This window comes from Hevea brasiliensis, chromosome 6, assembly GCF_030052815.1.
Source record: "Hevea brasiliensis isolate MT/VB/25A 57/8 chromosome 6, ASM3005281v1, whole genome shotgun sequence".
In the NCBI taxonomy this organism is placed as follows: Eukaryota; Viridiplantae; Streptophyta; class Magnoliopsida; order Malpighiales; family Euphorbiaceae; genus Hevea; species Hevea brasiliensis.
This window is the reverse complement of record NC_079498.1, coordinates 8,899,502-8,971,590: the sequence shown is the minus strand read 5'-3', so window position 1 is coordinate 8,971,590 and position 72,089 is coordinate 8,899,502. Positions and strand designations below refer to the sequence as shown.

The following is a 72,089-nucleotide window of genomic DNA, read 5'->3' as shown; positions in this document are numbered from 1 at the left end:
TGAAGAAGATTCCAAATCTAGTCCATAAATGGAAAATGCAGGCTCCTGCTCTACTTTCCTTCCTTTTTCCCAAATTTTCTTCTTACTTCTTACAATAAAATTGAGGTAAGGGTCCCTATTTATATTCTCTAACAAAAATACTAAAAATGGTGTATGTGAGGTAATGATTCACGTAGGAAAATCTTCTTCCAGCCAATAAATGAAGATGTGCACAGGCTGTGCAAGAGGTTATGCAGGATCTTGTGCGAATTTAGCAGTCCCCAGAAAGCTCTCATGAAGGTGCACAAGTTGTGCGGGTTACCTGTGCAAGTTTTGGCATGTTTGGAATTCTTCCGTGAATGTGCACAACCGAGCTGCACAGGCTATTCAGCATGTTGTGTAAGTTTCGGCAATATCAGGTCTTCTCCGAGAAGGTGCATAGGGAGCCTGCACAAACTGTGCAACATGTTGTGCAAGTTTTGACCAATTAAAAAAAAATTCCTTCTATGAAGCTGCACAGGGTAGGTGTGAAAGTGCACTGGATGTGCAATAAGTTGTGTAAGTTTTGGCAAGTTCAAAATTACTTGAGACTTCCATACAAAAGCTGCATAGGTTGTACAACAAGTTGTGTAGATTTCAGCAATTTTACATTCTTCAATTTTCAAGTTTAATTTTGACAGTTTTGGACCTGAAAATTACTCATCACTTGTACAATTATTTTTTAGTCCCTCAAAAATACCATTTTATCTATAAAACAAAAGCAGAATTATAAATTAGTCCAAAAATTAATAATGATGAAAAATTGACGAAATGACTAATAAAATTAACTAAAAATAACTAACAAATCGATAAAATGACTATAAAATTTAACCTAAATGACTATATAAAATGCATGTATTATATATATATATATATATATATATATATATATATATATATATATATATATATATATATATTAAAAATAATAATAATATCTATCATATATATTTTGCGCAATCCCCTATTCAAGTTGTGCAAAACAAAGGAACAGATTGGGTTTATCTTGCAGATGGCACTGGCCAATAAAACATAGTGCCTTCAAGTGGGGATCAAGCTATTATAGTTCCAAACTCAATCATAGTGTGAAATTAAAAATTATTGACTATTTTTTCTTTATCTGCGGAGTCTCAGTTAGGGAAAACCTTGGAAACTTACAATCAAGACATTATTGTAAGATAGCCTTGTAGATTTCTTGCTCTCTTACTACATTAACTTAAATTACAATGAGATTGAACAAACAAAAGAACTTGAAATGGAAATAAAACAAATCAGCAATGCAGCAGCATTATTCTAACTGTTTTAAACTTAGTGAAACATACCTCACTAGTTTTCATCTCTTGTGAAGAGGAAGAAGCTTTTTTTTTTTTTTTTTTTTTCATCTTATATAACATCCTTTTAATCACATGCTGCCTTTAGCTAGCTCTAAGCATTGACTCGCTTAAAGATGCTTAGACATAGATGCCTTTCGGGTACTCGGTTCAACATCATTTTTACCAGCTTCTGATGTCCTTTGCTCAGGAATATGTCCCACTAGTATCCTTATTGCTAGAGGCAATGAAAGGAGGATGACACTGCTTATCATTAAAATGATAATTTCGTCTTAACTTGGGTCTGTGATGCTAGGCGTCTTTTGTTTTATCAAGTTTCAAATGGCGTTGCTTCAAGAACAAGAAAGTGAAGAATCATGCATGTGAGTGCCACGTAGACAGTAGTTCTCTCATTCACTTGCTCTCTCTCGCGTGACAATACGCTATTGCTGACTGTGTAAATTGGTATTTAAGCGTAATGATTTTTTAAATTCAAATGTTCAATGGGTTACGAAATTAATTCAGGTCTGCAATAGGCAAAATTCAAATAGTTCAGGTGTGTGATGATATTTTTGACCTAAATTTTTAGGATCTACCCATATATATATATGTTTACTTATTAGGATTCACACGTATATCTGTCCACTCATAATTAGATTATTATTTCGTATAAGATATCTTGCATGAAAAATATTTAAATATAAAGTTCAAGTCAATGGATTATAATCAAATAAAATTTTGGCGACCAAATTGTAATGTAATGTTACTTTCTCAAACTCAATTTAGTCCCTTTAATTATAATTATGATAAATAATTAAGTTTCGACTCTAAAACACACAAAAAAGAAGAAGTTTTAATTATGATCATAAAAAGCCTGAAAGTTTTGAACTTTTTCTTCCAATAAGCCTATTATAAATAGTTTAATTTTTAAAAGTTTGTTAACTCCATTTTTAGAAAAATTTTGGTACGCACCCATGTATATGTACGCTTATCTAATAGAAATTTAAAAAAATCATAATTTTAAATATGCCTTTTCAAGATTTCTTATTAATATCTGTTAAACTTTGTTAATTTAATCATTTAAAGTTAACATTTAACCCCCTAAAAATATAATAACTATTAAAAAGATTAAAAATTAATATATCCTTTTATTAGTATCCAAACAATATTAATAAGAAATTAAAAGATATAAAGATAATAATTATCGATTATTAACTTTGCACCCAAAGTTAAATAATTTTTTGTTATAATTAAAAAATCAAATTAAACATATTAAATTCAGTTTTTCAAATAATTTTTCAACTCAAACGATAAATATCGATTATTTAGTTGGATTTGTTTAGTTGTATTGAACTAACACAACCAATTGATATTTCTGTCCCTTTAACCCATTGCCATTTTAGCATCGGTATAAAAGGAAGACCTTTCACTTTCTGTTTGATCATTGATGTGTTCTGGTTAACACTAGTAAGTGCAGCAATCATTTCCAAGTAATATAATGAAGAAAAAAAGTATCGTCCTATAAAAATAGAAGAAAATAATTAAATTAATTAAAAAAACTTCTTGTGATAAAAATGTTAGGTTTAGATTTCACATTCATTTATGTATGACAATCAATCCAATGCAAGTTTTATATCATGAGATGGTAAGATTCAATATGGCCAATTGTCCTTTTCAGGTAGAATATTTATGCAAATTAATGGTCCCTCTCTAGGCAAGCAAGTGAACTGGTGAATGCAAGATTATAAAATGGAGGGACTACAATATAAATAATTATCTAATTATTATAATTAATAAAAATTTATAAATTACACTTTCATCAAACAATAATCAATATTTATTTTTTATAAATTATATATTTTATTAATTTTAAATAATCATGAAAAATTTAATAAAAAAGTTTATAAATCGTGTCAACATTCATTTCAGTTAATTTTTTACCCGTCAATTAGTAGATTAATTTTTAAAAACTTTTATTTAGAGTTTGGAGCAAAAAATTAAAGTGTCATAGAAAAATTAAATTAAATTTTAAGAGTTTAAGTGTGTATAGAAATATTTTTAAACTAATTAATGTTTAAAATAATGTTTTATAATTATTATAATAAATAGTAATTAATAAAAATTTTGGCTCTATAGAGATAAAATAAATAGAGAGAATTTTTATACTACAAAAAATAAGATTTCTTTTTTACTTTAATATTTAAGTTATTTTCATAATTGGTGGTAAAACTAATAACTAAATATTAAATTTGATCAGTTATTATTTTTAAGTTTGAAAGAAAATTTTTAGAGAGAAATTTAATAACTTAAATATTTATAAAAAAATTACTAAAATTTTATATCAATATTTAAACAAATAATAAGAAGAGGACAAAAAAAATTTAGGGTGCTAGGGCCCCCTCACCTACAATGTGGACCTATCCATGATAGGAATCTCTTACAGTTAATTTGTTCTATTCAATCAATAATTAAATTGACCATATACTATTTCTATGATTCTTATTCAAATAGCCTAGTTTTGATGTGATATGTAATATTCTTTTTAAATATTAATTATGAAAAAATTAATTATGAATTAAATATTGATATGCCCTTGATAGAAATCTCTTACAGTTAATTTGTCCTATTCAATTAAGAATTAAATGAACCATATACTATTTCTAGGGTCCTTATTCAGGAAGCGTGGTCTTGATGTGATATGCAATATCCTCATTAATTAATTAACATACATAAAGCATTAAAACCAGATATTATAAAACCTCATGAATATAAAAATCATAACATTGAAATTAAAATATCAATACATAGGTTCAGAATTCAACATTCCCTATAAAAAAAGTCTATTTCATCCTAGAGATGGTAGAATATGGCAAAAAAAGAAAATACATCATGAAAACTTAAACAACAGTAATAAAAATCAAACTCTAGTTGTAGATACATTTTCAAGTTTCAATCTATAGAAATCTTCTCTCCCTTGCTCTAAATTGTGTGATCAGGAACCTCTCTTTTGACTCCCATCATAGACTCCCTAAAGAAGAAAATATATAATGAAAGCTTAAAACAACAATAATAAAGATAAAACTCTAGTTGTAAGTGGATCTTCAATCTTCAATCTGTAGAAATATTCTCTCCCTTGCTCTAAATTGTGTGGCTAAGGACCTCTCCTTCAACTCCCATCATAAACTCCCCATCACATTTTTCCTTTTTTTTCCTTTTAAAATAGGGTAATCTATGCCCTATTCAGACTTCTTTTAGCCTTAGGAGACTCTTCTCTAAATAAAAAATAAAACCCAATTAGATCAGCAATTAAAATTTGTATAGCTCATTGCACATGACTATACTTGTGTCTGCACCACGACCTTACCAGATGTCGAGCTCTTGAACAGATTTTGATCCAAAAAATATGATTATAAATCTAGCAGATTTGCATTCTCTTTCCATGAGTGAGAAGTTATAATAAAATTTATCAGCTTATAAGTGATATATTAGCATTTTTTTTCTTAATGACTTAAAAATATGTAAACACTTTGTATAGAATTCAAATTCCAGTGACTTTAAAATTTTAGGATTGCCGTATAACCGCATTATTTTTATATTTTTTAATATTTACTATTGAATTATGGGAGCTTTTTTTTTTAATATGCATTTCATTTTTTTTGTTTTTAATTTTGTTTTGATGCTTGTTTTTTCAATATTATTTATTGAACTTTCATTACTGAATTTATTTAATATTTACATCATTTAAATATTTTAATAAAAAAATTTAATTATATATAAAGAAATCATCAATTTTATTGTAAAACACATTTTATTAGTTGTTTTAAAAATTGACACTTCTGTAACAAGAATTTAAAAATTGCAGTATATATCTTAATCCAAAAAAAAAATTAAAAATAAATCAACAATATTATTTTTAAATTTAATGATACAAACCGTACAATGAAACTAGAATTATGCAACTAATTTCACCATATATTAAGACATAATTTTATAAATATTTATAAAATAATTGTAATTTATTATCATATCTATTATTAATAAAATAAAATTTTAAAAATATGCATTCCATTTTGCCTATCTGAAAACGGGAAAGCATAACCATGTATGCTTTTCTTTTCTCAGTCACAGAAAAGAATAAAAAGTAGATATGAAATAGAAGAAAGAAAAAGGATAGAAGAGAAAGGAATAGTCAGAGAAGGGAAGAAATATAGGAGAGAAAGAGAATTTTTTTTCTTTTATAAAGAGAAAAATTAAAAAAAAAATAGAGATTTAAATTTGATATCTGCCAAGTAAATGATTTGTTACTAGAATATAGCCCGGCAACACTTCAAACCATTTAGCTATTTTGACCAAATAAGTTAGAGTTCAATATCACGAAGCTCAATAATATCAGCAGTTCTCTCTCTCCAAAAGCCCACTTGAACTATTAGCCATTTTAAGGCTAAGGCCCAACATTATGGGAAGGAAAGAGATATAAAAATTACAGATTATATTAGGAGGCTTGATATCATCTTTGGTGCAACGTATTTCTTTTTTCCTTATTTATTTGATGAAAATTTTGAGAATATTATCTTGAATCGAGAATTATTTATCTTCTGAGTCATTTTTTAATTTTGAAAAATTAAAAATTTTCATAATATTATCCTTTTTAGAACTTGTTATCTATGTGACCTATGAAAAATATTAAATCATCGAATATTAATAAAAGAATAAGATGAATTATCAAGCTTCATTAATAAACGATCATTAAAGACTCAAAGACTTTGATCAAGGAAATCAACAATCCACGCTATAATTTAAATTATCAAATAATCTATTTATATACGGTAAAAAAAAAAGGAGAGAATAAAACCCCAACAAAGGGGAGAATAGGACTTTAATATTGGAAAGAAAAATCTTTAGATCTATTCTTAATGGATATAAATATGAGTAGAAAAACTCATATATATAAATAGAATTTTTTTCTAGCCATAAGTGGAAAATTTACCTGTGACCATTCAAGGAAAAGATCTGAAAGAAAAAAGCAAAAAATAACTTATCCTAATTTAACTTTTTTAAAAATATTTGTATATATTAATTTATGAATTATCAAAGGTAAATCATATATTAAATTAAAGTTTATTGTATAGAATGAAATTTAGTAACTTCACGATCTAAAAAAATTTTAAGAGAATAAAATTATTTGAAGTTTAATAAATTAATGTTTATAGTTATTTATGATGCCAGTAATAATTTTTAAATAATGATATTTAAATTTCAATTAACTCATACTTTATGATTTTTTTTATAATTAATGATTATAAATTATTACAAAGATGAATCAACTAATATTATTTTAAGCAAGGATCAACACACTAATATTAGAAACTGCAAAAATAGAAAATCTTAATAATGGTTTTTTTTAAAGAGATGAAAAAAAATATTTCATTAATTAGATCTAACCTATTATATTTTTATATAGATGAAGTTAATAACTCATTAAAAAATAATATAAAGAATTTAGAATATTCAATATTGTTAATAAAGTATGTAAATTAGTCAATAAGCGGGCACGCTCTATCCTTTGACTCTATAATCTTTTTATGAGCCCATCAAATAACCTTCAAATTTTGATCTTTTATTGTATGAAAGATACCTTGTACAACATATAATAACTCCATTAAAAGAGGAAAAAAAAACATCACAAAAACTCAAAATCTATCAATAAAAATAAATCTGAAGATTTATTCACTTAAAATCTATCATTAATAATAAATCTGAAAAGATATATCCAAAAACTATTCCAAACATATACATATGGGATTTATGAGAAGAGGAAAAAAAAAGAAAGAGAAAGGATTGCCAAAAATGAAAACACTCACCTGTCCAAAGAGGAAATCAAAGAAAACAAAAAGATAAAAAGAATGTGAGGGAAAAAAATTTTTCTAGAGAGAAAACATAGCCCTCTTTCTAGAACATTTTATGAAAAATGTTCTTAAAAATAAATTACATGTTTACTTTTTTATTTGACTTTGATTAAACTTGAATTTGAAGCTTAATAAATCCGAAGATATTTTACCACTATTAAACTAAAGTTCATTAGTATCACATATTTATTCATGATTTTACTAAAATAATGAAAATTTAATTTGATCATGTAGCCACAATAATTAAATTTCTTGCCCAAACAAATTTGCTATAAATTTTTTATTGGGGATAAAATAGCAAAAAAAAAATGTAAATGCAAAGAAAAAAACGTAAATAAGTGAGCTAATCATATGATTCACACAATATTGATTGTCAATAAAATGATTTTTTTTTCTTTTTTTTTTTAATTTTATCATTGAAATTTTTATTAAATGTAAAAATAATAAAGGGGCAAACTTATTAGTTTTTTCCTTTTTCCCCTTGTTGCTTTGACATGAATGCTACTTTTATTCATGAAAATTGATCATTTAACAAATAAGCAAAATATAACAGACTGATAAAGAACCTTCTTTCCTGTCTTCTTAATGATTATCTACAACTCTCTTGCTTTCTTGAGGCTTTAAAAAAGCTGCAGTATCCAATCACACATAAACTCTTTTATACAAATTAAGATGAGTTAATGGAATGAGGGTGGGAACAATCTCAAATAAGAAAAAAAAATTCTGATTTTTAGCACTCAGTGAGATAGCTCAGTAGGCCAACATTTTACCTAGATTCTTTTGATATGGCGCTTAGATTATTGTGTAAGGAGTTGAAGTTATCTCTGTCATCCATTTAAATTTTTGACATTTGATCTATGTATCTTAGATTATTGCATAAGGAGTTGAAGTTATCTCTGTCAACCATTTAAATTTTTAACACAGTGATAAATGCCCGATCTTAAAATTGAAATTAAAATTAAAGTCATAAATTCAAATTTTTAAACTTTTAGTACAGTAATAAATACTCGATCCTATACAATAATTCCCCTATAGAAGCTTAACTCTAAACAAATCATATGTGGTAATCAAAGCATGAACGTATAGGCTTTCTTGCAATTAATTTTTTTTTTTCACTATTTCTATGTACAATTGCTCATATTGAATAACGGTACAACCATTTTAAATTTATTAGATTAAATATTCTATGTATAGTTGCTCATCATCTTCATTGATGATTCTCAGTCGTCGAATTCCTAAAACAATTGGTGTGGCTATTCCAATGAAGGCAACTTCCTTCTTAACGTAACTTCCTTCTTAACGTACATAATGTTTGATGGATGGTTTGGAATAGCAAAAGTTTTAATTTTGAAAACACTAATAATATTCCACCTGAAGATCTTCTTGGTTAAGACTGAAAAGGATAGGGAAGAGGCAATGGATCCAAGAAGCATTGGTTTCAATACTGGAGAACCTCGTGTAAAATTCTATTATCTATTAGGTCTTGTATATGCAACAGTGACACTAGCTCTCCTTCCATTCATAATAATTTTCTTTGCCTTTGCGTATGTCGTGTTTCATCATCAAGTAAAGACTTAATGTAATATTCAATCCAAATGACAATTTTCTATTGCATGGGGTCAATAGCTTCATCAATTAATTGAGTACGGCCATGTGATTCAAGTTCAACTTAGAACTTTTAGGTCAAAATTCAGCACATCTGGATGGCTTTTAGCTGCTGATGTTCTTCTAATGATTCTTTTTGAAATATTTTCAAGTAGTAATGCTGTAATTTGGATGGAAGAGGTTATTGGAGATACGTATGACATTTAAGTTATTGCCATTAGATGTTACCTTTGTTTAATAGAAAAGCTTTGAAAAAACACGTCAAACTGGTAAGAACAAAATTGATCTCAAAGAATGCCTTGTATAACTGCAGAATTTGATCTGTCACTCTAGCTGTTCACTGATGGATTTGGTCTGATACCACTGTTGGTTTTTTGGAAGAAAGGTATAGAAGCATATATTGAGACTAAATAGTCTATCTTGTGTTGATTATAGAGGCATTTATATAATGAAATTTCTTCTAATAATTTGTTGAAGATTATAAATTTATAATTAAAAAAAAAAAAAAAACATGATAGAAGTTTTTAGCAACATCCTTTCAATTTAATTGAAGATAATCTTTTTTCTCCTTTAAACTTTTTATATGAGGCATCTCCAACATTTACAACCAAGATGTTAGAATTATGACTCAAAATCTTAGTGAGATTTGAAGAGAGACATTTTCCTATATAGAGTAGAACTCTTATGTTAGTGTTATTCCTAAATTGAGTACCACTCCTAATCAGATTAGAATTGAGGAAATTAACACTATAAATAGGAGAATGGTAAAAATGTTATTTGGCTTCACCCGTAGAGAGTGACTTTACCAAATGAAGAGAGTGGCTTCGCCCATAGAGAGTGGCTTCGCCCTTGGAGAGTGGCTTTCAGTCCATGGAGTGGGGTTGTCACCCATTGTAGAGAGGGGCTTTGCCAATTGCTGAGGATTTGGCTTTGCCCATTGATGAGGGGCTTTTTCCCATTATAGTCTCATGGAGGAAAAGAGGCTTCAACCTAAGATGGAGAAAGGATATAATCTAAGAGGAAGGGATTATTGTCTATTATAGTTGAAGACACCCTTTATGGTGTAGCAATTAAAATAGTAAATTTATTAGGCTTTGTCTAGAGGGGATTAAGAGGACTAACTGATGTATTTATTATCAGCAGTTTTGTAGTATAGGTTATCTTGGGTGTAATTGGGATGATGGGTATTATAGCTTTGAACTTATAATTGATGGTTTATTATTGATAATAGTAGCAGATGGCATGCCCATGGATGTAACCCTATGTTGAGAGCGTGAACCATGTAAATATTAGTGTTTTGTGTGTTTGTTTTATTTCTTTGTAGTTTACACACTTCCGCGGTACACAATAATTGTTGTTAGAGCATGGGGATGATCTTGGTGAATTTGATTAATAGTAAAGCTGATGCAACATGTAGAAAGTTCCACATGCAATAATGGTCATGGTAGAGAGTTGAAATTAAGGTGGAGTTCTTGATGCAAAATCAAGAAAGTTAATGACGCGAAAATTTTTTGAAAAAAGAAGCAAGTTACGCTCAATATGAAGATTGAAGATTTGAAGGGATCAAGTCAAGCATGGAGATTTGATGATATGAAGACATCCAAGAATTTGAGATATGCAGTGATTGATGGATTTTGAGTCAAGTTGGAGATTGTTAGAATTATGACTCAAAATCCTAATGGAATTTGGAGAGAGACCTTTTTCTATATAGAGTAAAACTTTTATTTTAGTGTTATTCCTAAATTGAGTGGGACTAATTAGATTAGGATTAAGGAAATTAATACTATAAATAAGAGTATAGTAAAATGATTATTTAGCTTCGTCCATAGAGAGTGGCTTTATCGATTGAAGAGAGTGGCTTTCAGCTCATGGAGTGAGGCTGTCACCCATTGCAGAGATGGGTTTTTCCAATTGCTGAGGATTTGGCTTTACACATTGATGAGGAGCTTTTGCCCATTGTAGTCTCATAAAGGGAAAGAGACTTCGGCCTAAAATAGAGAAAAAACATAATCCAAGAGGAAGGGATTATTGTCTATTATAGTTAAAGACACTCTTTATAGTGTAGCAGTTAAAATAGTAAATATATTGAGTTATGTCTAGAGGAGATTGAGAAGACTAACTAATGTATTTATTATAAATAGTTTTGTAGTGTGGATTATTTTGGGTGTAATTGGGATGATGGGTGGTATAGCTTTGAGCTTATAATTGATGATTTATTATTTATGATATTGAAAGATGGTATGCCCATGGATGTAATCCTATGTTGAGAGAGTGAACCATGCAAATATTAGTGCTTTATGTATTTGCATTACTTCTTTATAGTTTACACACTTCTGTGATACACAACACGAGTACTAGAGCGGTGCAACATTTTGGCCCGATGTTCATGGACGTGTTATCATTGCATTTATAATCTCACAGGTGCTTATTATTGGATTGTTGAGTACAAAGGAAGCTGCTTAGTCAATACCATTTCTCATTGCCTTGCTAATACTCACTATATGGTTCAATAATTTCTGCAAAGACCGCTATGAACCTACATTTAGAAGATATCCATTACAGGTTTGTTGTTGTCTTCCAATTGCAAAATTAATGGTCTTTGTTTGTTGGGTTTCAAGAAGCGATGATGAAAGATTCCCTGGAACGTGCAAGGGAGCCAAACCTAAATTTGAAAACCTATCTCCAAAATGCATATATGCATCCAGTTTTCAAAGGACTGCGAAGTCGATTTAAACTCAAATTTCGAACCGTAAAATGTGACACTGCGGTCCTTAAGACTATTGCAAACACAATGGAAAAGAGAAAATCACGAAAAAGAATTGTAAGCCAGTCAAATAATTAGGTCAGAGATCCGAAAGAAATATTGAATTATTTGCAAATCGGGTCGAACCGACGAGGGGCAATTTGGTCAATTGACCCCGAGAGCTGACTCCTGACCTAACTATCAATAAAATCTGAGAAAAGAAAATTTCAGAATCGGGAATTAAATTAAAGAATTAATGAAAAAATTAAAAAAAAAGAAGAAAAAGAAAAAGTAGAAATTGGTGACATCATGCATGACATTATGCATGATGTCATAAATACTAATATAATTAAAAATTAAATTTTGGATAATTGTGGTCTTCCATAAGACTTAAAAATTCATAAAAAAAAGGAAAATCATTTCTTCTTCTTCTTCAAAAAACGTTCCCATCTCTCTCTCACTTTTCTCTCCCAAGGTTCCTCCATTAACAAGCTTTTAAAGCTTGAAAAACTTAGTTTTTCCCCACAAATTTCAACCCTAAACCCTAAAAAGCTTCTAAATTACCCTAGAAAAGAATATTAAAGAAGAATAGGAGGGAAGAAAGTGAAGGAATTGAGAAGTTGAAATTCAAAGTAAAGGTTAGTGCTCTAACTCTTCACTTCTTAGGTTTGATTCATGTGTATGTAATGAAATAGTTTGGAAATTATGAGAAAATGGAAACAAATCAAAAGAAAACATAGTTAAGGGACCAAATGTAAATTTCTTCCAGCCATGATACCTTGAAGTTTTGATATGTTTAATTTAATTTAGACATGAATTTGACATGGATTAAGGTTGAATATGTGATTAGTGTAGTAAATTGGGTATGAATTAATCAATTGCATGAATTAGGGTTTTGGCACCTAGGGTTTGGAAGACAAAAATGTGAGAAATTATTAAATGATGTGTTTGACCTAGTTTGAGGTGAGAAATGGTCATTTGAGACCAATTGGAGTATGTTAGAAGTGTTGAAACCAAATGCAAATTCGGGTTGCTTAGGGTCATGCTACAGGCAGCAGGACTAAGGTCCCTTTGAGGGACCAAAACTGAAAATTTACAAGTCCAACTGGTATGAGACCAATTGGGAATGAAAATAGACACAAAATGACACATTTTTCATTTAGGAGTTATGCCCAAAAAGTGACCAAAACCTAGTGAACAAATTGACCCAAATCCGAAATTATGCAGTCTGACCTGTACAAAAATGACCAAATGAACAGTGCTTGTTCACTTGGCCATAATTTGGTCTAGGTAGGTCTAAATGACCTGAAATTTTACCAGTGGATAGCTGAGATATAGACCTAAAACTTTCATGAAGAACACAAACCCAAATTATGCCCTTAACTAAGTCATTTGGCCACCCAAAGTTGGTGACCTAAAACTGCCAGAACCAGTTTGGTGCCCAGAAATCTGGGTTAAGTCCAATCCGGCAGCCATGATTCAAATAGCTATAACTTGAGCTACAAAACTCCAAATGGAGTGATTCAAAAAGGAGAATAAAGTTAAGACAATAGGAAGCATTTTCTATGGAGAAAGTTTTGCCAAATTCTAACAGTAAAATGACCAATGGAACAGTGCAACATAAGACACCCAAAACTGAAAATTTGCAAAATTGCCTAAAAGACTTAGAATTTGAGAAAACAACCAAAACCAACAAATTTAGTAACCAAAATGTGGTATGTGGGTGAAGTTAGAATTCCTATACCTATTAAGCCTTAGAAAGTCAACAAATTGACTTGAATAGTGTAGTGAATAGTAACCTCGAAGCACAAAATTTAAAGAACGTCAAGTTAAGCACATTAGAGCTAGGTAAAAGTGAATTTAAATTTATTTTTGGATTTATGATAAGTTATGATACTGAAACACTGTGAAACTGTGTGTTTCAGTGGAAAAGAATACCAGGAAGGAACCCGAGGTGTCGAGTCAAGGCCAAAAGGCGACTCATATAAGGTTTGTGCACAACCTAGAATTTCTGTAAATTTTCTTCTGCATATTGTTTCGAATAATTTGAAATATTGAATTGTGAAATCATTGTGATGAAATATTTATTTTGCTTTTGATTTAAATTGTTGAAAGTTATTTGTGTATATTTGAAATGGCAATGTTTAGTAAATTGTTAAGATAAGTTTTGAAACCACAGTGTCATGACCATATATTTGAACACCTCACTAGCATGACTAGTGGGGGTAATCAGTTTCGAATTTTGATTCCTTCTCTGGCTGAAGTATTGAGGTGTGTGCCAGTAGAAGAAGAAATTGAATGGATATCCATATATTTGAGCTAGCTAGCCTTGTGATGTGACTTCTCCTTAGCCTCTGGCTATTGAGATTATATTTGTTTCGAATGGCATGATATAACTGTGGGTTTTATGAAATGTATTTTGATACTTCGAAATGAACTTGTTTGGATTAAAATCTCATAATTCATGTTTTGTATTTAATTCTCATGTTCAGTCCAGTTTTTGAATAAATGTGATTTAAATTCTGCATAAAGATTATTTTAGTATGTTGTGCACCACTGAGTCCTAATACTCAGCGATGGCTGTTATTGCTGTCGCAGATTTAGAGACTAGAGGAGCAGCAGACTGAGCTGCTGAGGATTGAGAACCTATCTGCTTGAAGTTATCGAGTATAATTTATACCCCAACTGTAAATATTTATTTTGATGTATGTAATGCACGTAATTGTACGGACATGTAAAATTGGTCTTGAGCAGCTTGTACAAAGTTTGTAATAAAATTTAGTTTGAATTTCTTTTAATGTAAATTTTTAGTATGATGTATATATAGATTTTTTGTCTTTTAATGAAATATGAATGGAAATATTTTATTTTAATTTGAATGAAATTGATTTTATTTTGTTGATTACTGAATTTTTGGAAACTGAGAAATGATGATTGTTGAATTTTGAAACTTGAGAAATTGGTTGGGATTGTTGTGGAGTCGTTGAAATTGTTGAGAAAAATTATTGGAAGTGCTTTTTATAGGTATTTGAAGAACTGCTTTCTCAAAATACAGACGGCACTCTGCCAAAATTTTTATAAAATTTGCGGAAAAATAAAATGGGCCAAAAATTTAACTAGTTTCTAACTTTAACTAAATGTTTTAATATCTATTTAGAAATGCTCACCACTTATAAAAAGTAAGAAAATTGTTTTAAAATCCCTTGTAGGGTACTTAATGAGTTATCGGTAGGTCAAGTGCGGTAGTTCATTAGGCATTCTACAGGATCATGTTATACCTTACAGAGGGGCAAGGTGTGACAGAGTGGCTTTCAGTCTATGGAGTGGGGCTTTCACCCATTGTAGAGAGGGGCTTTGCCAATTGCTGAGGATTTGGCTTTGCCCATCGATAATGTCACACCTTACCCCTCTATAAGGCATAACATGATCCCATAGTATATCTAATGAATTACCAACTCCATCTACCGATAACCCATTAAATATACTACAAGGGATTTTAAAATAATTTTCTTACTTTTTGAAAGTGGTGAGCTTTTCTAGCAAGTATTAAAAATATTTACTTGAAGTTTAAAGATTTGATAAAATTTTTGTCCATTTTCATTTTTCCACAAATTTTGGAAAAATTTTGGCAGAGTGCCGGCTGTATTTAAGAAAACCGAAAATCTTACCTGTAGAAAATACTTCCAATATAACACTTCATCAACTCACAACCACCATTATAACTCAAATCAGCACAATTTCCTCCAAACTCCACAATTCAAGTCAAATATTTTCAAAAATAATGCTAAATAAATTCATTCACAATCCATTAAAGAAAAATTAATTTACACAAATCAGTTTAAATTTACAGCAGAAAATCCAAAATAATATTATTACAATTTCTGTACAACTGCTCATGACTACTTTACAAATATACATATAGTCAATTACATCAAAATAAACATGTACAATCAGGGTATAAAATTATACCCGACAAAAGGTCCAAAAGTAGCTCTGAAATCCTCGTGACTCACTCACGCTCTACTAGTCTCTCTATCTCATGACAAAGAACAAATGACCATCACGAGTACCATGACTCAATGGTGCACAACACACTAAAATAAAATCTTATGCATAAATCAATTCATGTTTGTTCACATATGGCACTGAAAATGAAAAACAAATACAAAACACAATTTATAATTTTAGTCAAAACAGTCTCATTTTGGAAGTCCCAAAACAGATTTCATAAAAACACACAGTTATATCATGCCATCAGTACAATGTTCATCTTAATAGCCGAAGGCTTATGAGGAATCTCAAGGCTAGCTAGCTCAATCTATGGGTACCCATTCAATTTCTTCCTCTACTGGCATACACCTCTACACTTCAGCCAGAAAGGGAATTCAAAATTCAAAATTAATTCCTCTCACTAGGCATGCTAGTGAGGCATTCAGATACATGGTCATGACACTGTGGTTTCAAAACTATCTTAACATTTTATTAACCATTTATTGACAATTCAAACACATACAATTAAATTCCAACAATTTAGGTCAAAAGCATAATATTCATTTTATTCACAAATTTGCAATAAAAATAAATCACAATTTATTCATCAAAACAAATTGTTAAGAGAATTTACAGAAAAATTTTATGTTGCACACAAACCTTGTGCGAGTCGCCTCTAAGCCTTGACTCGATGTCTCGGGGTTTTTTACGGTATTCTTTTCAACTGAAACACATAATTTTACAGTGTTTCAGTATCATAACATATAATAAATTCAATAATAAATTCATAATTACTTATGTCTAGCTCTAATATGCTTAATTTAATATTCTTTGAATTTTACATTTCGGGGTTACTATTTACAACACTATTCAAGTCAAATTATTGACTTTCTTATGCTTAATAGGTATGAGAATTTCAATTTCACCCACATACCACATCTTGGTTGCTTAATTTGTTGATTTTGGTTGCCCCTTCAATTTTTTAGGTCTCCTAGGCACAATTTTAAATTTTCAGTTTTTTTGTGCCCTGTCTTGCACTGTTCCATTGGCCTGGTTACAGTGAGAATTTGGCTAAGTGTCCTTCATAAAAGTTGTTCCTTATTGTCTTATCTTTAATTCACTTTTTGAAACACTCCATTTGGAGTTTTTTAGCCCAAGATATGGCCATTTAAACATGGCTGGCCGGATTGGTCTAACCCAGATTTCTGGGCACCTAATTTGGTTCTGGCAGTTTTGGATCACTAACTTTAAGTGGCAAATGACTGGGCTATGGGTAGAATTTGAGGTTGTATTCTTCATGGAAGTTGTAGTGCTATGTCATACCTTTCCAATGTCACAAAAACCAGGTCATTTGTACTTGTATAGCCCAAGTTATGGCCAAATGAACAAATTCATTTGGTCATTTTGGTACAGTGAAAGTGCACTATACCCGGGTTTGACCTAATTGTTCACTATCCTAATGTCATTTTCTGGGCATGGTTCCTAAAAGAAAAATGTGCCATTATGTGTCTATTTTCATTCCCAATTGACCTCATACCAATTGGGTTAGTAAATTTTCAGTTTTAGTCCTTGAAAGAGACCTAGGTCCAGAATAGTGACCCTAACCAATCCGAATTGCACTTGGTTTCTACCAATTCAAACATACCACAAATGGTCCCAATTGACCATTTCTCACTTCAATTAGGGTCATTTGTACCAATTGACCATTTCCCCAATTTTTTCCTAATCTTCAAGATGCTTAAGAACCCTAATTACACAATTGTGCAATCTAATACAATTAAAGTTTATAATCAACTTCTATACACCCAATTCAACTTAACTAACACTTCAATTCCATCAAAATCATGAAATTTCAATACCCCTTAATGCTAGCCAAATTTCCTATCTAGTCCCCCATAATTGTTTTCTTTTGATTTTAAGTTACTTTCTAGGTTAAGTGAACTAAAAGCACAAGTATTAAACTAGAATTTCAAATTAAACTACTAACCTCAACTTTGATGTTCCACTTCCACAATTCCTTCAATTTCTCCTTTCTTCTTCTTCTTAAATCTTCTTGTCTAGTTGAGATAACAAGGTTTTTGGGGGAAATTTTGAGAATTTAGGGTTAATGTATAGAGATGAAAAGCTTAGAACAAGCTTTAATGGAGGAATTTTAATGGAGGTGGGGTGGAGTGTTTCGGCCAAGATTGATAAGGAAGAAGAAATGGTTTTGCTTTTTTAAATTTTTTATGTTTTTATGTGTGTAATAATTGTATTTGACTTAGTCAAAAAATGTGGGAAAATTAAAATTAATTTTAACATCATATTTGATGTCATCATCATGATGTAATAAGTCCCATTTTTATTCTTTTTCTTTTTCTTTAATTTTTCAATAGTTCTTTCATTTAATTCTCGATTTCGAAATTTTTGTTTCTCCGATTTTATTGGACAGTTTGGTCAAAAATCACCTCTAGGGGTGAATTGACCAAATTGCCCCTCGCCGATCTGATCCGGTTTGCAAGTAATTCAATATTTCTTCCGGATCTCTGACCTAATTATTTGATCTGCTTAACAATTCTTTTCTGTGATTTTCTCTTTTCCACTATATTCGTAATAGTCCTTAGGACCGCGGGGTCACAATTTCCCATTTAAAATTAAGGTTAGGATTGACCTCGCAGTCACTTCCCGGTAAGGTCACCCATCGCTGTGATCCTCGGCTCATTTAACTTTTTATGCATTATTTTTCTTATTTATACTTACCTATCTGGTAATCACCATTAACTTTCATTCGAGGTTTTTCTAGGTGTCTTAAACATGGTTCTAATCCTCTAAATTGTCCAGACCGACACCGATCATCGGAACAGTGAAATATACCAGGCTATGCATATAGGGGTGTTACAGATAAGGAGCTTTTGCCCATTGTAGTCTCATGGAGGAAAAGAGGCTTCGACCTAAGATAGAGAAAGGACATAATCCAAGAGGAAGAGATTATTGGCCATTATAGTTGAAGACACCCTTTGTGGTGCAACAGTTAAAATAGTAAATATATTAGGTTATGTCTAGAGGAGATTGAGAGGACTGACTAATGTATTTACTATGAGCAGTTTTGTAGTATAGGTTATCTTGGGCGTAATTGCGATGATGGGTATTATAGCTTTGAACTTATAATTGATGGTTTATTATTCATAATAGTAGCTGATGGCATGCCCATGGATGTAACCCTATGTTGAGAGGGTGAACCACGTAAATATTAGTGTTTTGTGTGTTTGCTTTGTTTCATTGTAGTTTACACGCTTCCACGGTACACAATAATTATTGTCAGAGCATGGGTATGATCTTGGTGAATTTGATTAATGGTAAAGCTGTTGCAACATGTAGAAAGTTGCACATGCAATAATGGTGATGATAGAGAGTTGAAATTAAGGTAGGGTTCTTCATGCAAAATCAAGAAAGTTGATGACACGAAAATTTTTTGAAGAAAGAAGCAAGTTACGACCAATATGAAGATTGAAGATTTGAAGGGATCAAGTCAAGCATGGAGATTTGATGATATGAAGACACCCAAGAATTTGAGATATGCAATGATTGATGGATTTTGAGTCAAGTTGGAGATTGTTAAAATTATGACTTAAAATTCTAGTGGGATTTGGAGAGAGACTATAACACCTCTATTTGCATAACCTAGTATATTTTACTGTTCCAGTGACTGGTATCGGTCCGGACAATAAAAGGGATTAGAACCACATCTAAGACAACTAAATAAGCCCTGAACGCAAATAATTAGTAATTGCTAAATAGTTAAGTATAAAGAAGAAAAATAAAGCATAAAAAGTTAAATGAGCCAAGATTCATAGCGATGGGTGACCTTTCTAGGAAATGATTGCGAGGTCAATCGTAACCCGAAAAAAGTGATGCCGCGGTCCTTAGGACTATTGCGAACACAGTGGAAAAGAGAAAATCACGAAAAAGAATTGTTAAGCAGGTCAAATAATTAGGTTAGAGATTCGGAAGAAATATCAAATAACTTATAAACCGAATTAAACCAGCGAGAGGCAATTTGGTCAATTCACCCCTAGAGCTAACTCCTGACCTAACTGTCCAATAAAATCGGAGAAACGAATCTTTGGGAATTGAGAATTAAATTAAAGAACTAATGGAAAAATAAATGCAAAAGAAAAAGAAAAAAAGAAAAAGTTTAGTTACATCATGCTTACATCATTATATGACATCATAAATAATTTTATTTTTGTCCATCAATATTGACCAAGTCAAAAGCAATTTTAAAGACTTAAAAATACACTAAAAAGGAAAAGAAAAATCATTTTTGTCTTCTCCACCCAAGTATGCCGGCTCCTCTCTCCTTCTCTCCATTGAAGAACTCCATGAAAGCTTGAAACCAAGCTTTCTTCCAACCACTTAACCCTACTTGACCCTAAACTAAACCATAAAAACTTGTTAGTTCAACTTGAGAAAGCTTTAGAGGAAGGAAAGAAAAGAAAAAAGAGAAGAAATTGAAGAGTTGAACGTCAAAATTAAGGTTAATAGTTTGAATTGAAAATTTATTGTTTAATACTTATGTTTTTAGTGTAATTAACTTAGATCTTAACTTAAAATCAAAAGAAAATAATTGTTGAGAGACTAAACAAGAATTTTGGCCAGCCTTAGTTAGGGTTTGAAATGAATGATTTTGAGGTGTTTGAATGGTTGTTTAGGTTGAGTTGTGTATGTGAAGTATGGATATATGTTTTGAATGCATTAGATTTGAATTCTATGTAATTAGGGTTTTGAGAATTTTGAAAAATTGGAGAAAAAGTTGAGCAATGGTCAATTGATACTATTGACCTTACTTGAGTTGAGAAATGGTCAATTGTGACCATTTGTGGTGTGTGTGAATTGTTATAAATAAGTTTCAATTCGGATTGGTTAGGGTCAGTCTGCAGGCAGCTTGACCTAGGTCCCTTTTAGGGAATAAAACTGAAAATTTACCAACCCAATTGGTGTGAGGCCAATTGGGAATGAAAATAGACACGAAATGGCACATTTTTCATTTAGAAATCATGCCCAAAAAATAATCATAACTTAGTGAACAATTAGGCCAAATCAGGATTAGAGCACATTGCCCTGTATAAAAATGACCAAATGAACAGTAGTTATGTAAATGACCATAACTTGGTCTAGGAAGGTTCAAATAACTTGAATTTTATACCAATGGAAATCTGAGATATAGCCCTACAACTTTCATGCAGAAAACAAATTCAAATTTTGACCATAACCTATCTGAAAAACCACCTGCAGTCAACACACCAAAAACTGCCAATATCCAGAAAATGTCCAGAATTCTAGGTAATACCAAATCCGGCCAGCCATGTTCAAATGGCCACAACTTGGGTTACAAAACTCCAAATGGAGTGATTCAAAAAGGGAATTAAATTTAAGACAATAAGAAACAACTTTGATGATGGATACTTAGCCAAATTCTCACAGTAACTAGACCAATGGAACAGTAGAAAACAGGGGACCAAAACTGAAAAATTGTAATTTCTCTTAGGAGACTTAGAAATTAAATTGGCAATCAATGCCAACAAAATTGACATCCAAAATGTGGTATATGGGTACAATTAGAACTAATAAACCTATTAAGTGTAGAAAATTCAACGTTTTGACATGAATAGTGCCACCGTACATAAATATGTGAAAGACCCGAAATTTATAAACCGTAATAGGAAGGATAAGTTTGTAAAGAAATTGTTGGAATTTAAGCATTAGAAATGGATACTGAAGCACTTTAAATTTATGTGTTTCAGTTAGAAAGGGATCTTCGAAGGAGAAACGAAAGTTTAAGTAAGTTGAGTCGATAAAAGAGTTTTGTGCATAATAAACTTTAATTTATCGTTTTCTAATTGAAAACTTATTTAGCTATGCATTGTGAATTAGTTGTACTAATTATGGGTTTCGAGAAATGCTGTATTGCCATTTTATGAATGGAAATTTGAATTAAAAATTGATTTGTGTTTTGCATGAAATGTTTGAATAACTTGATTTAAATTGTTTTGATTCACACTTGACATGGCAATATCACTATGTTCCTCCTCCATTTATGGGGTGAATATGACTATATTCCTCCCTCTCTGGCTTGTAAGTCGGAGGTGAGTTTGGATGAGTACTCATTAGCTAGCTAGCCACCTCCCTCATTGATTTCGATTAGTGGGGTGAGTATGCCTTGTCATGATGTACACACAGCATGTTCGAAAATTTTGTGTCATGGCCTAAGTTGTGTTAGTGATTGGCAACACTGTATTTATTAAATTATTTGATCAAATTTGTGTTATATTAAGCTTTGAAAATTGTGATAAATATGATTTGAAAATTAAAATGTGATCATGAAATATTTGAACTGTGAATTAATAACAAATGTTTTATATTTTGCATTTTATATTTTATTGTACACCACTGAGTATTTTTATACTCAGCAATAGCTTTCTTTGCTGTCGCAGATAGAAACAAGGAAAAAGACAGCAGAGTGAGCTGCTGATTGTTGGGACTACACTGAGGTTTTTGTACGGGTATTTAGTTATGCCCTTGTATATTAGATTTTGATTATGCATGTAAATATATGTGTGTAAATTATTTGAGTAGATGTATAAAACTTTTGAAATGTTATTTTGGGTGTATAATGGGAGTACAAATTATTATAATGTTCAAACTTATTTTTGAGTTTTGTAATGAATGTAAATTAATTTTTCTTTAGTGGAATATGAATGAAATTATTCAATATTATTTCTGAAGACAATTAAATTGAGAATTGTTTTGAATTATGGAGTTGGGAGAAATGATGTTGATTTGTGTTGTGGTTGTAGTTGATTTTGATGAAACAAATTATTGGAAGTATTTTTCACAGGTTTTGAAGAACTATTTTTCCCAAACATAGACAGTACTCTGTCGAAAATTTTTGAAAATTTGCATAAAAATAAAAATGTACACAAATTTTAATTAGTCTTTAAACTTTAAGTAGATGTTTTTAATACCTGCCATAAAAGCTCACCACTTTCAAAAAGTTAGAAAATTATTTTAAAATCCCTTGTAATATATTTAATGGGTTACCGGTAGGCAAAGTAGGATAATTCATTAGATGTACTACGGGATCATGTTACATCTTACTGAGGGGTAGGGTGTGACATGTTTAATGGTATCAGAGCAATAGTTTTAAAGTAAATTTTAAACTGTGAATTTGAAATATTTTATCGGTACATACAACTGCTCAAATATTTGATACATATAGTACAATTGCATCATAAAAATGAATTAATTGAGAGAAATCTCCTTGTGTAGGTTGTCCCAAGAAAAGAAAATTTTCTGAATAGAAATGGAAGAGGGGAATAAACCAATAGAACAATCAGATACGATTGAGGCACAAGAGGAGGTCTCAACTCCTCGGAGTGTCGAAGGCTCGACTGTACCAATTCCACCGGTACAAATCACCGCACAAGTGGCACAGTAAATGGCCACCTTCTTCCAACAAATGGGTGATAGTTTGTTAGCCCAAGCTCAAACTCAAACTCAAGCCTAAGTACATACTCAACCCCGCAAGGGCAGTATGAAATAGAAAATAGTGAGAAATCTATGGGTTAGAACTCGATTAGGCAATTAGGGCAAAGAAAAGAATTTGAGGAACCCCGAACTTATAGATATGACAGAGGCGAATCTCCAGGGTGGAAGCAATCGAGAAACTGTCGGCAAAGAATTTGAAGTTCCTATCCTATCCGTGTCTGTGAGGTATGTGCCAAGTTACACGGGGGTATTTGCTAAAAGGTTACTAGAGCCTGCTTCAATTATGGTGGAATCGGGCATTACGCCCGAGATTGTACTAGCGCAAGTTGATTTATGCCACATACTACACCAGAGGAATCAATCCAAGGTTCTGATTTTAGAAGCTCATTAATAGTCAATAGGGAAATATGCAGAAGTAGAGACAGCACTTTAGATAATCCTAGCACAATGGACCAACCCGAGCAGAGGAATACACTAGAAAGATGGAACTCCATGCATCGAAGGGAAGAAGCAAAGACTTCAGATGTAGTTGTCGGTATGTTCTTAACTTTTGAAAGGAATAATTATGTACTATTTGATTCTAGCTCTACTTATTTATATGCTAATGCTAAAATTATATGTTCTACTGCTATTCCTGTGCATGGAGATAAATTTTGATGTGTTAGTGATTAGTCTTCTAGGATAAGAATTACGATAATAAGTATGATTGGAATTAATTTTCAAAAAGTTTCTTGTGATTGACATCTCCTAGACTACGATAAATTATAAAGTGAATTAGTAAGCCTAATTAGGTAAGGCAAGTGGACCTAAAAGTAAGTTATACTAATATAGCTACCTTAGATGTGGTTAAGGGTATTACTGCTGATAGATGTCAGTGGATATCATAATCAAAATAAGTTTAAGATATTAGTGGATTTGAAAGAAATAAGATATAGGGAAGTTTGATCTATTGGGATGTATTGTAGTAACTATGCAATATTCTTGATGTTTGTGCTGTAAGCTACAGATTACAGTACTGACTTGAGATTTATTGTGTAGAGCTACGTACTACTCGATAGTGCACTAAGATGAGGATTATTGCAAACGGCATCTGTTCTGGTAAAATTCTGCCGGGACAGAATTTTATTATTGGAAGGGAGTTTAAAAATCCTAACCCGGGATTTAAAACTCTAAAGTTAGAATATCAAAAGGTTATAGTTCAGTATAAAAGGAAGTAAGGATTACACAGCAGTGCAAAATAAGCTATAAAATATCGATAGATAAAAGAGTTGTGGAAGTAAAAATTAGAATAGTTGGTGCAAATGTAATAAATAAACGTTATGAATATTAGTTAAAGTGTTGACTAGAATGGTCAAAGGACCAAATCATAGTAATATTGAAGTATAGTGGATTTATTAGGGATGATAAGAGGTGCTAAATCATGACTCGACAGTCAAGTTAAGAAAGAAGATAAGATTGAGGAATAAAATAATTAAAGTTAAGTTGTGGAATGAGAAAAGAAACAAATAGAACAGTAAGAAATGAGAAAAACACTAGATGAGGAATTGCCACCAGGGCAAACAACCTACTTAAGACGCGTAACGATATCCCGAACTATGTTATCAAGAAAGAAATAAGTTAAACAAAAGTAAACAAGATAGTGCAAAAAGGCACATAGGCCTTAGTCATAAATGGAGATGGTAAGATAATAGTTATGGACCTATGGCCAATAAAGAGATAAGCAGTTCATATATGACCAACATGGTCATTTAAAAAAAAAAAAAAGACTACAAAGGAAACTAATTGCTAAAACAACAGTAAGAAAAGACTAAAATATTCTAAACTAAACAGAAGGTTGCATCAAATGATCAAGAGATTTGATAAGAAGATAGTAAAATTAAGTTCTCACTGATAGGATCATACAAGGTCCTAGAAAAAGTGGATCCACTAGCACACAGATTTGCTTACCTCTAAAATTGAAATGAATCTGAATCTAACTTATGACAGAAGCTCATAAGAAACTTGGCACACGAGGTGAGCAATCGATGAGTAAATAGTATTGGTTAAAGTGCTGTGGAACCATCATTCGGGCCAGGAGGCTACTTGGTAACGAGAGGAGGACATGAGGAGACAGCACCCACAGCTGTTCAGAGACTGATACCAGGTAAAATTTTGAGACGAAATTTATTTTAAGGGGGGGAGAATTGTAACACCCCTATTTGCATAGCCTGGTATATTTTACTGTTTCGGTGACCGGTATCGGTCTGGAAAATTAAAGGGATTAGAACCACATCTAAGAAAACTAGATCAACTCTGAACACAAATAATTAGTAATTGCCAAATAGTTAAGTATAAAGAAGAAAAACAAAGCATAAATAGTGAAATGAGCTGGGAGTCACAGCAATGGGTGATCTTCCCAGAAAATGACTGCGAGGTCAATCGTAACCCGAATTCTGAACCGAAAAATATGACGCTGCGGTCCTTAGGACTATTATGAACACAGTGGAAAAGAGAAAATCACGAAAAAGAGTTGTTAAGCAGGTCAAATTATTAGGTCAGAGATCCAGAAGAAATATCGAATAACTTGCAAATCGGATTAAACCAGCGAGGGGCAATTTGGTCAATTCACCCCTAGAGCTGACTCCTGACCTAACTGTCCAATAAAATTGGAGAAACAAATCTTTGGGAATCAAGAATTAAATTAAAGAACTAATGAAAAAATAAATACAAAAGAAAAAGAAAAAAGAAAAAGTTTAGTTGCATCATGCTTACATCACTATTATGACATCATAAATAATTTTATTTTTGTCCATCAATATTGACCAAGTCAAAAGCAATTTTAAAGACTTAAAAATACACTAAAAAGGAAAAGAAAAATCATTTTTGTCTTCTCCACCCAAAGTGTGCCGGCTCTTGTCTCTTTCTCTCCATTGAAGAACTCCATGAAAGCTTGAAACCAAGCTTTCTTCCAACCACTTAACCCTACTTGACCCTAAACTAAACCACAAAAACTCGTTAGTTCAACTTGAGAAAGCTTTAGAGGAAGGAAAGAAAAGAAGAAAAGGAAGAAATTGAAGAGTTGAACTTCAAAATTAAGGTTAGTGGTTTGAATTGAAAATTTATTGTTTAATATTTATGTTTTTAGTGTAATTAACTTAGATCTTAACTTAAAATCAAAGGAAAATAATTATTGAGGGACCAAATAAGAATTTTGGCTAGCCTTAGTTAGGGTTTGAAATGAATGATTTTGAGGTGCTTGAATGGTTGTTTAGGTTGAGTTGTGTATGTGAAGTATGGATATATGTTTTGAAAGCATTATATTTGAATTCTATATAATTAGGGTTTTGAGCATTTTGAAAAATTGGAGAAAAAGTTGAGCAATGGTCAATTGATGCTATTGACCTTACTTCAGTTGAGAAATAGTCAATTGTGACCATTTGTGGTGTGTGTGAATTGTTAGAAATAAGTTTCAATTCGGATTGGTTAGGGTCAGTCAGCAGGCAGCTTGACCTAGGTCTTTTTTAGGGATCAAAACTGAAAATTTACTAACCCAATTGGCGTGAGGTCAATTGGGAACGAAAATAGACACAAAATAACACATTTTTTATTTAGGAATCATGCTCAGAAAATAACCATAACTTAGTGAACAATTAGGCCAAATCTAGATTAGTGCACACTGCCCTGTACAAAAATGACCAAATGAACAGTAATTATGAAATGACCATAACTTGGTCTAGGAAGGTCCAAATGACCTGAATTTTATACCGATGGAAATCTGAGACATAGCCCTACAACTTTCATGCAGAAAACAAATCAAATTTTGACCATAACCTATCTAAAAAACCACTTGCAATCAACACACCAAAAACTGCCAATATCCAGAAAATGCCCAGAATTCTGGGTAATACCAAATCCGGCCAGCCATGTTCAAATAGCCACAACTTAGGCTGCAAAACTCCAAAAAGAGTGATTCAAAAAGGGAATTAAATTTAAGACAATAAGGAACAACTTTGATGATGGATACTTAAGCCAAATTCTCACAGTAACTAGACCAATGGAACAGTAAAAAACAGGGGATCAAAATTGAAAAATTGTAATTTCTCTTAGGAGACTTAGAAATTGAATTGGCAATCAATGCCAACAAAATTGACACCCAAAATGTGGTATATGGGTACAATTAGAACTAATAAACTTAGTAAGTATAGAAAAGTCAATGTTTTGACATGAATAGTGCCACCATACACAAAAATGTGAAAGACCCGAAATTTATAAACCGTAATAGGAAGGATAAGTTTGTAAAAAAATTGTTGAAATTTAAGTATTAGAAATGGATACTAAAGTACTTTAAATTTATGTGTTTCAGTTGAAAAGGGATCTTTGAAGTAGAAATGAAAGTTTGAGTAAGTTGAGTCGATAAAAGAGGTTTGTGCATAATAAACTTTAATTTATTGTTTTCTAATTGAAAACTTATTTAGCTATGCATTGTGAATTAGTTGTACTAATTATGGATTTCGAGAAATGTTGTATTGCCATTTTATGAATGGAAATTTGAATAGGAAATTGATTTGTGTTTTGCGTGAAATGTTTGAATAACTTGATTTAAATTGTTTTGATTCACACTTGGCATGGCAATATCACTATGTTCCTCCTCCATTTATGGGGTGAGTATGACTATATTTCTCCCTCTCTGGCTTGCCAGTCGGAGGTGAGTTTGGATGAGTACTCATTAGCTAGCTAGCCACCTCCCTCATTGATTTCGATTAGTGGGGTGAGTATGCCTTGTCGTGATGTACACACGGCATGTTCGGAAATTTTGTGTCATGGCCTAAGTTGTGTTAGCGATTGGCAACATTGTGTTTATTAAATTGTTTGATTAAATTTGTGTTATATTAAGCTTTGAAAATTATGATAATGTGATTTGAAAATTGAAATATGATTGTGAAATATTTGAACTGTGAACCAATAACAAATATTTTATATTTTACATTTTATATTTTATTGTGCACCACTGAGTATTTTTATACTCAGCAATAACTTTCTTTGCTGTCGCAGATAGAAACAAGGAAAAAGATAGCAGAGTGAGCTACTGATTGTTGGGACTACACTGAGGTTTTTGTACGGATATTTAGTTATACCCTTGTATATTAGATTTTGATTATGCATGTAAATATATGTGTGTAAATTATTTGAGCAGATGTATAAAACTTTTGAAATGTTATTTTGGGTGTGTAATGGGAGTGCAAATTATTGTAATGTTCAAACTTATTTTTGAGTTTTGTAATGAATGTAAATTAATTTTTCTTTAGTGGAATATGAATAAAGTTATTTAATATTGTTTCTGAAGATAATTAAATTGAGAATTGCTTTGAATTATGGAGTTGGGAGAAATGATGTTGATTTGTGTTGTGGTTGCAGTTGATTTTGATGAAACAAATTATTGGAATTGTTTTTCACAGGTTTTGAATAACTATTTTTCCCAAATATAGATGGCACTCTGCCGAAAATTTTTCAAAATTTGCGTAAAAATAAAAATGTACAAAAATTTTAACTAGTCTTTAAACTTTAAGTAAATGTTTTTAATACCTACTATAAAAGCTCACCACTTTCAAAAAGTAAAAAAATTGTTTTAAAATCCCTTGTAGTATATTTAATGGGTTATCGGTAGGCAAAGTACGATAATTCATTAGATGTACTACGAGTTCATATTACATCTTACTGAGGGGTTGGGTGTGACAGAGACCTTTTCCTATATAGAGTAGAACTCTTATTTTAGTGTTATTCCTAAATTGAGTGGGACTAATCAAATTAGGATTGAGAGAATTAACACTATAAATAAGAGTATGGTAAAAAGATTATTTAGCTTCATCCATAGAAAGTGGCTTTATCGATTGAAGAGAATAGCTTTCAGCTCATTGAGTAGGGCTGTCACCCATTGTAGAGATGGGCTTTTCTAATTGCTGAGGATTTGGCTTTTCCCATTGATGAGGAGCTTTTGCCCATTGTAGTCTCATAAAGGGAAATAGACTTCGGCCTAAGATAGAGAAAAAACATAATCCAAGAGGAAGGGATTATTGTCTATTATAGTTAAAGACACTCTTTATAGTGTAGCAGTTAAAATAGTAAATATATTGAGTTATGTCTAGAGGAGATTGAGAAAACTAACTAATGTATTTATTATAAATAGTTTTGTAGTGTGGATTATTTTGGGTGTAATTGGGATGATGGGTGGTATAGCTTTGAGCTTATAATTGATGATTTATTATTTATGATATTGAAAGATGGTATGCCCATGGATGTAATCCTATGTTGAGAGAGTGAACCATGCAAATATTAGTGCTTTATGTATTTGCATTACTTCTTTATAGTTTACACACTTCTGTGATACACAACACGAGTACTAGAGCGGTGCAACATTTTGGCCCGATGTTCATGGACGTGTTATCATTGCATTTATAATCTCACAGGTGCTTATTATTGGATTGTTGAGTACAAAGGAAGCTGCTTAGTCAATACCATTTCTCATTGCCCTACTAATACTCACTATATGGTTCAATAATTTCTACAAAGACCGCTATGAACCTACATTTAGAAGATATCCATTACAGGTTTGTTGCTGTCTTCCAATTGCAAAATTAATGGTCTTTGTTTGTTGGGTTTCAAGAAGCGATGATGAAAGATTCCCTGGAACGTGCAAGGGAGCCAAACCTAAATTTGAAAACCTATCTCCAAAATGCATATATGCATCCAGTTTTCAAAGGTGATGATGATGAGGAGGATGAAGATATGAGTGAAAAATTGGAGACTGAGAGTGTGCTAGTCCCTACAAAATGCCAATCTCGAAGAAATACACCTATGCCTAGTAGAATTAGTGGTGCATCTTCACCATCATCTTTGACAAATATTATTAAGGAACATCCAGAGCCTTAACATCATGAGACTTCAAATCTCACTGTACATTTAGGCACATTGCAACTTACTAGGCCAATGTAGCGACACTATAGATTAAAGGAAGGAGAAAGAAAAGAGGCCAAGTTACAATCATTCAAATATGCCAACAAGAAATGGAAGCTCTGCATTTTGTTGTAAAGTTATATCTACTCAAGGATGAATGTATATTATTTTGAGTGTATGATACAAAGTAGATTTTTTTGTTTGCATTTCTCATATTGGTTTGTATTGTACCATTGGAAAAAGAACATTTGTATACAATTTTTTTTTTTTTACTTCAATAGTATCACTGAACTAATTTTATTAATTATTTACAAATTAATCAAGACTTACACTGCGTTAGGAGGAGTGTAAGGAGGTAAGGTAAAGTTAAATAAATAATGGTTTACTACTCTTACCTTATTTGGATGAGATATGAGAAGATAAAGATTGATAATAACTAATATTTAATATATAAAAATATCCCCAACACTCCAATTTAGTGAGTTGAGAAACTGAAAGTTTTGGGCTCTCAGAAACCTCACCTTCCCCATAAAATCTTCCTCCCAAATAAGTTATTATATCTCAACAAAAATATTATTATATCTTACAACATATTTATAAAAAAATTAGTGAGTGTATTATATTTAATTTAGAAAAGAAAGTAACAAATTCCTCATAAATGGTTTCTAAAATCATGTCAAAGTTTGATGCATTTAATATGAATCTCTTCAATAGAGTTGAACTCTACTTAAAATAAGGAAGGAGAGCTTCTATCCTTACCAACTAAGTATTAACAACTACGCATAGTCTAGTGATGCAACTTAAAGTTGAACTCCCCTTCCCCTGCTGCTTTATAATAAATATTAATTTTTAAACAAGTTAATTTCTGTTTAATTCTAGGGGTGAGCATTATTTGGTTCAAATTGAATAAATTGAACTAAACCACCTTAATTTAGTAATTTGATTCGATTTGGTTTTAAAGAGAAAAAAAAAATCGATTAAACTGAACCGAATAGTTTTATTGATTTTTGAATTGATTTATTTTTATGAAAAATTTATGAATTATATGTAATTATATATATATTGTTTAATCTCATTGATTAATAGTTATTAGGTTCAAACCAAGGTCAAAATGAGATAAAATAACTTGAAAATCAAGTCTAAATTAAAAAATCAATCAAAAATAAAACTGATCGGTTTGAACCGAATAGAACCAAAATAGAGTGGTACAATTTAATTTTTCATCCAGTTCAGTTTAATTTCTAAACTATATAATTTGATTTTTATGATTTGATTATGTTCGGTTTGATTCGATTTGATTTGAACCGAATGCTCACCCCAATTTAATTCTTGAAATCAAAGGAACCGAGAAAAAGATTGCATCACACGGTTTCCAAAAGAGAGAGGGATAACATCATCAAAAGGAGTTGAGGTCGGTTCAGGTCTATAACGGGAAATTCCCATGCCATTTGTATGTCTTCACGCACAAGGCACTTTTCTCTCCACTACATAATTACTCTTCTTCGATTTCATTTATCATCGTTCGCTTCTTCAATCTAAATTTTCTATAGAGATTTTTTTTTCCCTGATTAGTTCACAGGTTCGTTTTTGGGTTTCTCTGTTTCTTTTGAATTTGTATGTTTTTCAAATTATAATTTGTATTTGATAGCTTTGTAAGTCTCTGGTTTTTGCTTTATATGTATTCTGTTTGTCTTGATTATTTCTTTGTCAATGGGGATGATTTTTGTTTGTTTCAGCTGAGTTCACCTGAGTTTATCATTCAACCGCAGCTCTTTTGGTCATGGTCTTCGACTATATGGTTATTGTTTTTAATGCGTAATTCATTGGCGTTTAATCTGTTAATTGCTTATTGAATTTCTGTTTCCCTATAAATCGTAGTTCATGGTGGAAGAACAATCATGCAATATGAATTTTTTATTCTATTTTTGTTTCGGTATTTATCTCTGGTTCTTTCTTGCAGTGAGGATGGATGCTGTTATTTCTAAGCAAGACCGGCACAGAGGTGATGGTGATCATAATGTGCAGAAGATGAGAAGAATCTCGAATGTTTCTTGGCTTGCATCGAAGAGACAAGTTCAGAAAACCCTTAAGAATAGAGTTAATGGCAAGATATGGAAACGGGAAGAGGACGATGATGATGATGAGTGGTCACTCCCAACAAGAACAAAAAATTCATCCAAGAAAGTGAAACTGACTCCTGCTTTTGAATTCTCGAAAGGCAATGGAATTCCAAAGAAGCGGCTGAATAAGAGAAGTAGTTTTGTAGTTGTAGACTTGGAGGGTGATTCAGAAGATGAAGTTTTAGAGCAAGCGTGTATTATGAATATAAGAGCGCGCAAAAGAGCTAGAACTTCAGATAGTGAGGCAGTCAAAAGAAATCACATGTATACAAGGCTAGAAAATGGAGATTTTGCAAATGCTTCTTTAGGTACTTCATCTTCTTCTCCCTCGTCAGCTTCAGATATGAAGAGTAATGGCAGTAGCAGCAGGACACGTACAATGAGAAATTTGAAGGTTATTTACCTCTGGTCATTTTTTTTTTATCTGCTATAGTGGAATTATACATGTTCCCTTGACATTGAAAGGAATAGTTTCTTTCTTTGTTTACTCTGGTAACTAAAGTTGTCAGTTTTTCTTGCTTCAAGCAGGCCAAAATAGAAGCACGCCCAAAGTGTCATCAGTGCATGAAAAACGAAAGAACAATTGTTGTCCCTTGCAAGAAGTGTAAAAGCAAAATATATTGTGTCCAATGCATCAAACAATGGTAAATTTTTTGGCTACACTATTTGACATTGTTTTAGTATAACAAGCTTAGAAGCTTACTTGGCATATGCATTTTCTGCTGTGATGTATGTAGGTATCCACAGATGACAGAAGAAGAAATTGCAGAACAATGTCCTTATTGTCGTAGAAATTGCAACTGCAATGCGTGTTTGCACTCCAGTGGTTTGATTAAGGTTTGTTTTTATTCTGTCCCTCTTCTATCCTATTGATTGTGAGGACATTAATAAAGAAGCAAAAGCTCCATTAGGCTAGTTTTTTGAAATTTAGAGTTGGCTTTTTAAACTTGTAAGTTGACAAATAAGCATCTTATATTACATTGGCAGTTGGAGCACCATGTTACAGAACTGAAATTCTGAATGCAAGCATTTCTTCTAACTAGCTCATAATATTGATCACGTCCAGACATCAAAAAGGGACATCACCGACAGTGAAAAGATTCAGCATCTAAAATATTTGATAAAGTCTCTGCTTCCCTTTCTGGAACAAATCTGTGAAGAACAAACTCAAGAGATGCAAATTGAGGCTAGCATTCAAGGTACATCCTCGTTTTCTTTTTAGCTTCAGGTATGAGTTTTTATGTTTAAATTCATTTCCTGCGAATAAATTATTAATTGTTCTTGTAATCAGGTTCCTCCCCTGAGATAGCAGAGAACTTCTGTAATAATGATGAACGTGTCTATTGGTAAGAATCTCTTATTGTGCTGAAGGGTGGAAACTATGTGATTTTATTGTTTGAACTTAAAGCTTATTTATTGAATTTTTTTGGGTCTTGGTGCAGCAACCATTGTGCGACTTCTATTGTTGGCCTCCACCGCAGCTGCCCAAAATGTGCTTATGAACTGTGTCTCAGTTGTTGTCACGAAATACGTGAAGGAAGCTTGTCAAGTCGTGCTGAAATGAAGTTTCAATACGTAGACCGAGGCTCTGATTACATGCATGGTGGAGATCCACTGCCTTTTGATTTTCAAAATGCTGAGGATCAAGGTGAACCAACGGTTGTGCTGTGGAATGTCAATGATGATGGAAGTATTTCTTGTGCCCCAAAAGAAATGGGTGGTTGTGGTGATTGTGTACTGGAGCTAAAGCGTATCCTTCCAATGGGATGCATTTCAGAGTTGAAAAAGAAGGCGCGAGATTTGGTAGGTTTTGACTCGGAAAGGGCAGATTCGATGTTCAACAATTCTGAAGCAGGAAGAGAGATGCTGCGGAGCGCAGCTTCTAGAGAAGGATCCAAGGACAATTACTTGTATTGCCCTGCTATGAATGACATTCAAGAGGTTGAAGAGCTTTTTCACTTTCAAAAGCATTGGGTTAAAGGTGAACCTGTTATAGTTCGCGATGCCCTTGAGGTAACAACTCATTTGAGCTGGGAACCAATGGTAATGTGGTGTGCATTATGCGAAAATGTGGACCCAGAGACAAGAGCTAATATGTCTGAAGTGAAGGCCATTGATTGCCTGGCTTCTTGTGAGGTTTGGCGCCATTATCCTACCTGGAATTCTTTTTTCATTCCAAAAATATTGTATCATGCATGTGATCAAAAAGATATTCTATTTTCCTTTTATGAGTTACATTAATCTATCCTATGCTGATGTATCTTCTTTGTAGTTTTACTCACGAGTGCTGATTTTTAAAATATTCAGGTGGAAATTAGTACCTGTCAATTTTTCAAGGGCTATACAGAAGGAAGAAGATATGAAAACTTTTGGCCTGAGATGCTGAAGCTGAAGGATTGGCCCCCATCTGATAAGTTTGAAGACCTTCTGCCACGCCATTGTGATGAGTTTATCAGTGCATTGCCATTTCAAGAATATAGTGATCCCAAGGCTGGTATCCTTAACCTTGCTGTGAAATTTCCACCAGATTTGCTCAAACCAGACATGGGTCCGAAAACTTACATCGCATATGGTACAACAGAAGAGCTCGGCAGAGTGGACTCTGTAACCAAACTTCACTGTGATATGTCAGATGCGGTATGCCTAAAATATCCACCATGTTATTACTACGCCTTGCACCTTGTATTCTAGCATAAGTTGCTTAAGAGTCTCCTATTTTTTTCTACTCTTCCCACAAACTCTTTAAATTTGACTTAAACGTTTATGTCAAGAATGAGTTTCATATGGGCTCTTCCATTTTCAGCAAATGCTTATATAAGTAATGGGTTTTCAAATCTTCTACATTCTCTCCCCCACCAACACCACCACCACCGCCCCCGCCCCACCAACCCCCTTCGCCCACGCGCAGACCCCCTTCGCCCCCCCCCCCCCCCCCCCCCCCCTTTCTTTTTAAAGACAAGAAAATAGCTGCCCCTTTTCCCCCCGTGGTTTACCAACTGTTGGTTAGGGAGCTCATACTGATCTTAAATTTATCCAATAATGTAGGTGAATATTTTGACACATACTGCGGAGGTAGCTTTAAGTGAAGAACAACAGACTGCTATTCAACAGCTCAAAAGGAAACATTTGGCACAGGATGAGAAAGAACGTTTGGAGCAAGATAAGCTAGACCATCATTCCATTGAACAACTTAGTGACTGCAGCGGTAGCTGGAAAGAGATGGGTGTATCAAAGATTATTGAGACAGAGAAGCACCCCTCCCAAATCAGTGAACAACTTGAGCTTTCCCATAATCAGCCAAGAGGCGCTACACTCCCTGGTTTGCCCAGTGAAGGTGAAACAGATAATATGTGTGGTGCATTGTGGGACATTTTTAGAAGGGAGCATGTCTCCAAGTTAGAAGAATATTTAAGAAAGCACTCCATGGAATTTAGACACACTTACTGCTCCCCAGTAAAACAGGTAATTTATACTAACTACTTATTTTTCAGACTAGTCGCTTATGATTCACTAATTACTAACTTGTTATAAGCAGGTCGTCCATCCAATTCATGACCAGTGTTTCTACTTAACTTCGGAGCATAAAAAGAAGTTGAAGGAGGAATTTGGTTAGTATATTAAGAAAGCTGAATCTCTCTCTCTATTTCTCTCTTTCTAAAATTATTGTGACACTCGAATTGTTTTACACTTCTAGGTATTGAACCTTGGACATTTGAACAAAGAGTTGGAGAAGCCGTATTTATTCCTGCTGGTTGCCCACACCAAGTTAGGAATCTCAAGGTAAATATTGAGACTTGCATATTTTTCTTTTAAATCCTCCTCTAATGTTTCATGAAATAGTGCTTTCATATGTAGATGGAGATTATATTTAATATCTTTTTCCTCCATCTAAACAGTCATGTACAAAAGTTGCCGTAGATTTTGTCTCTCCTGAAAATGTCCAGGAGTGCCTTCGCTTAACCAAAGAGTTCAGAGAACTTCCAAAGAACCATAGGGCTAGAGAAGACAAACTTGAGGTAACACCTTTCTGCTATCATTTATTTAGAATCAAGAGAACGCTGGTAATGCCATTTTTGAGTCTAAAGGTTGTTTTCCTACAATTTTTTGTGGTACAGATCAAGAAGATGATAATCTATGCAATTGCAGAAGCAATTAAAGATTTAGAAGAACTGATACAATGACAGCATTGAGTTCTACACAAAGTGGCAACTGAAGAACAAAGAAGCCAAAGTTAATTGTTCCCTTTTTTTTCCAATTTTTTAACATTGTTGTTACATTAATTAAAGTTTTTTTGAAGGATATAAATCATCAATTTAACGTTTAACAAAGACGATTTTTTTCCCTTTCTTATTTAGTTTGGCATATAAATGATACATTGAGAATTATTATATGAGCTTTTGCTTTGTTTAAAGAGAGTTTCTGGATGGCATAATTTAGAAAATTTCATTCTAATATTCCAACGGCATTATTATCTTACTACTTTTATTGTAATCAATATGATTATGAATTTATTATTTGGATTCGCACTTAGTTTTACTGAATTTTGTTATATTTGTTTTTCGGCGTTTACAAAGATAATTACAAACTATACATGATCAAGAATTTCAATGTACCACATTAATGAAGATTTTATTTTCAAAACTTATAAATAGTGTTATTAAATTAGGATATCCTAATCGATTACCTTTGTCTTAATAAGTGTTATTAAATTCGGTTCAGAGGTTGATCCAGTGAAAAGACTGGGTGAGTTAATAATTCAACCAATAGGTCATTAAAAATTAATTAAATATATATAAATTAATTAAATATAACATCTAAAATAAATAAAATTAATTAAATTTTTTATTATTTAAAATAAAATTTTAACTTTTATTAAGCTATATTTAATAAATTTTAATAGTAGTTTTAAATTTTATATAAAAGTATTAAGTAATATAATGTGTAACTTTCTTTTTAAAATTTATGAAATATTAAGTATATGTTAAAAAATAAATATCTTAAAATAAAAAAAAATAACTATCAAGTTAGGTCAATTGATTTTCATTTTAAAGATTTTTTTTATGAGATTTGGAGTTTAATTCTCTATGCTAACACTAAAAAAACAATTTTATTGAATAATTTAGCTAGCTAGGCCAATTAGATAACACGGGTTCAACCACCTAGTCAACCGAGTTACACCAGCTTGCTTTCTTGTTTGGTTCAACCATGAATATATATTTCATTCAAATCATAATAATGCTCACATCACCTCCTATACATGTTTTAATAAGACAATAAGAGAATCATCATTGTACGATATTAATTGAATCAAATAAGGTTTATTTACTTCAATACCTAAAATATAGACTGTTGCAACATTATTAAATTTAATGAAAGGTTGAATAGAAGGCCATATCACAACTCAAAATCAAGTAGACAACTTTACCAAAATCAAAGTTAGTGTAAAAAAAAATTGCAGAAAAGCAATATTAAACAGAATAATGCCGCAATTTATTCCAAAAATTAATTAAAAAGTAAGGATTAAGGCATTGCAAGGCATTGTTAAATATGAATCAATATTCAAATGAGAACATTGGCTTAAAATCAAAAACTTAGCAGATAATATATTATGGTTTAGGCTTTACCCACAGTACAAAGGACAACTTGGAATGAAGGAAAAGCTGTTATGAACAATGGAGACCAGTGTCCTTTGAGAGCGAGAGATTGGATATTCGATGCAAACGGAACTTGATCCGAAGTGGCATCTTGAGATGCAATTCAGAAAGAGTTTGATGGAGGCACTGGTGCTACTTCGTAAAATGGGGCAATGATAGGTCTAGTCTTGAATTTGGGTCTGTTCTGCGCATAGGTATGGTAAGGCGAGCTTCGTCAAATAGAGATTGCGTGGCCTCGTGATGAGCAAAATCAAATACAGCATGGAAAGGATAGGTTTGCAATGAGGAAGGCAGGATGATTCAATGAAGGTTATGGAATTGGGCATAGAGGGAAGATTGGTTCTTCCAAAGAGAAAAAGGGTCTCCTTTGTAGGTAGGGGTGTGCAAACGGTCGGTTCGGTTCCGAACCGATAAAACCGAAAATCGAAAATCAAAAATTTTAAAAACCGAATCGAACCGATTGATAAGAGAAAACCGAACCGAATCGAACCGATAAATTTCGGTTCGGTTCAGTTTTAAACCGATCAAACCGAAATTTTTAAAATTTCATATTTTTAACATTAAATCTAAATAATAAAAACATAAAAACAAAAAAAATTAGAAATCAAAACTCAAAAATCTTTAGGTTCGGTTCGATTTTCTTTGATTTCGGTTCGATTCGATTCGGTTCGATTCAATTTAATTCGATTTTTTTCGATTTCCTATATATATTAATAATTTCGGTTCGGTTCGGTTTTTTTGATTTTTTTATGAAAATAACCGAACCGAACCGATTAACCGAAATTATCAAAATTATAAACCGAACCGAACCGATTAAATTTTAAAACCGAACCGATTGAACCGAATTAATCGGTTCGGTTCGGTTTTTCGGTTTAAACCGAAAACTGCACACCCCTATCTGTAGGTGGGTCTGTTCTTGAGATAGATGGAGCTTTGGAAAACTTTTAAATGAGCTTTTCTCCTAAAAAAAATGAAGGTTCCCCCACTTCAATGAACAATTAAGGGTGGTATTTATAGGAAAATAAAACCCTAAAATTAAGGGTGTGGATCTAAAATGCTTAAATTGAAGGGTTGGGATCTAAAATGTATTAAATTTCATTTTTATTTATTTTTTTGTTATCATTATTTTCTTAATCTTAAATCTAAAGGTCAAAAATTAAAGAGATCAAAGATCAAAGATTTAAATTAAATTAGGACTATTTTGTTTCTATTTCTTTTGATTCAAGGGTCAAGAATTCTTCCTTACAAATTAAATTAATGGTAAAGGTCAAAAAAATATTCATTTTGTCTTTATTTTACTTTAATTAATTTTTGATCTAATGGTAGAAATTCAATCTCTAAAAAATATTCAGGGCTAAGATTTAATGGTACTAAAATTTATTTTTATTATTTTTAATATAAGGGTCAAAAATAAAATAGATAAAAATTAAAGGCTACGATTGAAAAGTACAAATTTTGTTTTATTTCTTTTTAATCAAATGATCTAAAATTATCCTTATAAAATGTAAGGGCTAAGATTAAAGTATACATTACTTTGTTTTTATTTCTTTAGCCAATTTTGATTCAATTGTGGAAAATTTGTCCTAAAAAAAGATGAATGGTCAAAATTAAAGGGTATAAGTTAATTTAACTAATTTCAATCTAATGGTTAAAAAATAAACCCTAATAAATTTTAATGGATGAGATTTAATTGTACCATTTTGTTTTATTCTCCTAAATGTAATTGTTGAGAAACAAAGATATAACGAAAAGCAAGGGTGTGGATTAAAAGTAACACTTTTACTTTTTTTTCTTCAAATTTTTCAAATTAGATGAAATTAAATCTTCATAAAATTGATCATCAAAAATTTTCATTTTATTTTAAGAAACTAAAATTAAATTACAAATTATAGTTAACATGAAAGTGGAACCTAATTAAAATAACAAACTTAAATAAGTTAGAAAATTAAAATTGAAATCAAAATTAAAATTGAAAATTAAATTAGAATTAAAGTAAGAGTAAAAATAGCAACTCAATTAAACTTGTGTTTATGCATAAATATTTTTAATTAATTTTATTATTATTATTATTTTATTATTATTATTTCAAAAAGTTCTTATAGGTCCAGAAATATGGTGTCTTAAAAAAAATTTTATTGACCCAGATAAAATATGGTGTCTACAATAGACATTTAAAAAAAAAATTAAATCCCATGGAGAAAAGAAATTTAAAAAATTATCCAATTGTTTTAAGTTTAATTTGGAATAAATCATTTAAAAAAAAATTAAATTTTCATGCAATCATGCTTAATTTTTATTTATTTAAAAATAATTCTTTTATAAGTTAAAAAAAAAAAATGAATTCTCTTCATCCCCAACATGAGAATTGACCAAAAAAAAAATTACATTGAATGTTTATAAAATTCAAGATTCCATGCAACAGGGAGCTAGAATTTTTGTGATTAAAATATATCAAATTTAATTTTAAATTAATTTTTAATACCATTTGAAAATGTATTTAAGAAAATATTTTAACATAACAAACCAATACTAATAGTATAACTATTAAAAACTTTCCGATCTACTAAATTAGTGGAATGAAAAAATTAGAGTTTTTGAAAGTTTAAAATATCAAAAAAATTTATATTCCTTAAAAAAATACTTACTCTTAAATATTTATATTATTTTAAAACACTATGTCATATTTTCAAAAACTTCATCCAAATATAGTGTAACACTAACTAACTTCACTAACAATGACAGGTAAACCATTGAAAAGAAATAAAGCCAAAATATACATGACATGGGATGATAGGAGACGAAAAATTATAAGGTGCTCTTGATGCACTAGTTTTTAGTGTATCATATAATCACAAGAATTTAGTTATCTCATGGATCATAGGATATGGGTCTCATCTCATAGTGAGAAAAGGAACATATGCTCCTAGAGCACCTAATAAAACCTGGATAAGAGACATCCTTTTTATAAAAAGAAAGTCAACTTTTATATTGTCAATTATTTATCTAAATTTTTCTATTTTGAGTTTTCTATACTCTGTAGATGAAATGCTCATTTAATTTCATAGTTAATAATAATAAAATCTTTTAAAATTTTAACTTTATAATTTTTCTTTTATAATCTTCTTGATTCTCTTATTCAAACACAATTTGATTAGCAGAAAAAACATAGGGGCTCATTTAATTTAGTTTTGACAAACACAATTTCCACTAAAAAAAAATGAAAATTATCTATAAGAGAATTGAAATCTCCCTCTCCCTTCCCATTCATTCATTCAACAAGAGGAACCTCACAACTCATGACCTTCACTTTTGGAAGAAGGGAGACCTATTGTTTTCTCAATTCTTTTCTTTTGGAAGCCACACATCCCCTTTTATAGTCCAAAATACATCAACTAAGTCTTTATTGGCTCTACATAAAATGACATGATTAGCCGTTTGAGTATAATTGTAAAATAATTAAGTTGGTGGGCTTCTTAGAAGGCTATGTTTTAATGGGGTGAGAAAAAGGTAATTAATGAAAGGGGAAGGAGTGGAAGAGTAAAAAAGATTATAATAAAATAATTTTCATATTCGTAAAGAAGTGAATTAATGGAAAGGTACAGAAAAGTAATGTATATTTTTTATATTTGGAAAGATGTGAAGAAATTGTAAATTTAAGAGTGCAATAAATAAAATAGTCATAGCTCTCATATCCCCTCTTTAATAAAAATTAAGATTTGAAGGATAAGGGAGGGTATGATTTACCTTTGTTTACTCTAACCCTACATTAGATTATCATTTCTTACCTTTATTTACCTATTCTTCATCCTCATCTAAACAAAGTCTAAGTAGCTTTTAACTTGAAAGTTGGAACAAACAAATTATAATTAAATCAAAATCAAAATTTTAAAAAAAATGTAAAGAATGAAATTTAACTCTAACTGCCTCTATAAATTCTCTCCTTTCTCTCTCTTCTTCTTTCCCTTGCAAGCTATTTGAGGTAGCCACCGATGAGTATTTTAATCGATAGTTGCCCCTCACCTTTTCTTTTTTGTATTTTTTTATATTTATTTTATATTTCTGTCAATAATCTCCAGATCTTTATGATTTCAGAATAAATTTATATTTGTCTTTAGTCTATTTTTTTCTTTTTTATCATGAAATTTTGGTGTTACGCTTTGTTATTTAAATAGGAGTGCAATGACAAGAAGTATATATTTTCTCTTCATGAAATATTAGAATTTAATGGTTTTCAAATTGGGCTCTTAGAAAAACTATGGAGTTGAACTATGATAGATTACCACTAAAATGAAGTGTATTTCGTCAAATGGCCAAATAATCAACTTAAATACTCTGTTAGCATAATCAAGTTTTTCAATTCAAGATAATAGCTAAAATAATAATCTATTAAGAACAAATAAGAGTGGGATATAGAAGATGACCTCTTGATTTTTATTTTATCATTTGATGAAAGTCTCATTAACATAAGATAATTCAGATATTCAATTATTCATTAGTATTTAGTAATATGATAAATTAAATGTAATTAAACTTTATTTTTTAAAAAAAACCTATTTAATTATGATAAGAAAAGTAATTTGAAACCATTATTTAATTACTTTAAAACTTAATAATTAAAAATATTAAATTTAATTTCCAAATAAAATTTGATTAACATATTTAACTAATATTTTATTAATATTTCAAATAGTAATATGAATTCTAGATAACCTTTCTAATATAAGTGCTTATTCTACAATAAAATAGTATTATAGTAAATTGTCTTATAAAATAGTATTATAGTAAATTGTCTTAGGATGAGAGTTGTTATAATGATGTTAAATGGCATATAATAAAAGGATTACCATATTGATTTAGGAATAATTATAAAAAAAAAATGGAACTAACAAGCCAATTTTATTTGAAATTTTAATAATTTAAATATTGGACCCCTAATGTTGATCATTAGTCTTCACGCTTCATCATACATGTTAAAGCCCATCAAGAAAATGGATGACGACAACAAGAACAATAGCCAGAGCCAAACATTATCAGCAATAGGGATTTCTTCCCACAAACTCTTCTTCACCTCTTTCTATTACACGCGTTCAAAATGAATGCACCAACTTTCTGTTACTGGGATCAAGAAATTTCGACTACTGAACCAGAATATTATAAATGGATGCAGTGGATCTTTCTTCACCTACTGAAGAGATGATTGGCATAGCAGGTGCAGGATTTTCTCTAATCCACCATCATATCCTTTCATTTCTTTCTCAAATCTGAATTTGATGATATGCTCTTGGCATAGTTTTGGGAAACTAAAAGATGCAAGGCCATAAAAATAGAGCCTGGCAAAACTTCAAACGATTTAAGCCCTATTTGGCATTGAGTTTTAGAGTCTGAAACTGCTTTTTCTGAATAAAAGCATCATTTTAGACGCTGTTGAGAAAAATAGTTTGGAAAAAGCTGTTTTGTTATTTTAGTGTTCTTATGATTAAAACTGATAAAATTTATTTTTTAATTATTTTTTAATACTCTTTAACCAATATATTTAAAAAAGTGATTTTTTTAACAGCAGTTTCAACAGCAGTGCCAAACAGGCCTTTAGCTATTTTGACAAATGAAGTTAGAGTTCAATATCATGAAGCTCAATAATATCAGCAGTTCTCTGTCTCCAAAAGCCCACTTGAACTATTAGCCATTTTAAGGCTAAGGCCCAACATTATGGAAACCAAAGAGTTATAAAAATTACTGATTATACTACGAGGCCTGATATCATCTTTGGTGCGACGTATTTCTCTTTTTCTATATTTCTATTGTTATTTATTTGATGAAAATTTTAAGATCATTGTCCTGGATCGAGAATTATTTATCTTCCGAGTAATTTTTTAATTTTGAAAAATTAAAAATTTTCATAATATTATCCTTTTTGAAACTTGTTATCTATGTGACCTATGAAAAGGATTAAATCATTGAATATTAATAAAAGAATAAGATGAATTATCAAGCTTTGTTAATAAATGATCATTAAAGATTCAAAGTCTTTGATCAAAGAAATCAACAATCCACGCTATAATTTAAATTGTCAAATAATCTATTTATATATGGCAATAAAAAAAAAATAAAAGGAAAGAATAAAGCCCCAACAAAGGGGAGAATAGGACTTTAATATTGGAAAGAAAAATCTTTAGATCTGTTCTTAATGGACATAAATATGAGCAGAAAAACTCATATACATAAAAAGCAAAAAATAACTTATCCTAATTTAACTTTTTTAAAAATATTTGTATATATTAATTTATGAATTATCAAAGGTAAATCATATATTAAATTAAAGTTTATTGTATAGAAAATGAAATTTAGCAACTTCACGATCTAAAACAATTTTAATTAAGAGAATAAAATTATTTGAAGTTTAACAAATTAATGTTTATAGTTATTTATGATGCCAGTAATAATTTTTAAATAATGATATTTAAATTTCAATTAACTCATACTTTATGATTTTTTTTATAATTAATTATTATAAATTATTACAAAGATCAACCAACTAATATTTTTTTAAGCAAGGATCAACACGCTAATATTAGAAACTACAAAAATAGAAAATCTTAATAATGGTTTTTTTTTAAAGAGATGAAAAAAAAATATTTCATTAATTAGATCTAACCTATTATATTTTTATATAGATGAAGTTAATAACTCATTAAAAAATAATATAAAGAATTTAGAATATTCAATATTGTTAATAAAGTATGTAAATTAGTCAATAAGCGGGCACGCTCCATCCTTTGACTCTATAATCTTTTTATGAGCCCATCAAATAACCTTCAAATTTTGATCTTTTATTGAATAAAAGATCTGTACCTCGTACAACATATAATAACTCCATTAAAAGAGAAAAAAAAAAAACACCACAAAAACTCAAAATCTATCAATAAAAATAAATATGAAGATTTATTCACTTAAAATCTATCATTAATGATAAATCTGAGAAGATATATCCAAAAACTATTCCAAACATATACACATATGGGATTTATGAGAAAGGGAAAAAAAAAAAAAAAGAAAGAGAAAGGATTGCCAACAATGAAAACACTCACCAGTGGCTATCCAAAGAGGAAATCAAAGAAAACAAAAAGATAAAAAAAAATGTGAGGGAAAAAAATTGATCATTTAACAAATAAGCAAAACATAACAGACTGATAATGAACCTTCTTTCTTGTCTTCTTAATTATTATCTACAGCTCTCTTGCTTTCTTGAGGCTTTGAAAAAGCTGCAGTATCCAATCACACATAAACTCTTTATACAAATTAAGATGAGTTAATGGAATGAGGGTGGGAACAATCTCAAATAAGAAAAAAAAAATTCTAATTTTTAGCACAAAGTGAGATAGCTTAGTAGGCCAATATTTTACCTAGGTTCTTTTGATCTATGGCGCTTAGATTATTGCGTAAGGAGCTGAAGTTATCTCTGTCAACCATTTAAATTTTTGAAATTTGATCTATGATGCTTAGATTATTGCGTAAAGAGTTGAAGTTATCTCTTTCAACCATTTAAATTTTTGACACAGTGATAAATGCTCGATCTTAAAATTGAAATCAAAATTAAAGTCATAAATTCAAATTTTTAAACTTTTAGTACAATAATAAATACTCGATCCTATACAATAACTTCCCTATAGAAGCTTAACTCTAAACAAATCATATATGGTAATCAAAGCATGAACGTATAGGCTTTCTTGCAATTAATTTTTTTTTTCACTATTTCTATGTATAGCTGCTCATATTGAATAATGGTACAGCCATTTTAAATTTATTAGATTAAATATTCTATAAATAGTTGCTCATCATTTTCATTGATGATTCTTAGTCGTCGAATTCCTAAAACAATTGGTGTGGCTATTCCAATGAAGGCAACTTCCTTCTTAACGTAACTTCCTTCTTAACGTACATAATGTTTGATGGATTGTCTGGAATAGCAGAAGTTTTAATTTTGAAAACACTAATAATATTCCACCTGAATATCTTCCTGGTTAATACTGAAAGGATAGGGAAGAGGCAACGGATCCAAGAAGCATTGGTTTCAATATTGGAGAACCTCGTGTACAATTCTATTTTCTATAAGGTCTTGTATATGCAACAGTGACACTAGCTCTCCTTCCATTCATATTAATTTTCTTTGCCTTTGCGTACATCATGTTTCGTCATCAGGTAAAGACTTAATGTAATATTCAATCTAAATGACAATTTTCTATTGCATGGGGTCAATAGCTTCATCAATTAATTGAGTATGACCATGTGATTCAAGTTCAACTTAGAACTTTTAGGTCAAAATTCAGCACGTTTGGATGGCTTTAGCTGCTGATGTTCTTCTAATGATTCTTTTTGAAATATTTTCAAGTAGTAATGTTGTAGTTTGGATGGAAGAGGTTATTGGAGATACGTATGACATTTAAGTTATTGCCATTAGATGTTAACTTTGTTTCACAGAAAAACTTTGAAAAAACACGTCAAACTGGTAAGAACAAAACTGATCGGATAAATTTCAACAACTGTCCTTGAACTTATATAATTGTAACACTACAGTCCTTTAACTTTAAAATGGAAAATAAAACCCTCTAAACTTTTAAATTTTGCACAGTAAAATTCCTCTGACTTTCAATTACTGATTTTTCAGTTAGAAATTGATGTGAATAGCTCCTGCATGACACTTAGTCAATATTTATCTCTCCTATCTTATGCAAAGTGTAAAATTATTTTCTTTACACATGAAAATTTATTCTATCTATAGAGAGAAAAATGATTCAATTTACACATGGCTTGGGAGAGAAAAGAGAAATATTGACTAAGCTCCATGCTGAAACTGTCCAGGTCAGCGTCTAACTGAAAAATTGATAATTTAAGGTTAGTGAGATTTTACTGTGCAAAATTTGAAAGTTGATGGGGTTTTATGTTACATTTTTAAGTTTAGGGACTTTAGTGTTACAATTAGATAAGTTCAAGGACAGTTGTCAAAATTTATCCATTTATATAATCAAATTTCTTCTAATAATTCGTTGAAGATTATAAATTTAAAATTAAAAAAAAAATGATAGAAGTTGTTAGCAGCATCTTTTCAATTTAATTGAAGATAATCTTTTATCTCCTTTAAACTTTTTATATGAGGCATCTCCAACATTTACAACCAAGATGTTAGAATTATGACTCAAAATCTTAGTGAGATTTGAAGAGAGACATTTTCCTATATAGAGTAGAACTCTTATGTTAGTGTTACTCCTAAATTGAGTAGAACTCCTAATCAAATTAAAATTGAGAGAATTAACACTATAAATAGGAGAATGGTAAAAAAGTTATTTGGCTTCACCCGTAGAGAGTGACTTCACCAATTGAAGAGAGTGGCTTCGACCACAGAGAGTGGCTTTGCCCGTGGAGAGTGGCTTTCAGTCTATGGAGTGGGTCTGTCACCCATTGTAGAGAGAGGCTTTGCCAATTGCTGAGGATTTGGCTTTGCCCATCGATAATGTCACACCTTACCCCTCTGTAAGGCATAACATGATCCCGTAGTATACCTAATGAATTACCAACTCCATCTACCGATAACCCATTAAATATATTACAAGGGATTTTAAAACAATTTTCTTACTTTTTGAAAGTGGTGAGCTTTTCTAGCAGGTATTAAAAACATTTACTTGAAGTTTAAAGATTTGATAAAATTTTTGTTCATTTTTATTTTTCCACAAATTTTGAAAAAATTTCGGCAGAGTGCCGGCTGTATTTCAAAAAACTGAAAATTTTATCTGTAGAAAACACTTCCAATATAACACTTCATCAACTCATAACCACCATTATAACTCAAATCAGCACAATTTCCTCCAAACTCCAGAATTCAAGTCAATTTCAACTCAATTATTTTAAAAAATAATGCTAAATAAATTCATTTACAATCCATTAAAGAAAAATTAATTTACATACATTAGTTTAAATTTACATTAAAAAATCCAAAATAATATTATTACAATTTCTGTACAACTGCTCATGACTATTTTACAAATATACATACAGTCAATTACATCAAAATAAACATGTACAATCAGGGTATAAAATTATACCCGATAAAAGGTCCAAAAGTAGCTCTGAAATCCTCAGGAGCTCGCTCCGCTGCTCTACTAATCTCTCTATCTGCGACAGCAACAAACAGCCATCGCTGAGTACTATGACTCAGTGGTGCACAACACACTAAAATAAAATCTTATGCATAAATCAATTCACATTTGTTCACATATGGCACTGAAAATGAAAAACAAATACAAAACACAATTTATAATTTTAGTCAAATCAGTATCATTTCGGAAGTCCCAAAACAGATTTCATAAAAACACATAATTATATCATGCCATCAGTACAATGTTCATCTCAATAGCCGAAGGCTTATGAGGAATCTCAAGGCTAGCTAGCTCAATCTATGGGTACCCATTCAATTTCTTCCTCTACTGGCACACACCTCAACACTTAAGCCAGAGAGGAAATTCAAAATTCAAAATTAATTCCTCCCACTAGGCATGCTAGTGAGACATTCAGATACATGGTCATGACACTGTGGTTTCAAAACTATCTTAACATTTTACTAACCATTTATTGACAATTCAAACACATACAATTAAATTCCAACAATTTAGGTCAAAAGCATAATATTCATTTTATTCACAAATTTGCAATAGAAATAAATCACAATTTATTCATCAAAACAAATTGTCAAGAGAATTTACAAAAAAATTTTATGTTGTACTCAAACCTTGTGCGAGTCGCCTCTAAGCCTTGACTCGATGTCTCGGATTTTTTTTTTCAGTATTCTTTTCAACTGAAACACACAATTTTATAGTGTTTCAGTATCATAACGTATAATAAATTCAATAATAAATTCACAATTACTTATGTCTAGCTCTAATATGTTTAATTTAATGTTCATTGAATTTTGCATTTCAAGGTTACTATTCACGACACTATTCAAGTCAAATTATTGACTTTCATATGCTTAATAGGTATGGGAATTTCAATTTGACCCACATACCACATTTTGGTTGCTTAATTTGTTGATTTTGTTTGCCCCTTCAATTTTTTAGGTCTCCTAGACACAATTTTAAATTTTTAGTTTTTTTGTGCCCTGTTTGCAGTATTCCATTGGTCTAGTTACAGTGAGAATTTGGCTAAGTGTCCTCACAAAAGTTGTTCCTTATTGTCTTATCTTTAATTCACCTTTTGGATCACTTCATTTGGAGTTTTTTAGCCCAAGATATGGCCATTTGAACATGGCTGGCCAGATTGGTCTAACCTAGATTTCTAGGCACTTAATTTAGTGCTGGCAGTTTTGGACCACTAAATTTAAGTGGCAAAATGACTGGTTATGGGCAGAATTTGGGTTGGTGTTCTTCATGGAAGTTGTAGTGCCATGTCATACCTTTCCAATGCACAAAAATCAGGTCATTTGTACTTGTATAGCCCAAGTTATGGAGTGGTAGTGCACTATACCCGGGTTTGACCTAATTGTTCACTATCCTAATGTTATTTTCTGGGCATGGTTCCTAAATGCAAAATGTGCCATTATGTGTCTATTTTCATTCCCAATTGACCTCACACCAATTGGGTTGGTAAATTTTTAGTTTTAGTCCCTGAAAGAGACCTAGGTCAAGCTGCCAGAATATTGACCCTAACCAATCCGAATTGCACTTGGTTTCTACCAATTCAAACATACCAAAAATGGTCCCAATTGACCATTTCTCACTTCAATTAGGGTCATTTGTACCAATTGACCATTTCCCTAATTTTCCCTAATCTTCAAGATGCTTAAGAACCTTAATTACAGAATTGTGCAATCTAATACAATTAAAGTTTATAATTAACTTCTATACACCCAATTCAACTTAACTAACACTTCAATTCCATCAAAATCATGAAATTTCAATACCGCTTAATGCTAGCCAAATTTCCTATCTAGTCCCCCATAATTGTTTTCTTTTGATTTTAAGTTAATTTCTAGGTTAAGTGAACTAAAAGCACAAGTATTAAACTAGAATTTCAAATTAAACTACTAACCTCAACTTTGATGTTCCACTTCCACAATTCCTTCAATTTCTCCTTTCTTCTTCTTCTTAAATCTTCTTGTCTAGTTGAGATAATAAGGTTTTTGGGGGAAATTTTGAGAATTTAGGGTTAATTTATGGAGATGAAGAGCATAGATCAAGCTTTAATAGAGGAATTTTAATGGAGGTGGGGTGGAGTGTTTTGGCCAAGATTGATAAGGAAGAAGAAATAGTTTTGCTTTTTTAAATTTTTTATGTTTTTATGTGTGTAATAATTGTATTTGACTTAGTAAAAAAATGTGGGAAAATTAAAATTAATTTTGACATCATATGTGATGTCATCATCATGATGTAAAAAGTCCCATTTTTATTCTTTTTCTTTTTCTTTAATTTTTCAATAGTTCTATAATTTAATTTTTGATTCTGAAATTTTTGTTTCTCCAATTTTATTGGATAGTTAGGTCAAAAATCACCTCTAGGGTTGAATTGACCAAATTGTCCCTTGCCGGTCCGATCCAGTTTATAAGTAATTCAAGATTTCTTTCGGATCCATGACCTAATTAGTTGACCTGCTTAACAATTCTTTTCTATGATTTTCTCTTTTTCACTACGTTCGCAACAGTCCTTAGGACCGTGGTGTCACAATTTCCTATTCAAAATTAGGGTTAGGACTGATCTCGCAGTCACTTCCCGGTAAGGTCACCCATCACTGTGATCCTCGGCTCATTTAACTTTTTATGCATTGTTTTTCTTATTTATACTTACCTATCTGGTAATCACCATTAATTTTCATTTAAGGCTTTTCTAGGTGTCTTAAACATGGTCCTAATCCTCTTAATTGTCTGGATCGACACCGGTCACCGGAACAGTGAAATATACTAGGTTATGCATATAGGGGTGTTACAATTCTCCCCCCCTTAAAATAAATTTTGTCTCAAAATTTTACTTGGTATTAATCTCTGAACTGCTATGGGTGTTGTCTCCTCATGTCCTCCTCTCATTCCCAAGTAGCTTCCTGGCCTGAATGATGGTTCCATAGCACTTTAACCAACGGTATCTGCTTGTTCTGTAGCTATTTCACCTCATATGCCAGAATTTCAATAGGTTCTTCCTCATATATGAGGTCTGGATTCAACTCAATCTCTTCTACTTGTAGTACATGAGATGGGTCTGATCTATATCTCCTCAACATAGACACATGGAAGACATTATGTATTTTCTCTAACTCTGGAGGTAGTGCTAGTCGATATGCCAAGGGATCCACTCTGTCCAGAATCTCATATGTTCCAATGAAACATGGACTCAGTTTCCCCTTTCTACCAAATCTCATAATTTTCTTCCAAGGGAAAACCTTGAGTATACTTTCTCACCCACTGCATATTCAATATCTCTCCTCTTCATATCGATGTAGGACTTCTGACGGTCTGATACAGCCTTGAGTCGATCTCTGATCAGTCTAATTTTCTCCTCTGTTTGCTGAACAATCTCTGGCCCAATCATCTTTCTTTCACCTACTTCATCCTAGCACAGGGGAGTTCTGCACTTTCTGCCATATAAAGCTTCATATGGAGGCATCCCAATGCTTGATTGGTAGTTGTTGTTATAAGCAAACTCAATTAGAGGCAAGTGTGTGTCCCAACTGCCCTCAAACTCAATCACACAAGCCCGTAGCATGTCCTCTAAGATCTGAATTACCCTCTCAGACTGGTCATCTGTCTGTGGGTGGAATGTCGTGCTGAAGTTTAATCTAGTTCCTAAGGCTCTTTGAAGACTACCTCAGAATCTACAAGTGAACCTAGGGTCTCTGTCTGCTACAATTGATACTGGCACTCCATGCAGTCTCACAATCTCATCTATGTACAATTTGGCTAATTTCTCTAAGCTATAGTCCATCCGGACTGGCAAAAAATGAGCAGACTTGGTCAGTCTGTCCACTATGACCCATACTGCATCATGACTCTTCTGTGTCCTCGGAAGTCCCATCACAAAATCTATAGTTATTCGTTCTCATTTCCATTCAAGCATTGGTAATGGATGTAACAAACTAGCTGGTACTTAATGTTCTGCCTTCACTTGCTGACAAGGCAGGCATTTAGAGATAAAATTAGCAACATCCCTTTTCATACCCATCCACCAGTAATGCTCCTTTAACCCTCTGTACATTTTAGTGCCACGAGGGTGCATAGCAAAAGAAGAGTCATGTGCTTCCTTCATAATAATCTGTCTCAAGTCAATGTCATTAGGAATGCACATTCTGCCCTGGTGTAGTAGTAGACCATCTTCCCACACTGAAAATTCAGGTTTCTTGCCCTGCCGGACTTCTCCCACTAGCTTCTGATATTTCTGATTATTCTGAGCAGCCATTCTAATCTGATCAATCAACACTGGTTGTACATGCCATGCAATTGCTGTTTGCCCCCTCATCATTAATCTTTAAGCTGGCATGCAATTCTCTCAACTCATGTACCATGGACAAAGGAGAAACTCTCAGAATTGCCATAGTCTTGCGACTTAAGGCGTCAGTCACCACATTAGCTTTCCCTGGCTGATAATCTATCAAACAATCATAGTCTTTTATCAACTCTAACCATCTCCTCTGTCTCAAATTCAACTCCTTCTGAGTACCCAAATACTTCAAACTCTTATGATCTGTATAGATATAACACTTCTCCCCATATAAGTAGTGTCTCCAGATTTTAAGAGAAAATAAAATAGCTGTAAGCACCAAGTCATGTGTTGGATAGTTCCTCTCATACGGTTTCAGCTGGCGTGATGCATAAGCAATGACATTCCGATCTTACATCAATACACAGCCTAACCCATTGTGAGAAATGTAACTGTAAACTGTATATTCTTGACCTGGTGTAGGTAAAGTAAGGACTAGAGCTTCTGTCAAACATCTCTTCAGTTCATCAAAACTCTACCGGCATTTATCCGTCCACTGAAATTTCACATCCTTCCGAAGTAGCTTGGTCAGTGGAGAAGTCAACATAGAGAACCCTTTCACAAAACGACGGTAGTATCCAGCTAAACCCAGAAAACTATGAATTTCTATGATATTCCTGGGTGGCTTCCAATTAAGGACAGCTTCTATCTTACTGGGATCTACCTTAATACCTTATGTCGATACTATGTGCCCCAAGAAGGATATTTCCTTTAGCCAAAATTCACACTTTAATAATTTTGCATATAGTTGTTTCTCCCTTAAAGTCTGTAGTATAATCCACAGATTTCTATCATGCTCCTCTACACTCCTCGAATAGACCAATTTATCATCAATGAATACCACCACCAACTGATCGAGGTATGGTCTAAAGATAGAGTTCATCAGATCCATAAATGCAGCTGGAGCAATGGTTAACCCGAATGGCATGACTAGGAACTCATAATGGCCATATCGAGTTCTAAAGGCAGTTTTAGGTATACTCTGCTCTTGCACCTTCAGCTGATAATAAGCCGATCTCAGGTCAATTTTGGAGAACACAGCTGCACACCTTAACTGATCAAACAAGTCATCAATGCAGGGCAATAGATATCTGTTCTTTATTGTCACCTTATTCAACTGCTGATAGTCAATACATAAACGGAGAGTGCCATCTTTCTTCTTAACAAACAGCACTAGCGCTCCCCAAGGTGACACACTAGGGCAAATAAAGCCCTTATCAAGCAGCTCTTGTAATTGCACTTTCAATTCTTTCAATTCTACTAGTGCCATTCTGTATGGTGTTATGGAGATTGGGTCCACACTAGGCATAACATCAATCTCAAACTGCACCTCTCTTTCCGGAGGTAATCCTGGCAATTCATCAGGGAACACATCCGGAAAGTCACATACTATAGGGATGTCCCTCAATGCTGGACTCCCCACTTGGGTGTCTATCACATGTGCCAAGTATGCTTCACACCCCTTTCTAATCATCTTATTGCTAGTGCATCCAAAATGATGTTTGATGGCAACAATTGCCTCTCCCCATGTATTACCACATCACCGTACATAGGGAGACCAAAAGTGACTATCTTCAGTCTATAGTCAATCATGGCATGATGTCTGGCTAACCAATCCATGCCCAAGATGATATCATAATCTCTGAACAGCATTTCAATCAGATCTGATAGAAAAACATGTCCTTGGATCACCAAAGGACAATCTCTATACATTCTATTGACCCTGACCTCTTGTCCTAACGAACTTGTTACTAGCACCTCAAAATTCATTTTGGCACACAGAACCGCTAGGGAACTAACGATGCTAGCACTAACATATGAGTGGATAGAACCCGGATCAAACAACACAAATACATCTTGATCAGAGATAGAGAATGTACTGGCCACAATGTCAGAAGTTTCAGCTTCTTTCAGTTGTCTCATAGTGTACACTCTAGCCGGAGCACTACCTTGTTCTAACTGGTTTACTGTACCATGACTGCCTGAAGTGCTGCCTTGACCTCTGCCTCTACCTCTGCTAACTGGTTGTGAATCTCTAGTAGCAGAACTCTGAATGGATTTTTCTATAGTGGTAGGAGCTAGCCCAAATCTACGGGCACTAGTGCAATCCTTGGCCAGATGGCTGGTGCCTCCGCAGTTAAAATAGGCTCCTGAAGCCCAATAACATATCCCACTATGGGTCTTGCCACATGTCTCACAAGGGCAGGGAGGGTGAGAACTCCTAGACGTCTGCTAACCAGACCAAGGGGGTCTCTGCCCAGAAAATCTACCTCTACCAGACCTTCCACCTCTGCCTGATCCCCCAAATTTCTTTCTTTTTCCAGTATTGCCACTAGAACTTTGATCCACTGCCTTTCCACTTTTCTCTTTTTCTGATTTCTCTGTCTTCTCTATTTTCTCTTTCACTGGTGCCCCTTCTGACTCAATTCTTTTTAACTCAAGTGCTTGAGAGATGAGCTCAGAGAAGTTATTATGTCTGAATCCAACCACTTGCATCCTCAGACTGAGTTTCAAGCTGGTTTCAAATCTCTTACATCTTTCTCTGCTAGTAGATAGGAGACTCCCTGCATAGTGGCTTAAGTGAGAGAACCCCCTTTCATACTCTGCCACCGACTGATTCCCTTGCTTTATACTTAAAAATTCTTGTAGCTTCTGGTCTACATATGCATCTAGGACATATTTCTGTCTGAACTCTCTGATGAAGTCATCCCAGGTCAATACTGGAGGTTCCACCAAGCTATGGGGGATGGTCTTCCACTAATCATAGGCATCCCCTTGCAGCAAAGATACTAAATACTCAAACTTTAATTTATCCGGGTAGTGCAGTTTCTTGAATACTCTGTCCACTCTCTCTAGCCACTTCTTTACGTCTAAAGGGTCCACTGTACCCTTAAACTCTATAGAACTATACTTAAGCAGCTTGTCATACTGTCTAGCTGTAGGCGGAGGTTGCACCACAGGTGTCTGAAGTGGAGCTTGAGTAGGCAGGCTTCCTACCATATGTTGGAACATCGCAGCCATCTGCTGGGCAAATTGTGTAAGAAACTGTGGCATTAATGGGGCTCGTGCCACTGATCCAATTACATTTTGAAGTGCTGGGGCTTCCCCTTGTGCCTCAACCTCTACAGATTGCTCAACTGAGTGGTCCTCTTCTTCCATTTCAAATCAAGGGTAGGATATCTCCTGAACAAATAACACAAAGAGATTTCCCTCCGTTAGTTCATATTTATAATGTAATGCACTATATGTAACAAATAAGGACATTGAGTAGTTGTACTTATCAAAGAAATAGGCAAATTCACAAGTCAAAACAAACTTTAAAAATTTGCTCTGATACCACTATAACATGTCACACCATACCCCTCTATAAGGAATAACATGATCCCATAGTATACCTAATGAATTACCAACTCCAACTATCGATAACCCATTAAATACACTATAAGAGATTTTAAAACAATTTTCTTACTTTTTGAAAGTGGTGAGCTTTTCTAGCAGGTATTAAAATCATTTACTTGAAGTTTAAAGATTTGATAAAATTTTTGTCTATTTTATTTTTTCGCAAATTTTGGAAAAATTTCAGTAGAGTGCCAACTGTATTTGAGAAAACAAAAAATTTTACCTATAGAAAACACTTCCAATATAACACTTCATCAACTCACAATCACCATTATAACTCAAATCAGTACAATTTTCTCCAAACTCCACAATTCAAGTCAATTTTCAACTCAATTATTTTCAAAAATAATGCTAAATAAATTCATTTACAATCCATTAAAGAAAAATTAATTTACATATATCAGTTTAAATTTATAGCAGAAAATCCAAAATAATATTATTACAATTTCTGTACAACTGCTCATGACTACTTTACAAATGTACACATAGTCAATTACATCAAAATAAACATGTACAATCAGGGTATAAAATTATACTCGATAAAAGGTCCAAAAGTAGCTCTGAAATCCTCAATAGCTCACTCCGCTACTCTACTAGTCTCTCTATCTGCAATAGCAATAAATAGCCATCGCTGAGTATTATGACTCAGTGGTACACAACATGCTAAAATAAAATCTTATGCATAAATCAATTCATGTTTGTTCACATATGGTACTGAAAATGAAAAACAAATACAAAAAACAATTTATAATTTTAGTCAAAACAGTCTCATTTCGGAAGTCCCAAAAGAGATTTTATAAAAACACACAGTTATATCATGCCATCAGTACAATGTTCATCTTAATAGCCGGAGGCTTATGAGGAATCTCAAGGCTAGCTAGCTCAATCTGTGGGTACCCATTCAATTTCTTCCTCTACTGGCACACACCTCAACACTTCAGCCAGAGAGGGAATTCAAAATTCAAAACTAATTCCTCCCACTAGGCATGCTAGTGAGGCATTCAGATATATGATCATGACACTGTGATTTCAAAACTATCTTAACATTTTACTAACCATTTAGTGACAATTCAAACACATACAATTAAATTCCAATAATTTAGGTCAAAAGCATAATATTCATTTCATTCACAAGTTTGCAATAAAAATAAATCACAATTTATTCATCAAAACAAATTGTCAAGAGAATTTACAGAAAAATTTTATATTGTGCACAAACCTTGTGCAAGTCACCTCTAGGCCTTGACTCGATGTCTTGGGTTCTCGGTATTCTTTTCAACTGAAACACACAATTTTACAGTGTTTCAGTATCATAACGTATAATAAATTCAATAATAAATTCACAATTGCTTATGTCTAGCTATAATATGCTTAATTTAATGTTCTTTGAATTTTATATTTTAGGGTTACTATTCACGACACTATTCAAGTCAAATTATTGACTTTCTTATGCTTAATAGGTATGAGAATTCCAATTTCACCCACATACCACATTTTGGTTGCTTAATTTGTTGATTTTGGGTGCTCCTTCAATTTTTTCGGTCTCCTAGGCACAATTTTAAATTTTCAGTTTTTTTGTGCCTTGTCTTGCACTGTTCCGTTGGCCTAGTTACAATGAGAATTTGGCTAAGTGTCCTTCATATAAGTTGTTCCTTATTGTCTTATCTTTAATTCACTTTTTGAATCACTCCATCTGGAGTTTTTTAGCCCAAGATATGGCCATTTAAACATGGCTGGCCAGATTGGTCTAACCCAGATTTCTGGGCACCTAATTTGGTTATGGCAATTTTGGACTAATAAATTTAAATGGCAAAATGACTGGGTTATGGGTAGAATTTGAGGTTGTGTTCTTCATGGAAGTTATAGTGCTATTTCATACCTTTCCAATGTCACAAAAATCAGGTCATTTGTACTTGTATAGCCCAAGTTATGGCCAAATGAACAAACACTGTTCATTTGGTCATTTTGGTACAGTGAAAGTGCACTACACCCGGGTTTGACCTAATTGTTCACTATCCTAATGTCATTTTCTGGGCATGGTTCCTAAATGAAAAATGTGCCATTATGTGTCTATTTTCATTCCTAATTGACCTCACACCAATTGGGTTGGTAAATTTTCAGTTTTAGTCCCTGAAAGAGACCTAGGTCAAGCTGCCAAAATAGTGACCCTAACCAATCCGAATTGCACTTGGTTTCTACCAATTCAAACATACCACAAATGGTCCCAATTGACCATTTCTCACTTCAATTAGGACCATTTGTACCAATTGACCATTTTCCCAATTTTTCCCTAATCTCCAAGATGCTTAAGAACCCTAATTACACAATTGTGCAATCTAATACAATTAAAGTTTATAATCAACTTCTATATACCCAATTCAACTTAACTAACACTTCAATTCCATCAAAATCATGAAATTTCAATACCCCTTAATGCTGGCCAAATTTCCTATCTAGTCCCCCATAATTGTTTTCTTTTGATTTTAAGTTAATTTCTAAGTTAAGTGAACTAAAAGCACAAGTATTAAACTAGAATTTCAAATTAAACTACTAACCTTAACTTTGATGTTCCACTTCCACAATTCCTTCAATTTCTCCTTTCTTCTTCTTCTTAAATCTTCTTGTCTAGTTGAGATAACAAGGTTTTTGGGGGGAATTTTGAGAATTTAGGGTTAATTTATGGAGATGAATAGCTCAGATCAAGCTTTAATGGAGGAATTTTAATGAAGGTGGGCTGGAGTGCTTCGACCAAGATTGATAAGGAAGAAGAAATGGTTTTGCTTTTTTAAATTTTTTATGTTTTTATGTGTGTAATAATTGTATTTGACTTAGTAAAAAAATGTGGGAAAATTAAAATTAATTTTGACATCATATGTAATGTCATCACCATGATGTAATAAGTCACATTTTTATTCTTTTTCTTTTTCTTTAATTTTTCAATAATTCTTTAATTTAATTCTTGATTTCAAAATTTTTCTCCGATTTTATTAGACAGTTAGGTCAGAAATCACCTCTAGGGGTGAATTGACCAAATTACCCCTCGCCGATCTGATCAGGTTTGCAAGTAATTCAATATTTCTTTCGGATCTCTGACCTAATTATTTGACCTGCTTAACAATTCTTTTCTGTGATTTTCTCTTTTCCATTATATTCGTAATAGTCCTTAGGACCGCAGTGTCACAATTTCCCATTTAAAATTAGGGTTAGGATTGACCTCGCAGTCACTTCCCGGTAAGGTCACCCATCGCTGTGATCCTCGGCTCATTTAGCTTTTTATGCATTATTTTTCTTATTTATACTTACCTATCTAGTAATCACCATTAACTTTCATTCGAGGCTTTTCTACGTGTCTTAAACATGGTTCTAATCCTCTTAATTGTCTAGACCGACACCGGTCACTAGAACAGTGAAATATATCAGGCTATGCATATAGGGGTGTTACAGATAAGGGGCTTTTGCCCATTGTAGTCTCATGGAGGAAAAGAGGCTTCGACCTAAGATGGAGAAAGGACATAATCCAAGAGGAAGGGATTATTGTCCATTATAGTTAAAGACACCCTTTGTGGTGCAACAGTTAAAATAGTAAATATATTAGGTTATGTCTAGAGGAGATTGAGAGGACTAACTAATGTATTTACTATGAGCAGTTTTGTAGTATAGGTTATCTTGGGCATAATTGGGATGATGGGTATTATAGCTTTGAACTTATAATTGATGGTTTATTATTAATAATAGTGGAAGATGGCATGCCTATGGATGTAACCCTATGTTGAGAGGGTAAACCACGTAAATATTAGTGTTTTGTGTGTTTGCTTTATTTCTTTGTAGTTTACATGCTTCCGCAGTACACAATAATTATTATCAGAGCATGGGTATGATCTTGGTGAATTTGATTAACGGTAAAGCTGCTGCAACATGTGGAAAGTTGCACATGCAATAATGGTGATGATAGAGAGTTGAAATTAAGGTAGGGTTGTTCATGCAAAATCAAGAAAGTTGATGACGCAAAAATTTTTTGAAGAAAGAAGCAAGTTACGACCAATATGAAGATTGAAGATTTGAAGTGTTTTTCATAGGTTTTGAAAAACTATTTTTCCCAAATATAGACAGTACTCTGCCAAAAATTTTTCAAAATTTGCATAAAAATAAAAATGTACAAAAATTTTAACTAGTCTTTAAACTTTAAGTAAATATTTTTAATACCTGCCATAAAAGCTCTCCACTTTCAAAAAGTAAGAAAATTATTTTAAAATCCCTTGTAATATATTTAATGAGTTACCGGTAGGCAAAGTACGATAATTCATTAGATGTACTATGGGATCATGTTACATCTTACTGAGGGGTAGGGTGTGACATGTTTAGTGGTATCTGAGCAATGGTTTTAAAGTAAATTTTAAACTGTGAATTTGAAATATTTTGTCGGTACATACAACTGCTCAAATATTTGATACATATAGTACAATTGCATCATAAATATGAATTAATGGAGAGAAATCTCATTGTGCAGGTTGTCCCGAGAAAAGAAAATTTTTTGAATAGAAATGGAAGAGGGGAATAAACCAATAGAACAATCAGATACGATTGAGGCACAAGAGGAGGTCTCAGCTCCTCGGAGTGTCGAAGGCTCGACTGTACCAATTCCACCGGTACAAATTACCACACAAGTGGCACAGTAAATGCCCATTTTCTTCCAATAAATGGGTGATAGTTTGTCAGCCCAAGCTCAAACTCAAACTCAAGCCTAAGTACATACTCAACCCTCGCAAGGGCAGTATGAAATAGAAAATAATGAGAAATCTATGGGTCAGAACTCGATTAGGCAATTGGGGAAAAGAAAAGAATTTGAGGAACCCAGAACTTATAGATATGACAGATGCGGATCTCCAGGATAGAAGCAATCGAGAAACCGTCGGCAAAGAATTTGAAGTTCCTACCCTATTCGTGTCTGTGAGGTATGTGGCAAGTTACATGGGGGTATTTGCTATAAGGTTACTGGAGCCTGCTTCAATTGTGGTGGAATCGGGCATTACGCCCGAGATTGTACTAGCGCATGTCGATTTATGCCACATACTACACCAGAGGAATCAATCCAAGGTTCTGATTTTAGAGGCTCATTAATAGTCAATAGGGGCAGATGCAGAAGTAGAGACAGCACTTTGGGTAATCCTAGCACAATGGACCAACCCGAGCAGAGGAATACACTAGAAAGATGGAACTCCATGCATCAAAGGGAAGAAGCAGAGACTTTAGATGTAGTTGCCGGTACGTTCTTAACTTTTGAAAGGAATAATTATGTACTATTTGATTCCAGCTCTACTTATTTATATGCTAATGCTAAAATTATATGTTCTACTGCTATTCCCATGCATGGAGATAAATTTTGATGTGTTAGTGATTAGTCTTCTAGGATAAGAATTACGATAATAAGCATGATTAGAATTAATTTTCAAAAAGTTTCTAATGAGTGACATCTCCTAGACTACGATAAATTATGAAGTGAATTAGCAAGCCTAATTAGGTAAGGCAAGTGGACCTAAAAGTAAGTTATAGTAATATAGCTAACTTAGATGTGGGTAAGAGTATTACTGCTAATAGATGTCAGTGCGTATCATAATCAAAATAAGTTTAAGATATTAGTGGATTTGAAAAAAATAAGATATAAGGAAGTTTGATCTATTGGGATGTATCGTAGTAACTATGCAATATTCTTGATGTTTGTGCTGTAAGCTACAGATTACAATACTGACTTGAGATTTATTGTGTAGAGCTACGTACTACTTGATAGTGCACTAAGATGAGGATTATTGCAAACGGCATCTGTTTTGGTAAAATTCTTTCGGGACAGAATTTTATTATTGGAAGGGAGTTTAAAAATCCTAACTCGGGATTTAAAACTCTAAAGTTAGAATATCAAAAGGTTATAGTTCAGTATAAAAGGAAGTAATGATTACACATCAGTGCAAAATAAGCTATAGAATATCGATAGATAAAAGAGTTGTGGAAGTAAAAATTAGAATAGTTGGTGCAAATATAATAAGTAAACGTTATGAATATTAGTTAAAGTGTTGACTAGAATGGTCAGAGGACCAAATCAAAGTAATATTGAAGTATAGCGGATTTATTAGGGATGATAAGAGGTGCTAAATCATGACTCGACAGTCAAGGTAAGGAAGAAGATAAGATTGAGGAATAAAATAATTAAATTTAAGTTGTGAAATGAAAAAAGAAACAAATAAAACAGTAAGAAATGAGAAAAACACTAGATGAGGAATTGCCACCAGGGCAAACAACCTACTTAAGACGCGTAACGATATCCCGAACTATGTTATCAAGAAAGAAATAAGTTAAACAAAAGCAAACAAGATAGTGCAAAATGGCACACAGGCCTTAGTCATAAATAGAGATGGTAAGATAATAGTTATGGACCTATGGCTAATAAAGAGATAAGCGGTTCATATATGACCAACATGGTCATTTAAAAAAAAAAAAAAAGACTACAAAGGAAAATAATTGCTAAAACAACAGCAAGAAAAGACTAAAATATTCCAAAATAAATTGAAGGTTGCATCAAATGATCAAGAGATTTGATAAGAAAAGAGTAAAATTAAGTTCTCACCCATAGGATCATACGAGGTCCTAGAAAAAGTGGATCCACTAGCACACAGATTTACTTACCTCTAAAATTGAAACGAATTTGAATCTAACTTATGACAGAAGCTCATAAGAAACTTGGCACACGAGGTGAGCAATCGATGAGTAAATAGTATTGGTTAAAGTGCTGTGGAACCATCATTCGAGCCAGGAGGCTACTTGGTAACGAGAGGAGGACATGAGGAGACAGCACCCACAGCTGTTCAGAGACTGATACTAGGTAAAATTTTGAGACGAAATTTATTTTAAGGGGGGGAGAGTTGTAACACCCCTATTTGCATAGCCTGGTACATTTTATTATTTCGGTGACCGGTATCAGTCCGAAAAATTAAAGGGATTAAAACCACATCTAAGACAACTAGATAAGCCCTGAAAGCAAATAATTAGTAATTGCCAAATAGTTAAGTATAAAGAAGAAAAACAAAGCATAAATAGTGAAATGAGCTGGGTGTCACAGCGATGGGTGACCTTCCTGGAAAATGACTGCGAGGTCAATCGTAACCCAAATTCTGAACTGGAAAATGTGACGCTGCTGTCCTTAGGACTATTGTGAACACAGTGAAAAAGAGAAAATCACGAAAAGTGTTGTTAAGTAGGTCAAATAATTAGGTCAGGGATTCAGAAGAAATATCGAATAACTTGCAAATCGGATTAAACCAGCGAGGGGCAATTTGGTCAATTCACCCCTAGAGCTGACTCCTGACCTAACTGTCCAATAAAATTAGAGAAACAAATCTTTGGGAATCAAGAATTAAATTAAAGAACTAATGAAAAAATAAATACAAAAGAAAAACAAAAAAGAAAAAGTTTAGTTACATCATGCTTACATCACTATTATGACATCATAAATAATTTTATTTTTGTCCATCAATATTGACCAAGTCAAAAGCAATTTTAAAGACTTAAAAATACACTAAAAAGGAAAAGAAAAATCATTTTTGTCTTCTCCACCCAAGTGTGCCGGCTCCTCTCTCTTTCTCTCCATTGAAGAACTCCATGAAAGCTTGAAACCAAGCTTTCTTCCAACCACTTAACCCTACTTGACCCTAAACTAAATCACAAAAACTCATTAGTTCAACTTGAGAAAGCTTTAGAGGAAGGAAAGAAAGAAGAAAAGGAAGAAATTGAAGAGTTGAACTTCAAAATTAAGGTTAGTGTTTTGAATTGAAAATTTATTGTTTAATATTTATGTTTTTAGTGTAATTAACTTAGATCTTAACTTAAAATCAAAAGAAAATAATTGTTGAGGGACCAAACAAGAATTTCAGCCAGCCTTAGTTAGGGTTCGAAATGAATGATTTTGAGATGCTTGAATGGTTGTTTTGGTTGAGTTGTGTATGTGAAGTATGGATATATGTTTTGAATGCATTAGATTTGAATCCTATATAATTAGGGTTTTGAGCATTTTGAAAAATTGGAGAAAAAGTTGAGCAATGGTCAATTGACGCTATTAACCTTACTTGAGTTGAGAAATGGTCAATTGTGACCATTTGTGGTGTGTGTGAATTGTTAGAAATAAGTTTCAATTCGGATTGGTTAGGGTCAGTTTGCAAGCAGCTTGACTTAGGTCCTTTTTAGGGACCAAAACTGAAAATTTACTAACCCAATTGGTGTGAGGCCAATTGGGAATGAAAATAAACACAAAATAGCACATTTTTCATTTAGGAATCATGCTTAGAAAATAATCATAACTTAGTGAACAATTAAGCCAAATCTAGATTAGTGCACACTGCCCTGTACAAAAATGACCAAATGAACAGTAGTTATGTAAATGACCATAACTTGGTCTAGGAAGGTCCAAATGACCTGAATTTTATACCGATGGAAAGCTGAGACATAGCCCGACAACTTTCATGTAGAAAACAAATCAAATTTTGACCATAACCTATCTAAAAAACCACCTGCAATCAACACGCCAAAAACTGCCAATATCCAAAAAATGCCCAGATTTCTGGGTAACACCAAATCCGGCCAGCCATGTTCAAATGGCCACAACTTGGGCTACAAAACTCCAAAAGGAGTGATCAAAAAGGGAATTAAATTTAAGACAATAAGGAACAACTTTGATGATGGATACTTAGCTAAATTCTCACAGTAACTAGACCAATGGAACAATAAAAAATAGGAGATCAAAACTAAAAAATTGTAATTTCTCTTAGGAGACTTAGAAATTGAATTGGCAATCAATGCCAACAAAATTGACACCCAAAATGTGGTATATGGGTACAATTAAAACTAATAAACCTATTAAGTATAGAAAAGTCAACGTTTTGACATGAATAGTGCCACCATACACAAAAATGTGAAAGACCCGAAATTTATAAACCGTAATAGGAAGGATAAGTTTGTAAAGAATTTATTGGAATTTAAGTATTAGAAATGGATACTGAAGTACTTTAAATTTATGTGTTTCAGTTGGAAAGGGATCTTCGAAGGAGAAACGAAAGTTTGAGTAAGTTGAATAGACAAAAGAGGTTTGTGCATAATAAACTTTAATTTTTCATTTTCTAATTGAAAACTTATTTAGCTATGCATTGTGAATTAGTTGTACTAATTATGGGTTTCGAGAAATGCTGTATTGCCATTTTATGAATGGAAATTTGAATTGGAAATTGATTTGTGTTTTGCGTGAAATGTTTGAATAACTTGATTTAAATTGTTTTGATTCACACTTGGCATGGCAATATCACTATGTTCCTCCTCCATTTATGGGGTGAGTATGACTATATTCCTCCCTCTCTGGCTTGCCAGTCGGAGGTGAGTTTGGATGAGTACTCATTAGCTAGCTAGCCACCTCCCTCATTGATTTCGATTAGTGGGGTGCGTATGCCTTGTCGTGATGTACACACGGCATGTTCAGAAATTTTATGTCATGGCCTAAGTTGTGTTAGCGATTGGCAACATTGTGTTTATTAAATTGTTTGATCAAATTTGTGTTATATTAAGCTTTGAAAATTGTGATAAATGTGATTTGAAAATTAAAATGTGATTGTGAAATATTTGAACTGTGAATTAATAATAAATATTTTATATTTTGCATTTTATATTTTATTGTGCACTACTGAGTATTTTTATACTCAGCGATAGTTTTCTTTGCTGTCACAGATAAAAATAAGGAAAAAGGCAGCAGAGTGAGCTACTGATTGTTGGGACTACACTGAGGTTTTTGTACGAGTATTTAGTTATACCCTTGTATATTAGATTTTGATTATGCATGTAAATATATGTGTGTAAATTATTTGAGCATATGTATAAAACTTTTGAAATGTTATTTTGGGTGTGTAATGGGAGTGTAAATTATTGTAATGTTCAAATTTATTTTTGAGTTTTGTAATGAATGTAAATTAATTTTTCTTTAGTGGAATATGAATGAAGTTATTTAATATTATTTCTGAAGACAATTAAATTGAAAATTGTTTTGAATTATGGAGTTGGGAGAAATGATGTTGATTTGTATTGTGGTTGTAGTTGATTTTGATGAAACAAATTATTGGAAGTGTTTTTCATAGGTTTTGAAGAACTGTTTTTCCCAAATATAGATGACACTTTGCCGAAAATATTTTAAAATTTACGTAAAAATAAAAATGTATAAAAATTTTAACTAGTCTTTAAACTTTAAGTAAATGTTTTTAATACCTACTATAAAAGCTCACCACTTTCAAAAAGTAAGAAAATTGTTTTAAAATCCCTTGTAGTATATTTAAAGGGTTACCGGTAGGCAAAGTGCGGTAATTCATTAGATGTACTACGGGATCATATTACATCTTACTGAGGGGTAGGGTGTGACAGAGACCTTTTCCTATATAGAGTAGAACTCATATTTTAGTGTTATTCCTAAATTGAGTGGGACTAATCAAATTAGGATTGAGAGAATTAACACTATAAATAAGAGTATGGTAAAAAGATTATTTAGCTTCGTCCTTAGAAAGTGGCTTTATCGATTAAAAGAATAGCTTTCAGCTCATAGAGTAGGGCTGTCACCCATTGTAGAGATGGGCTTTTCCAATTGTTGAGGATTTGGCTTTTCCCATTGATGAGGAGCTTTTGCCTATTGTAGTCTCATAAAGGGAAAGAGGCTTCGGCCTAAGATAGAGCAAAAACATAATCCAAGAGGAAGGGATTATTGTCTATTATAGTTGAAGACACCTTTTATAGTGTAGCAGTTAAAATAGTAAATATATTGAGTTATGTCTAGAGGAGATTGAGAAGACTAACTAATTTATTTATTATAAGTAGTTTTATAGTGTGGATTATTTTGGGTGTAATTGAGATAATGAGTGGTATAGCTTTGAGCTTATAATTGATGATTTATTATTTATGATATTGAAAGATGGTATACCCATGGATGTAATCCTATGTTGAGAGAGTGAACCATGCAAATATTAGTGCTTTATGTATTTACATTACTTCTTTGTAGTTTACACACTTCTGCGGTACACAACACGAGTACTAGAGCGGTGCAGCATTTTGGCTCGATGTTCATGGACTTGTTATCATTGCATTTATAATCTCACAGGTGCTTATTATTGGATTGTTGAGTACAAAGGAAGCTGCTCAGTCAATACCATTTCTCATTGCCCTGCTAATACTCACTATATGGTTCAATAATTTCTGCAAAGGCCACTATGAACCTACATTTAGAAGATATCCATTACGGTTTTGTTGCTGTCTTCCAATTGCAAAATTAATGGTCTTTGTTTGTTGGGTTTCAAGAAGCGATGATGAAAGATTCCCTGGAACGTGCAAGGGAGCCAAACTTAAATTTGAAAACCTATCTCCAAAATGTATATATGCATCCAGTTTTCAAAGGTGATGATGACGAGGAGGATGAAGATATAAGTGAAAAATTGGAGACTGAGAGTGTGCTAGTCCCTACAAAATGCCAATCTCGAAGAAATACACCTATGCCTAGTAGAATTAGTGGTGCATCTTCACCATCATCTTTGACAGATGTTATTAAGGAACATCCAGAGCCTTAACAACATGAGACTTCAAATGTCACTGTACATTTAGGCACATTGCAACTTACTAGGCCAATGTAGCGACACTGTAGATTAAAGGAAGGAGAAAGCAAAGAGGCCAAGTTACAATCATTCAAATATGCCAACAAGAAATGGAAGCTCTGCATTTTGTGGTAAAGTTATATCTACTCAAGGATGAATGTATATTATTTTGAGTGTATGATACAAAGTAGATTTTTTGTTTGCATTTCTCATATTGGTTTGCATTGTACCATTGGAAAAAGAACATTTGCATACAATTTTTTTTTTTTTTACTTCAATAGTATCACCGAACTAATTTTATTAATTATTTACAAATTAATCAAGACTTACACTGTGTTAGGAGGAGTGTAAGGAGGTAAGGTAAAGTTAAATAAATAATAGTTTACTACTCTTACCTTATTTGGATGAGATATGGGAAGATAAAGATTGATAATAACTAATATTTAATATATAAAATATTCCCAACACTCCAATTTAGTGAGTTGAGAAACTGAAAGTTTTGGGCTCTCAGAAACCTCACCTTCCCCATAAAATCTTCCTCCCGAATAAGTTATTATATCTCAACAAAAATATTATTATATCTTACAACATATTTATAAAAAAATTAGTGAGTGTATTATAATTAATTTAGAAAAGAAAGTAACAAATTCCTTATAAATGGTTTCTCAAATCATGTCAAAGTTTGATGCATTTAATATGAATATCTTCAATAGAGTGGAACTCTGCTTAAAATAAGGAAGGAGAGCTTCTATCCTTACCAACTAAGTATTAACAACTAAGCATAGTCTAGTGATGCAACTTAAAGTTGAACTCCCCTTCCCCTGCTGCTTTATAATAAATATTAATTTTTAAACAAGTTAATTTCTGTTTAATTCTAGGGGTGAGCATTATTTGGTTCAAATTGAATAAATTAAACTAAATCACCTTAATTTAGTAATTTGATTCGATTTTTAAGATAATTTAGTTTGGTTTTATATTATAAAAATTTCAGTTATTTCTGTTCTGTTTGGTTTTTGTAGAAAGAGATGATTCTCATTGATATCAATTAATCTGTACATGGGTATATATATACAATTGATTCCTATAATTGTGTTCTACTAATTAGGAAAAAATCATAAATAAGAAATCCTAAATAGGAATACAGAATACAGAATATACAGAGAAATAATATAGTGATTGACTTTCCATAATACTCCCCTCAAGTTGAAGCATAGATGTTAATCACGCCCAACTTGTTACAAATGTAGTCAATCCTAGCTCCATTCAGAGCTTTTGTGAAAATATCTCCTAACTGCTCTCCAGTTTTGATGTGTCCTGTTGAGATGATCTGTTGTTGAATCTTTTCACGAATAAAGTGACAATCAATCTCAATATGTTTGGTCCGCTCATGAAACACCGGATTAGAAGCAATATGAAGAGCAGCTTGATTATCACACCACAATTTCGCAGCAGAGGTCTTAAAACCGGTCTCATCTAGTAATTGAAGTATCCACATTACCTCACATACCGATTGTGCCATGGCTCAGATTCGGATTCAGACTAGATCGAGAAACTACACTCGCTTCTTGCTTCCAAGACACCAAATTTCCTCCAATAAAAACGCAATATCCAAAGAGTTGACCTCCGTCAACCTTAGATCCAGCCAGTCGGCATCCAAAAACATTCAACATTCAAATGCCCATGATTGCCATATAGCAAACCTCTTCCTGGAGCACCCTTCAGATAACACAAGATTTGTTCCAAGGCTTCCCAATGAGCAACAGTTGGGGAAGACATAAACTGACTTACCACACTAACGGCATAAGCAATGTCAGGACGAGTGACTGTAAGGTAGTTCAATTTTCCTACCAATCTCCTGTATCTCTCTGGATCTTCAAACAACTCACTATCCCCTCGCTAATGCTTGTAAAGTTGGAGTCATTGGAGCGCTACAAGGCTTAGCACATAATTTTCCTGTCTCTCATCAATAGATCGAGGACATATTTTCTTTGAGACAAGAAAATACCCTTCTTACTTCTTATAACTTCGATACCCAAGAAATACTTTAACAATCCCAAGTCTTTGGTCTGAAACTGAGTTTGGAGGAAGGTTTTAAGAGATGAAATACCTGCAGAATCACTTCCAGTGATGACAATGTCATCCACATAGACTACCAAGAGAATTATGCCAGCCTCAGATTGCCTATAAAATACTGAGTGATCACACTTACTCTTTTGCATACCAAATTCCTGTACTGCTTCACTGAATCTCCCAAACCATGCCCTAGGACTTTGTTTCAAGCCATAAAGAGACTTCCGAAGCCTACAAACTTTACCCAACTCCCCCTGAGCAACAAACCCAGGTGGTTGCTCCATATACACCTCCTCCTGAAGATCACCATGAAGGAAAGCATTCTTGATATCCAATTGATGCAGGGGCCAATCATATGTAGCTGCTAAAGAGATAAACAAGCGAATAGAAGTAAGTTTAGCTACAGGAGAAAAAGTATCAGAGTAATCAACCCCATATGTCTAAGCATATCCTTTTGCTACAAGGCGTGCTTTTAACCTAGCCACAGAACCATCAGGATTTACCTTTACTATAAATACCCATTTGCATCCAATAGCTTTCTTACCAGTGGGCAAAGGCAATAGTTCCAATGTACCATTAGCATCTAAAGCCTCCATTTCCTCTTTCATAGCATCACACCAGCCAGGATGAGACAGTGCCTCATTAATGATTAGGGATAGGAACAGAGTCTAAAGAAGTAATAAAACACCGAGAACAAGAAGACAATTGATTATAAGAAACAAAAGAAGAGATAGGGTAAGTACATGAACGTTTACCTTTACGAAGAGCAATGGGTAAGTCTAGATCAGAATTATGATCAGTATGAGGTACAGGATCGCCCAACGAAGTAGCTGGTGGAGGATCTGAGTCAGGAATCTCCAATCTCCTGGAATAAACATGAACAACGGGAGGTCGAGTAGGTCTAGAGACAGAAGGAACAGGCTGTGGGAGAGGAATAGACATTGGTTGGACAGCATATATTAAGAGATCATCCTCCTCACCCTGACTCTCATTGTCACACCCTACCCCTCTGTAAGGCATAACATGATCCCGTAGTATACCTAATGAATTACCAACTCCGTCTACTGATAATCCATTAAATACACTACAAGGGATTTTAAAAACTTTTCTTACTTCTTTTACAGTGGTGAGCACTATTTACAGGTGTGAAAGACTTTGGTGAACTGAAGTGAAACAACTAACTCATTTGATTTATTTGGAATATCTGTAAAAATTTTGGCAAGTAGACATTTGTATTATGGACAAAACAGTTCTTGTAAAACTCAGAAAGCACTTCAATATATTTTCAAATCTCAACTCCAACATTTTTATCAACACAACACATTTCTCAAGTCAAATCCACAGTGATTTTCAAAGACTAAGATACAAAAATATAACACAATTTTTACAAGCCAAATAACTCATAATTATTTTACAACTTTACTGTACAACTTAAATTTACAACTGCTCAAAACCAAGAACAAAATATACATACAAAGGAATATACATTACAAGATAAATGCCACATATGGTATACTCACTATACCCAAAAATCTCTCGCTGGCGGTACTAGCAGCCTAGTCTGCTGCCCTGTCTGTCTCTCTACCTGTGACAGCAATAAAAAGCTATCGCTGAGACAATGTCTCAGTGGTGCACAACATTAACCAAATACAAATTTTAAATCACAATTCATAAATCATATCAATAGTGGATACTTAAAACCATAGTTAAATTCAAGACAATGAATGTCATAAGGAATTTAAACTCCAATTCACAAATTATCAAAATTCATAATAACACAATTTAGTCAAATAGTTTAAGAATACCGTATTGCCAATTCATGCACAATTTGATCAAATAACTGAATAATACCTTTTTGCAAATCAATAACACAATTGATCAAATAACTGAATAATATCGTTTTGCAAATCAATAACACAATTCGATCAAATAATTGAATAATATCATTTTGCAAATCAATAACACAATTCGATCAAATAATTGAATAATATCGTTTTGCAAATCAATAACACAATTCGATCAAATAATTGAACAATACAATGTTGCCAATCAATAACACAATTTAGGTCATGACACACATTTTTCCATATATGCCGTGTTGTACACCACGACAAGACATACTCACCCCAATAATCGAAATCAATGAGGGAGGAAGCTAGCTATCTAATGAGTACTCATCCATACTCACCTCAGACTGGGAAGTCAAAGAGGGAGGAACATAATCATACTCACCCCAGACTGATAAGTCAAAGAGGGAGGAATCATCACACTCACCCCATTAATGGAGGAGGAAATAGTATCAGTGTCATGCCAATTGTGAGTCAAAGCAATTCCAAACATTTTATTCAAATGATCCGTAAGAATCCAATAAATTTCCAAAGTTATAATCTCATTCACAAATGGCAACACAATTCGTAATTCATTTCAATTTCCACAAAAACCATTTACAGTGCTCTTCAATCAATAAGTATCCATCAAATACCATTCAAACAGTTTCTCACAGTTTCAAATCATTTACAATACTTTTCAAGAAATAAATATCCATTCAAGTACATTTCCACAATTTAAAATAATAATATACAAGTAGTCATAATTTATTTCAATTGAAAATAATTCAAAAGAAATAGTTGTTGTGCACAAACACAATTTAAAACAA

At 32.4% G+C, this 72,089-nt stretch overlaps 1 protein-coding gene across 1 annotated transcript; it reads left to right on the top strand.

The window, feature by feature from the left end:
• Positions 1 to 29,744: 29,744 nt before the first annotated feature.
• LOC131180574 (lysine-specific demethylase JMJ26-like) lies at positions 29,745 to 36,486 on the top strand. The gene is made up of 13 exons (XM_058147912.1): positions 29,745 to 29,886; positions 31,990 to 32,543; positions 32,678 to 32,793; positions 32,887 to 32,986; positions 33,216 to 33,348; positions 33,441 to 33,495; positions 33,592 to 34,285; positions 34,457 to 34,786; positions 35,195 to 35,611; positions 35,685 to 35,757; positions 35,844 to 35,929; positions 36,046 to 36,165; positions 36,265 to 36,486. Exons 1-13 carry the CDS (start codon positions 29,745 to 29,747, stop codon positions 36,328 to 36,330), a joined length of 2,886 nt encoding a protein of 961 aa, XP_058003895.1. The 3' UTR covers positions 36,331 to 36,486.
• Positions 36,487 to 72,089: the final 35,603 nt, after the last annotated feature.

What these genes read in the sequence shown, in the direction of transcription:
- LOC131180574 (XM_058147912.1), top strand. Translation starts at nt 29,745, where the DNA reads ATGATGAAAGATTCCCTGGAACGTGCAAGGGAGCCAAACCTAAATTTG. An exon ending in AATGATGAACGTGTCTATTG is followed by an intron (nt 33,496 to 33,591) that starts GTAAGAATCTCT and finishes GTCTTGGTGCAG; the next exon opens with CAACCATTGTGCGACTTCTA. An exon ending in ACTGTGATATGTCAGATGCG is followed by an intron (nt 34,787 to 35,194) that starts GTATGCCTAAAA and finishes CCAATAATGTAG; the next exon opens with GTGAATATTTTGACACATAC.